We start from the raw sequence: 63,555 nt of genomic DNA on the forward strand, positions 1-63,555 counted from the left end.
TTTTGAAGAAAATAATAGATTTATTAATAATCAATTAGCGAATAAATCTTAGGACAATGTTCTTCCTTTGGGGATTAAGTATGCGGTATATAAAGCGTACAAAGATTCCTTGGTACAAGCCTTTTTTAGCCATTAGGGAGGCTATTGTTATCAAAATTGACGATTGAAATAGGGTAAAATTTGTCAATTTGATAATGATGAGGCAGATAACATGTCCATAAGTTTTGAAAACCACCAAAGGCCAAATAGTCTATATAAAGCAGTGAAAATAAGTTTCCCCTCTTTTATTATTCTCGAGGGATCTACGAATTCATTAATTTTTGTGAATTATATAGAAAAATTCCATAGGAAATACAAATGTTACAATGGTTGAAGAAATGTTTACATTTTTTTTTTTTTTGATAGAAAAAGAAATACATTACTAACCAAAAAGAAGAGAAACATCATTATCCACACAATACTTAATATGATCAGTTTTAGCCTTAACCGGTAATTTATGAGCTATTGAAACCAACCGTCTATTCTACTTAACCAATGATACCAAAACAAACTATATAGAAATTTCACCGATGTTTAGCAAAAAAAAAACAGAAAATGGATCCCACGGCCATTGGTTCTTTCCTCATTGAAGGAGATCGACCAACACTCCATAGTCAGTCCAAATGGTAACAATGATGAGCCCTAATTGCTTGGCTTTTTTGCATCCCTACAAACAATCCACTTTGTTTATGATTCATGTGCGCTCCTTGCATATCCAGAATTTAAAGTTGCCCTAACCAAATCTTTATTAACAATAATAACTGATGCATGTCTGTTTTCACCCGAACTTGAGGAAAAGCTCTCATCACAAAGAATGATACTATATGTAGTAGGTAACAGACTTTAGCATTCGGCCCAAGACATCAAGGTTTCATCATGTGTTCTATGATCCTCTTGTGGATGAAAACAAAGGAGGTTAAGGTCCTTTACCATTAGTTGACGTTAGAGATGATATGAAAAGGATTAGAAAGACTCTTAGAAATAACACATTTAGTTCGAGTAATCTATACAAAATAACATGTAATAGCAAAAACAGATAATAAGAAGTTACTTAAATTATCTTTAGTGTTCAACCCATTCTTAAGAAGTTTCAACAAGAAGAATATAAACTTGGGATGAAGTCTAAGTCTCCCACAAAAAAGACCAAAGGTTGCTCCTAGAATCTTGTGAAATAGAAGAAACCCTAGAAGATAAGAATCATGCATCTATTTTAATTGTAAAAGTTCTCTTTTTTGGAGAAAGGACACATAAATCCTTATGGGCAGTATTGGCCAAGAAAGTTTTCCTTCATTGCATGAGAAGAGTTCAGCACCATCTTAGGATTCCAAGACATACCCTCCTATTGGACAGAGTTGATAATACCCTCCTCTTGTTTAGTTATACCGTCTCCCACTCATCCAAAATTGCAATCAAGGGATTCCCTTCACCGTGAAACTCCTCGGTCCATCATCATACATGAGAGGACCCCAAGTTGCTCGATCTCAACTATAGCATGTGTGGAGCCTTCCATTGGATAGGCTAGAGAGTTGTTGCTGCATGTACAAATGTGTAATTTTGACTTCCGACGGTTCAATATGTTGAAGCAGCTAGCACTGTCTCAATGAAGTTAAACTCTGTAGCAACAAATCTCATAATAATAATAAGAGCATGCAAGAGATCATTATCCGATTGTGTAACACTTGCATCAGGTTTACAACCAATAAGAACAATGCATTTGATCGGATAGAATTTTTTATTTCACTAGGGATGTACTAAGCGGTAATTTCATGAGATCTCTCTATTTCCCTGATTGATGTTTTTATTTGATGTTGTTGGAGCGTTTGATACGAGGATTTGGATTCTTTGCTGCCGCATACCTATGTGGCCAGCATACATCCTCACACAGACGGGTTAAATGACCATCCTATCCACTGTTCGGGCACCCTGCCTTGGGTGGGGTCCATGCCCTGTCTCCGTGAGGCTGAACGCCGGCCGCAAGAGCAGGCGGCGGCAGAAGATCCAAATTGTGATAGGAACAGATATCTGACTAAGACAACAGAGTTAAAATACAATAGTAAGCATTGGAGATGGCCCCACAGAACACCCACCATAGGCCAAGAGGCCATTCGTATCACCCCAACGAGATCTTCATTACTGTGATATTGTCACGACTCACGACGCGATGACTCGGTCAGCCTCAGCACGATAGAAATTTTTTAACATTTCCCCACTGCCTTTGCTTGCCTGTACAGAAGAGTCCATTCGCTCAACACGTGCGACACGGAAAAAATATCTCCAATCCCCAATCCTCGAGAGAGAAAGAAAGAGAGAGGTGGGACACCCCTAGCACCGAGACCTTTATTTCTTTTTCAATTGGGTTTTGAGACCAGAGGAATTCCATACCACGTGCGGCACGTGCCCCATGGTCCCCCACACCCACGTGAACAGTACAGCGGTTGTAGAACGACACGGCCTCGCCTCGTACAAACACATGGTTTTAGGTATTAGATATCTATCGGTATCAGAATTGGTATCGGATTGAATATGGGGATTGGTATCCATCGTATCAGACAATTTTGAACCTATCATTCAACGATTCGGTGTCAGTCAAGTATCAGCATGTGGTATTGACTGATACGGATTGGCTGTATCAGCCATTCGTGAGCCATAGATACTTAAAACTTAGCTCCTCTCAGGTTTCTTGTCCGATTAAGTTCGTAAGTTATTCTCATAGGGGATCGAAAATGATGATCTCACCCCCTGCCCAAATCCACTACCTGAGTGGGATGAGATCATCATTTCCGTCCTCTCTATCAGAGGAACCTACGAACCTAACCGGCCAAAGAATCTGAGAAGAAAAAAATTCACCCAAAACCATGTCGACACTTGTTTCATTGTGCTTTGTGAATGTGGGGAACTGAGAACTCGCATAACGTATAAAGAAGGATTAATATGACTCTTTGACTGTTGACCAATATATCCGCATCATTTTTATCATCTTTTTGGGAACTGTGTGATTCAGCCGGATCAGTAACTAACAAAACCCACGCCATTCGATCAGGAGTTGATGTTGTTACCAAAAAGCTCAAAAGAAAAAATAGAAAAATTACATGATTAGTTATTTTTTGGTTTCCATTTACAAAATTGTCCACGTTATGTTTGAGTTAATAAAAATAGACAAAAATAAGTTAAGGTTTACAAAACTAGATAAAATAGTCTCTCCCTCCCACACTTACTTTTTCAGACATTTTTACCCCTGTCATAGCCTTCTCGCCCAGGCATCTTCCGTTCCCTGCAACCCTACCTTTATCCCAGCCACCGCCATTCCCTACTATCCCAAATAATAGAGGAAAAAAAAGAGATTTTTTCAAAGGGAAACTGCTGAGGAAGGAAAGAGAGTCACTGTTTTGTCTAATTTTGTAAAACTAAACTTGTTTTTGTCTATTTTTGTAAACTCAAACATAGGGTGGACAGTTTTGTACATGAAAACCCAAAAGTAGCTAATCATGTAATTTTCCCCAAAAAAAATCAAGAGTTGATGCATGTAGTACATGACAAGTAAAATTCCCCAATATTCCCTAGATTCTTTTTTGCAAGAAAATACTAATCGGAACCCAAAGGAGCAACACAATTGGCAAGGGACGATGCCTAAGGAAGCTGAAGGTCTTGAGTTTGACTCCGTCTCTTTGCTTGGGACCACCCGTCTCAGAGAAAACTCCCTAGTGAATATGGAAAATACTAATCAATCGTGTAAGCTCTGCGCCAGTGCGATAGCCAATGAAAATGTATACAAATGTGTACTGGTTTGGATGTGATTTTCAATTTCACCTGGGCAAAAAGGTTTTTTCAAACACAAAAGCATTGATTTGTGTCTAAGTGTAAAACCACGCTAATCATATCATTTTATTTCCCATTTTGTTTTTATGGGAGAGGATGGGTATACTAGTGATATACCGTATGCTAGCACCCTATGTGTCTATCTTTTTCCTCCCCCCTTTGAATTTACTCTCTTACTCTCTTGAAGGGAGGAAGAGAGAGATAAACACATAAGGTGTTAACATACGGTATACTACTAGCATACCCAGCCTTTTCCCCTTTTTTTTTATATGCTAAATCTCGATTATTGGTACGAAAGAAACCCATGGAGAAGAGGTGTTAGTGCAGCTGGTTGGAGCATAATGGTCTCCAATTTCCCATCTAGTTCCCCCCTTGAAGGTGTTTGCAGGGCGCGGGAAAGGGGACTCGCATTTTTTTAGGAGAGAGAATGTCATTGTTATCCCTCTTCTTTTAAAAAAGACTATATATCAAGAGTTTGGATCAGGCTCCATGAGGTGTGAGCCCTACACACCAGAGGTGGATCCCACACCCTATGGAGGGTCCAGATTTGCCCCTAAGGTCCCCGACAGGTCCCGGAATCCTATATCTTCTTAGACTTTCAAAACATTTAAGTAACCATGCCTTATTTGTGCAAGTGTGTGAATTATATTTCATAATTAACTATGTAGGTGGCTATGTTTGCTCTTAATCGTGTCTATCTGTACTATGTTTTTAATGATCAAATCAACCCTATATCATCATGGTTCTAAGTATCGGTATCGTATCAGATGATATGTACCAGTTTTGTTAGTCACAGATATCGATACTGTGCCGATACCATATTGGTATCACGGTACGGACAAGGGGTAAAATTGTTAGAAAACTCATTTTTTAAAGAAATTCAAGGGTATTCTTGTCTGATACAGTCGATTCAGACCAATACTGTATCGATATCATATCGATTTTACGTGTTGCCGATATCCGTTCCGATACCGTGCACTAAAACCATGAATATCATCTTCAACCTCCTCGTTGCCCCCATTACCACTTTCAATTTGCACCATCTCACTCATTCTGAAGGAGTACTCCATGGCCTTCAACCTTCAATTCTAGATTGTTTGGACCATCTCAAACTACTTCTTCTCACTTTTTATCAATCAGGTGAACTTGCTTTATTTCAGTGGTCAATTTTATTTTTTGGTAAAACAGTGGTCAACATTTCTTTCAATGTCTCTATCTATGTTCAATAATTGATTCTTATCAACATTTAACACTCCTCAATTTGTCAAATAATTTGTAATCCTTTTTTTATCTCTTTTTTTTGTCCTTTTAGTATGACATACAATACTTTTCAATGAGGGTAATAGTGTCATTTTATATGTATATTTAAAAAATAATCATAATAATGTCATAATGATATGTCACTTTCAAATTATTTTTAAAATTCTTTTATATCTTTTTTGTTTTAGGAGAATGAAGACTTGAAGTGTTGATAAACTTGGCAAGATGACAAAGTAGACTGAGGTGTACCAATGGGCACTCTCCTTAAGACCTTAAACGCCCCCCCTACAGGTGCAACCGGGTGTATGTGAGTAGGCTTCCAAGATATAACAGCCTTGTTGGCTTGCGAGAGTAACAGTGCACTTTGCTACTACAAACCCCTTCAAAAATTTAGAATTGTACTCAAGCTACACTTGTATGCAATGCAAGCGGAAACTCTATAGCGATTGTTCAATAAATGGGCAGCATACCATTATGAGAGAGAGAGAGAGAGAGAGAGAGAGAACAAAAAAGGATTAATACATGTTTAACCTAAAAAACTAGGCCAACTTTGAATAAGAAGAATATATTAAATAAACCACACTGCACTGCCACAACACGGCTCGGCTCGGCGTGCACGTATATGCCTCTATCATTTCTTGTTCCACTTCCAATGCATTGCCCAAAAACTCCTGAAAACAAAATACATGTCTTATGGGAGGAAAACCGAAAGGCAACAAAAATAACCAGAAACATTTAATACAACAATTCCCCACAAGTTTTAAAAAAAAATCGATAAAACACATGATAGCTTGAGTACAGTAAAATAACAGAACAAGTCGTTAAAAATGTCTTCTAGACTTGAATATGTACTAGTAGGGGTGCAAGTTTGGCCCTGTCGGCCCGAACCCGCCCTAAGCCCGAACAGGGTCTGGGCTGAGATAATTGGCCTTGAGGGCGGGTCAGGGTTGGAAATTTCTGGCCCTGAGTTAGGGCCGGGTTGAATTAGGATTGAGGCCTCGAGCTAAGTTGGGCCCGGCCCGACCCGACCCTGATTTAAGTTATACTATAAAATATATATTGATATAATTTATACATTATAAACTTTAAATTTCACCCACATTTTTTTATATAATATATTATATATGAAGACAATAAGTGTTATAATATATTTTATTATATTATTATTTTATATATAATTGATAATGTTTTTCCTGGCCCATTCTAGCCCATGCATTTATTTTCCCCTCCCCATGATCAGGGCCAATTAGGGTCGGCTCGAGGGCGGGTCAGGGTTGGATTTTTCTGGCCCTGAGTCAGGGTCGGGTTGGGCCTGGGCCCAGCTAAGGGGACTTAGGGTTGGGCTAGGGTTCTATAAAGCCCAGCCCAACCTGACCCTGTTGCAGCCCTATGTACTAGGTCTAATAAGTCACACTAAAGAGTACAGGTGAAGTTAGACTCTTGAAACTTTCCTCATTAGTGTAGCCGACTGTATTACTAGCCATATCTTGCCATCTGACCCTTCAGTATACTCTTTAAATAAAATTGGACATTTTTAGCCTTGTCCCCCATCTTGGTGTCATGATCGTTTGAGAATTCACCCATGTAATTCTCATTGAGGGCGGCCTCACCCTCTACGACCACTTAGGTCAGCCCCTAGTATGTACCATGGTTAACATACCCCCAGAATTTCTCAGGCTTTGCTGATTAAGAGTTCTAAACTCATCCTCCGGTCATCGCTGTAAGTACTATCTTCTCATCTAGCTGAAATAAGCAAAATACGATAGTACTAATCAAGTCAACCAATAACTTCATTTTTACCCTTTGAATCTAATTCTAGGGATCTCCTATCACATAGGTTGGATGCCCATCACCTTGCCTCATGAATCACGGGCCTTAAGTTTATTCTTTTAGATGATATCAATTTAGTGATCTGCGACATTATACAAATCCTGATTAGATTAACTAATAATATATCTGCTATTTATATTGTTAACCTTGTGGCTCCCGATCCAATTTTCTTACGAAAGCCATAAGTTAACTAATAATATCATGGTGAAACCTATAATTTAGGTTTATATTACCGATTCCATGAATCACTATACCAACACATGTTTGTACATGACGCATTTGAATCAAATTAATGTATCAAACACCTATATAACCAAATCTATGTATATCTACTAGATTCTATTTCCAAGTGGAGATTGATCATATTACTTGATTTCTCTTTAAGAAGAGACTCAACTTATCATTCTCACAATAACCTTAACATACTTAGGTTCTTCATATCATATGTCAAAATAATAGGTATTCCCTTTGTGGGAAAACTAGAATCCCTACATTTCCATGGCCTCTTGTAGCATAATAATCAAGCAATACCAATTGCATGTGTAACAATATTCACACACTGACACACATATGCAAATACTCATTGCAAGTGAAGTCCAATCAACAAACATTAATTAGTATACATATGCTACTTACAAAAGCAAAGATGTGAATGCACATACCCGGAGTTCAAAATCCTCACAGTTACACTTCTGGATAGAAAGCTACTTCCCATTTTCAATTAACTTACAAACAATTCTACGCAAGTTTACCACACACAAAGTTGAATTTAATTAATGAGTTATTAGGATAAGATTTTGGATTGTTTTATTATTGAGGTTTTTGAGAATCTGAAGAGTGTTGTTAGGTTTAGCCATTGGAGAAATTAAGAACATAATCTACTTATGTAGCCATAATCCAATACAAAATATCAACCGAATTTATATATATAAGATCGAGTTTTCCTTTAGCCATGGTGATGGGGATCCTTGATTTGAAAACGAATTTCAGAGGGATAGACAATATCACACAACATAGTAGAGTATTATTGACTTCTTCCAATAGAAGGTGTTTTAAGACCCTAAGATGATGGTTGAACCCTATACTACGGGTGTAAGAAAACTTTCTCCTACATATGGGGAGAGTTTAATAATGTCTAATCGTATTATCTCTATACCAGCATGGGTGCCAATGAGGGAACGCACAGGGGCATCCAAAAGGAGGAATGCAGCATTTGTTTCACCCTCTTGCATGGTTTGAAGTATCGGTTCAATATAACTTACGATCAATCTCGATACCATATTAGTGAAACGATACGAATCAGGGGCAAACGTCCGATGCAAATCACTCCATGCCAATATGTATCAGTATCGTATTGTTTTAAACGTCCGATATTGAGTGTTTTTTTTATTTTTGGGCGCAGGGAACGGGATCAGACAGCGTTCTATTTCCCAAAATAATAATAGACAGCTGATCACCTTGTCTCCTATATACATCGACCGATGCGAGAATTGTTACACTGCACGTGTGGAGACAGCTATGCTGAGAGGGATAGGTGGCTGAATTCACTGGCAAAGCTTACGAAAGCTGACGTGAGGTTCCCACTACCCACACGCGCGAGCACCACGATGATAGAATTGCTTGAGTGGGCCCCCCTCCTGCCGTTGCCTTTTTTTTTTTTTCTTTTCTCGAAACACGTGAGGATATTCCCTTTCCCAACACCATGTTATTTATTAAACAAACAGAAAAATATTCCAGCAATACGGCCACGGGCTACCGGCTACCCATGTTTTAGGGGTAGACCGGGTAAACCTGGATCCACGTAAGACACCGTAAGTCCGTAACCCACATGGACCAGAAAAAGAGTTGAGGCCCATGAAATTTATAAATCAATATCATCGGTGTTTATGTAATTGCGTTGGGTTCCATTTTAACTGTTCAAATCCTCACCAGGGTTTCTCTGTTTCTCAAATTTTGTGTTCAGATGCCCAGTTTGCTCCGCAAGAACAGAAAAAATAAAACTACGTTAACAAATGTGTTTTTTTTTTTTCTATTATTGTTCTCATAGAACAGTAGAACACCTGAAACACTCCACGAGAATATTACCTAACGCAGCCTAAGTGATTTGTTGTGCCTTTTGAGTTTAAACTTTAGCTGTTTAACTGCTTGGAGAGTTGGGGGTAAGACGAATTTTTATCCTCTCAAATGAGATGTGCTTTCGACAGTGGCCAATGCACTGAGAGGATGAACTTTAAAGGTGCACTGAGTCGCACTTGAGAGGACAGGTAAGACTAGACGAGTTGTTCACTACTTCACCTTTGCTTATCTCTTGGGTTTGAAAGGGGAAGAGGTTAGGTTTGGGTAAAGAGCGAACACCCCTTGTGTTTGCGGTCCAGCCGATATGGGCCTTTTTATAGCCCATATTCTTTTTCTAAGCCTATGTTCATCAATATTTGGCAGTTGATTCGACCTCAAGATTTCACCTACCTTAAATCCTAGCTTACCCTTGTGGTTATTTTCCTTACATCAATTCACTATGTTGAGAATACACATTCTCATTTTTAGAACACATAACGTATTTTTAATTATTTTTATCATTTGAGAATGCAAAAGTGACTTAGAATGCATACCAAACACTGCCTTCATTATGTATTTGGTTAGAATGTGTTCTTGATTTTAGAACGTTTAGACATTTCATCAAACATCTCATGAGCAAAATTTATTTTGATATGTATATATACTTGCATCCTTGTGGATTGTTATGGTCTTCTACATTTGATTCAGAAATTCAAAAGCACCATTACTTCCAAATTTCACCAAAAAATTCGGTGCTTCTCCCACAATTTCTTCTGATTTTGATCTGTTTCTATTGAGGTTGTACATCAGAATTTTGTTTTCCTTAAAAGATATGGCATCATCTGGTAAAGGGATGTGAGTGATTTTGATTTGTGAATTTAAGGTCTTAGATTCTCAAGGATCTCCACGGGAAGCGATGGCTCGAGCAAGAACAAGAACGGGGACGAATGCCTAACAACACTTGTAGCTAAATGTTCATTCCTTAAATGTACACAGACGATAAATATTTGTAGATAGATTTGTAATCTTACATTTTAACCATTCTAATATGGCACTATTTTTTTCAATAAGGTTAAATATGTCATTTCATATGTATCCTCAAAAAATATGCAAGACAATGACATCTTTTGATAATGACATAATGTTAAGTTATTTTCGAATTATTTTTGAAATCCTTCTTATACCCCTGACAATAAGAACTTTTGAGACTAAGATACGGGACAATTAAATGAAGATGCCAAATTCTAAATACACTTATAAAACATTGTTTATAAAAATAAAAAAAGGCAAAAGGTTTTCTGGTCGGCGGTGCAGGTAAGGGAATCTATGGTCAGGAGTAATTTGATCCATAGAATTAGTATCAATAGATCTTGTTCGTTAATTGAATTCCAAAACATTATACGATTTTGAGTGATATACGACACCTATTACCGAAAGAAAAAAAAAGAAATACGATCCCAAATATACTTCCTCTCTCTCCCTCTTTTTCTTGTCGAATGCTTCGTTCTCACTTTGGTTCTGAAGAGTGTATCTCGGACTGAAGGCTAGGGCGTGCTTTTACCCTATTTCTCTCACCCTTAAGAGAGAATTCTCCACAGAGGAAGAAGCGTAAAGCAGGTCACTAAGAAGATTTGGGATTGGAAATCAACAGAGATCTTATTGCTTTAAGACTCAAGAGTTTCAACCTCCCTTGGCAGAGTTCATGCTCGATCCCATCTAATACAAAAAAGGTTTCTAATATCTTGAGGGCACCCCTATCTTGAGATACAAAATCTCGTAACTTCTTGTAATCTATGATATACTTCTCCTATACGGAAGTTTCTACTTTCCTCCCCGATCCCAAATCCGACTTTACCCTGGTAGACCTTGGCAGCCGGCAGGCAGACGTTCATGCTCTGCAACTCTCTCTCTCTCACAGTCGTCTCTGTTTTTTGCAGTTTATTTTTTTAACGTTTTTACACGTCTGTGCTACAATTTCTATTTTGTCTCAAGAATTGGATCACAATCACTATAATTTGAAGAAATCAGCCGACAAAAGGTATGGATTTTAGGGCTTTCTTGAGCAAAATTGATGTTCGAGTTCCTATTGGTTGCTAGGTCGATCTTTAGTTTGGTTTTTGTGGGGATCTAATTATCAGCCGGACATTCACGGGTGGTTTGATTTTTGTGTTTTTTCTTTTTTTCTTTCTATTTTAACATCTTCTCTGTATCTATATACTTTGCAGTGGTATTTGGTTGTTGGATTTGTTTCTCAATACATTGTCTGTGTAACCATTGCTATCTGATGATTTGCCCTTTGTTTTATCTAGTATAGTTGGTGTTTTCTGGTACTGTTATCCTAAAGTTGTGTTAGTTATGGTTGCATCTTATGCATAATGAGTTTGGGCATATTATTGTGCGTTGTATGCATTTGCACTCATGTAGTTTCAGTTAAATTGAAACTGTGCCACATTGTGGAGAATCCATATCATGTTTATTACATCTGGGTTATGTTTATATAGAACAAACATACATCTGAAGAACTTGGTTTTAGCACATATCAAGGCAGACCTCGATTGTGGGAATGACGAGAAGTAGAAGTGAGAAGATTTCTGATAGTTCATGTTAGGCTTTGAAAATTACAGATGTTTTCATACTTGATATAACCAATTAAGTTAGATGTTCTTATCAAAGGGGAGGATGGTTTAATAGATGTAATTCTAAATCCAATTCTTTATATCAAATGTAGTGGTTTTACCATCGTATGACTCTGCATTTGTGAATCAAGTAGCAGCTTGGATAATTGAACAGTTCTAGTGATCAGACTTGTTAAGAAAGTTGATAAAGTAGATTCAAGTAATGTAATTAATTGGCATGTCCTGAGTTTATTGTATGACTCAAGATCCATGAATCACATACCTGCGTGGATTAGAGAATGGTCTTAAGTCTGTATAATCAACTGGTTCAGAGATCCGACATGGTCAACTGCAATTGAGATAATTAGTGTGACATTCCCTGAGCTTCTTCTTAGAGAACTCAGATGCTGATTTACTAGCTGACAATAGCATTTGTTTTGGGTTTGATCTTTCTTCTTCTTCTTCTTCTTCCCATACTGCTGTAACTAAACGGAGTCAAGCTTCTCTCATATTTCAGTAACTGTACCATTAGTCAGGCTAAAGTGTTCATTCCAATTAAATGTGATTTGTAGGTTTTATCTTGATATCATTTTTTAGCCACCCTCCCCCCTGACCTGAAAATAGTCCTTTTTTTAAAAAAAAAAATTCACTCATAGATGTTCCTTTTGAACTATGACCAGTTACCAAAACAGCCAATTTCCATCCCCATCATGTTTCTGAGCAAAAGTTCTTGATAAAGATCCAAGTGAGAAAGCAAACAAGCTTACTAACTATGCTGATGTGGCCAAAATCTATCTATCAGCTTATCAGTCACCCAAACCCATTTCCTAAATGTTCTTTTTCAACAGTGGAGAGGTTACTCCAAAGACAGTTTTCATGTCCATGGACAATTTACACTGGACCGATCTTTTATGGTCTTTGAACAAGAATTTTCCGGACCAAATCAGTGTCTTTGATTTTTGTTGAGTTGTGAATCTTCTCAATTATAATTGCTCTCATTTGCTTTCTTGTATGAGAGTCTTTAGCTCAAACAGGTAGAGCACTTGGGAATTCCCCAAGATATGGTGGTTCAAATCCACCAAGACTCATATATTGTTATTAAGTCTAGGATAAATTACTTGTACACACCCTATACCATGGCCTGATTGATTGACACCCCTAACTTTTGAAACTATTACTTAAACACCCCTTGCATTTTAAGATTTCTTACAAGTAGCCCTTCTCTATTAGTCATTCACCGTTTTAGTAATGACATTATGGGTTAGAAAAATCTTAAAGGCTCAAATTTAAGGGTAGTAAAGTGACCATTTTACCCTTTGGCCGTGGTAAAGGGAACCGTCCCTTTCATCGTTGAACAAGCCCTCTACTCTGCTGTTCCTGCTGTGGCGATTTGCAGATGTCGGAGAAGATGAAGCGATTTCCATACGCTGAAGAAGACGAAGCAAGTACCCATGGTGACCCTACTGCCGGCCATTAAAAACCTCTCTCTTTTATTTGAAACCCTAACCTGGAACCCTTATAAAAATTTCATTTGTGTTCAAAGTGTTTTTTATTTGTTAGGGATAATAGAAGAGCATCATAAGATCCACTTGGATTGGTATTTTGTTCAGTTCCCCTTGTCGACATGTCGACCCATGTGAAATGGAAAGAGAAAAAAAAAAGTCAACAAAATCAGTCAAATTATTTGTACTAAAAAAATCTATCAGTATATAGTTTTTTTTTTTTTTTTTTTTAATAACTAGGATAATAGAGTAAGCATCATATTGATTTTTACAATTTTTTTTTTAAATTAACCAAGATAATAGAGAAGGCAACGTATTGACTCATTTGGATCGGCATTTAGATCAGTTCCCCTTGCTTGACATGTTGGCACTCGGTGATTAGTGGTGGAAAAAATCCAATAAACTATGTCAAATTGTTTGCACACAAAAATCCATTGGTGTTTGATTTAAAAAAAAAGTTCACCACGATAACAGAGGATGCATTGTATGATCCACTCGGGTTAGGTCATTTGGCCAATAAACTTTTTGACATGTCAGCTCATGTGACAAGTGGCAAAGAAAAAAAAAACACTAATGTCACATTGTTTTTCCAAAAAAACTCATCGGTGTTTAGTATTTATATTATTTTAATAAGATCATAGAGGAGGCAAAATAAGATCCATTCGGACATCCAACAGTGTCGAGCTCAAGAAGAAAAAAAAAAAAAAAAAACAAAGTCAATGAGTTCGGACTGTTGGATGTTCAAGCTGCCAAGTGTCAACATCTTCACGCTAAATTGCACAGTTTAGGGAATTGGAGAGGATTAAAATCCATAGGGCAAGTTCAGGGTGTCCTATTGGATTGTTTGGATTACAACATGAACATATCGAATCAAACCTAGCCGAACGCGTTAAGATTGATCAAAAAAGCTGGACCGAACCAATCGATCCTCATTGGATTGTTTGGATTACAACATGAACATATCAAATCAATTTTCTTGTTCTTTGTTGTATATTTGATTTGGGGAAGGTGAATTTAAATATTTTTATCGAATATTTCCTCACTCTAAATTATAAATTTAAGATTTCATTGTGGTTCAAACTCGAAAACAAACTGATCTAAACCGGCATTAACCCAATATTGAAAAATCATAATAAATCGAAACCGCACTAGACTGAAACCGATACGATACCAAAACCAAACAGTTCCTTATTGGATTTGTTTTGGGTCAAGGTATGATGGGACGGTTGAAAAGCTGGACCGAACGGTCATCGATCGACCAAAACCAAAAACCAAAATTTTTAATGCTTTCGGTTTTGGTCTCATCATTCCGAGACCGAAACCAAGCCGAATCGACCGTTTGACACCCCTAGGGCAAGTCTATGTTGTTGTCATGTCTTTGTCAAGAATAGACCTTGCATCCCTGAAATCCCCTTGTTAACCATTTGATTCCTTAAGATTGATAAGGTCAACTATTTGATCCTACAAAAATTCTCATGTTAACCATTTGATTCCTTGCACTGACAAGGGCAGTAAATCATATGGTCCCAAATTAATCCATAGTGCTAGTTTATAGGGTAAATTCATTGGTGTTTAGTTTTGTAAAAATCAGGTCAAACTGTTTGTCCTAAGTAGATTGATTGACAACCCTAATTAAATGGTTCCAAATCAATCTATGGGACTAGTGTACATGCATGGTTTTAAGAGTCAGTTGATTTGAATTGAAACCGGGTGATTCTTATTCATTTTCTTCATTAGCCATCTTGAATCGAACCGATTCATGGGCCGATTCTCGAATCCATCATCAAAAAAACCCAAAATTTAAAGACATTCAAAATCTGAACACAAATTTGATGAAACCATAGAAATCCCGCCAAAAATCCCGCCAAAAGAGTGGAAAAGGAGTAAATGAGGTCGCATACCACATTTCATCACTCTCCACACTCTCTCTCTCTCTGCTTCCGTCTTCATTTTCTCACAAGGGCGTTCTTCGATAGCCTTTGAAAATAATTGTGATTATCTCTGTTATGTGTGATAAAATCCAAACCTATAACAATCAAAACAAGCATTTTGGTTATCGACCTCAGTTCTCATGATTTCAGGTACAGAATCGTCAATTTTCTCCCGTTTGATTTGATTTAAATATACTCACATTCTGTGAGGAGAAAGCTCAGGAGCTCTAATTTATCAAAATTTCAAGGAGTTAGGGCTTCAAAACTTGTCGACATAAAGTGCTCAATATGTTGTTTTGGACGTTGGAGATTTGAGAGGCTCCTTGAAGGTAAATGCTTGTCAGATCTTGTTTTGTTTAAATACTTATGCTGCTTAAAAGTTTGATTTTCGTCTTCTATGGTAATTTTTAGTTTATTTTTTATTTTTTATTTTTTTATTTCGTTTTTCTTTCTCCTTGTCTGCATTGGATGCTTGGAAGCCGTGGATTATAACTGATTTGTGTGAGTTCTGGAGTTAATATGACCTTGAGTTCTCGTGAGGTTGAGTTGGAAAATTAGCATTTTATATTGCTTTATTAATTGACAAGTGATTCTCTGAGAGTGATACTATAGGAGAGTGACCCAATAAAATCTCACAATCAAAGGAAACCCAATCTATCCGGACTCCTAAAAATCAGAAATTAAATTAATCCCATAATCAAAGGAAACTAAAGCTATTAACCAAAATAACAAAATGACAACTCAACTCCAATAGAGCAATGTAACTCAGTGTACGTAACAGATACCATTTCTCCCTAGTATTGTGTATCAAATAATTATGTGTACCTGATGTGCACATCAACACTATGTGCTCCTGATGTGAACGGCAACACAGTGCACCTTGACTGAAGTCATGTCAGGACTCGGGCAAACCAGTTGGTTATAGTGAATGAACCACTTGAATTATCTCTTACAAGTGGCTTTTAATAATTTGATCAGTTCCATAACAGACAGGTGAATTATTTTTGCGGTGGCTTTTAATAATTCAGGAATTCTTACAAGATGAGATCATCCACCACCTTTACATAGCCAAAGAAGAATTTACTAATATTCTGTTGTATCCTGTTGTTCTTTCTAAGACATGTTCACTTTGTTAGCAACTTTTGTTCTCTGTATATAATCAACTCAACTACCCAATATCCTGGCTAAATAAGGTCGGTTATGGATCTTGTTTCACTATCTTTACTTGGGAGGCCTATTGTACTCTGGCCTCTCCATCTTCTTTTGTTTGCACTTTCTTTTAAGAACTATTATGTTGTGAGATGTGGATTAAATAATGACAAATTACTTCATTATGGGATTCATATTGCTGTCTAATGAGAAACAATTCCCCATTATGTTGTGCTATAATTTCCTTGTGCTATGGAGCAACTCAAGATAATGTTGTTGAAACTGTTGGATATTGTTGTTGCAACTCTAGGATAGAATTGTTGCTTGATTAAATGGTTTGTTGGCTAAGTTATTAGTGCTTTTTTTGTTGTTTTATTCTATATATTTTAGATTTAGTTGCAGGGTTGCATGTGGTGAAACTCTAGGATATGGTTTTTCTTCAGTTTCTACTGAGGTGGTAGGTCTTAATGACTCATACTGTGGCAATTTGTAGATGCTGGAGAAGAGGAAGTGATTTCCAGACGCGAAGAAGACAAAGCAAGCATCCATGGTGATCCTACCGCCGTCCATTAAACCCCCCCCCCAATCCTTCCCTGAAACCCCTCTATCTTATCTAAAACCCTAACTTGCAACCCTCCCCTGCATGAGACCAAGTTCAAAGTCATGCTAGCAAAGATCAAGGTTGGTTAATTAACCTTGTATGCTTTTCTTAAATTGTTGTTTCTGATTCTTTTTGTTTGGGAAACTAAGGCTCCAACAATAAGCCCGAGTGTTTCTTCTTCTTTCTCGTGCTTGGACTGCATCGAAATTCAACTAGTTTGAAATCTCTCTAGACTATGGATGACGATAGGAATTCTTGGGAGAGTAGCATTTCATGGCATTTTTAGATCATGATAGTTCCTTTTATTGTGTCAAATTTGGTATTAGAATCCTCTCACCCCCACCTCTAAAAAAATGGTGGGAGTTATCTATATAAATCACTAGAGATTTTGAAGTACTAGAACTGTGTATCGACATGACAATCCGGATCGCTTGTTCTATCATTCTATCAACATTTTCATTCGTAAGTTGGTTATTTGGCTTTTGAAGAGATGCTTAATGTATTTCTTTAGTGCTTGTCATTTCTTGATCAAAATAGGATTAATTTGTTTAAAATTTTTTTGCAGGGCTATGGATTGGTGGTTTCATGATGCAAGAAATGCAGGTTGGGGGCTGGTGAGGGTGTATGTGGGCTGCTCCTCTAATTATTCATGTCATGTTTGAGTCCTGTGGAAAATTCTTTGGGAAGACTATGAAATAAAAGCTTTCATTATGCTTCTTCCCTAAGTGGCTTCAAGATAATGTTGTTGAAACTGTCGGATATTGTTGTTGCAACTCTAGGATATTATTGTTGCTTGATTAAGTGGTTTGTTGACTAAGTTAATGGTGCTTTGTTTGTTGTTTTATTCTACACATTTTAGATTTAGATGTAGGGTTGCATGTGGTGAAACTTTAGGATATGGTTTTTCTTAGTTTCTACTGAGGTGGTAGGTCTTAATGACTCGTTTATTGATGCAAGGATGATCATGTTTTAAGGCAACTAAATTTGAATCCCAACTGATTTGCTTTGGCTATATGAATCTTGTTTTGCATTCCCTTCCATTGAAGCCATAGTATACTCAAGTTATTCTGACTCAAAATCGAGACTATAAGATTTGAACCTAAGAAGTTGAAATGTATGTCCAAGAAGGGTCAGAAACCAACTGTCTCAAACAATATCCCTCTTTCTCTAGTCATGTTCCATTGATGTTTAAAGTTTTTGTTTGTTTCTTATGTTCTCTCTGTAAATATTCCTTTGAGTCTATGGTTTTGTTATTAATGGATTTTTCATTTACGAGAACTTTCCGTGTTGAAATCCCACAAAAAGGAACAAAGGAAACACAAGCATGAAATGCATGAAAACCTCAATGGTCATCCGAAGTCATTGTGGAGCTTCAAGAGCAAGAACTCAGAGAGCGCCCTAAGATATCTCAGTTCATTCCTTGTAGAGGTTTTCTTCTTCAATCTTGCTTTCACATTTATAATGTCAAAGTTTTTGGAAGTCTGTTTTGAGATTTGGGATTTTGAGCCTTTGTATACTCTTCAATCGTATGTGTCCGAAAAAGTAAGAATTTTGCACGTGAGGCTTCTTCATTCGTGTTGTTTTTCTTCTCCTTATGTCAGTTTCAGGGTTTCTTGGCTTGTCTTCTCTGTTGTCGTATTTTAGTTGTACCCTTTTCATTGCAAGGATCAGATGTTGCTATATCAAGATTCAACAAACTCAGTGAGGGGGGGGGGCATTAATCTAATATGATCGATGGATCAGTTAGCGACAAAAGGTCTTTTGGTCCTCAACCCGTCAAAGAGGTCCTTGCTGAACATTTCCTTTGCCTTCCATTGGTGATCTCATGGTGGAGTAGCATATTGACTTAGGACCCTGACCTTGGGTCGGGTGATTTTACATTTTATGGATTCCTTATTTTGAAGTTGTCAGATGGAGAGATAGTCTAGGTGGAATGCAAGACTTGCAATTATATGTAAATGAAAGTTTTGCTCTATCATAATCTTGATAACAGCTTCTTTTAGATGAATCCAGCAGCTTCCAACAGCTGGTTTTGGACCATTGCATCTTCTTTTAACCTTAGATTTGTTGAGCATCATGAGGATTTTTTATTGGGTTTGGATGCCCTTTTGGTTTTGCTTTCTGAATTACTGACTAGAAAGGCTTTTTTATTCCATTTTGCAGTATTTCAGAATGAAATTTAATTTGATTCTCTTACATATGGTTTTGAAATTTGATGTTCTTTACCTTTCTAAATGACTTTGAAGAACCATAACGCCCATTGATCACATAACACCATACAGGGTATATAATTTGCTTAGTTTAAGATCATTATTTTTACTTTACCTGTTAGAGTGTTTTAATTGTTATAAGCTATAATGCTAGAAAAACCTTATATTTGACATTTAAAGATCTTACCCAATGCATTCTAGACAATTCTAGGAAGCTCAGGGCAATGGTTGAGGAGAAGGATACCTCAAGAGGAAAAGTGAAAGGACAGGGGACAGGGACAATGCATTCTAGCCAATGCATTGGCTAGTTCAAGTATAAATGCTGCCATGCTACAGTTTTGAGTGGTGATATTTTTCAATTTTATTTTTGGTTCTATTAAAAGCTTCTGATCTTCAGTTTCTCTTTGTTCCAAGCTTATCGAGCAATCTTTCACATCTATTTGAAACTTGATGTAGGTATTTGCACAACACAATGATTTCATCGATGAAATTACCTTAGCACTTGGTTTCATCAACACAAATCATCATTGGGAGGATTGTTGCTCTCTCATTGTTCTAGCCCTAATATTTAAAAGAAGCAGCTATTTTGGTGGACACTACTAGTCAAGTTCAGGATATCCAAGAAAATAAACAGTTGGAGGCACTTTTTTTTCTGCTTCTTTCAATTCCCATGTATTGGAGATGAATTGAATGGAGAGCTGAAGGATTCCCAACCCTGGATTGGGTGCCATTTTGTGCAGAATGTCTCATTGATTGCTTTTTTTTTTAATTCTCCTCAGCATGTCTCATTGGTTGCTTAGTCCTTTCATTTGAGCATACCTTATTTTGGAGGTAGCAAACAAGATTGAGACTGGCTGTGCATGTTTAGAGGTTGGAAGACCAGAAAAAATTTTCAAATCATGCAAAAGTCGACGGTCATCATGGGCTGGAAAGGTCAAGGGCCTTGTCTGGGACTGTTATCTAAAGGAATAGTTCTACTGCTCGTACTTCATAAACGTTGAAGTATGAATTTGCTCAAATAATCAGATCAAAATGTTGAAAAAGAAAAAAGGATGGTGAGTGGTGCCATGTCTTCATATGTAGTGAGATTTATCAAAAAAAAAATAAATGAAATAATGGTGAGAGAGAGGAAGGTGAACCTACCTTCTAACTAATTCCCATTAGGAAGAAGAGGCCATCTCACTCCAAGGCTGGTGGTAAATCTTGTGAGTGAGAACTAGGAGAACCCACATTTGAAGTATTTCCCAAGAGCAAGAAGAGGTCAGCTCACTAAAGCTGGACAAGGATGGCCAAGTGTCATGTGAAGAGAAGATGGGTTATACCGGTGTTCCATCCTAGTTGTGGTGGAAATGGAGAGGGAAGCGGAGGGAGTAGTGTTAATGAGGAATGAACCCGACTCAACCATGATCTTTTATGGCCTCTAAAGATTTCGGTTTTCCCAAAATCTGTTTAAGCTTGCTTTTTTTAATTTACGTCCTCCACCATGTTTTTCAATGAACTACAATGTGTCATGTATTATGTTGGTAGTTCTAATTTTTGTTATTATGGTTATGATTTTGTAATAAAACATGTATGAAAGATTTGTTATTATTTATGACAATGAGATTATTAATGGGCAATGAATCAAGCTAGTACTATTTCTACCCGCTAACCGTATCTAGTGTTAGAGAGTGATCTTGAATTTAATCATCTAATTGAGAGCAGTCTTGAAATGGGTAGTGGTTTTGATATTGAGCGTTAATTTTGTTGATCTCCTGTTTTGATTTTACATGTATCTTGCAATTCAGCTCCAAGCCTACAACACCGCAATTTTCACTTTTCAGCAACCGTCATTGTCACAAGCTTGGAATCCACTACTCCAGCTCCAACACCCCAATTTACAGACAACTCAAAGTGTTTTCTCTCTGTTCTCCTTTGTAATATTAACCTCCCCCAAACCACACCACCCAAAAAAACAAATGTAATGATGGTTGTTTCAGCTCAAGGAACAAAAACACAAAAAATGGAGGGGATAGAATTTCAACATACATAATATAAACCAAAGTTGGTTTGTGATTTCTTGCAAAATCAGTGGAACACAACTTGCTGGCTTTTAAAATTCAGCTTATCCACAAAAAAGAAAATGGCAGAATCAAATAACAAGATTTCCTCAATATAACAGTTATTTTATGTAGACCATATTTATTCCCTAATTGGCTGAAAAATACTTACATTCCAATACTAGAGAAATTATGGAAGCATCTTGTCAATTACATACGGTTACAACCATGTCTACACCCCCAAACCAACCCAACCCAACCTCCTCCCCCACCACCCACACACAAAAAAAAAAAATCACCGGACAACCATGTCTGATATAGTGATATATATAGAAAACTTCACAGTAGACAGTGTAGCTCATAGGAGCCTTCTAGCAATGGAATGATAGAACATATGAAGCATCATATTGCTTATTGAGTTGGCCTGCTCTTTGGCTGTCTCCATTAAAGAATCCTGCAACCAAAACATTTTTCACCTCAACAAACACACAAATCTTGTAGAAAGAAGACAGTTTCAACTGATCAAAAATACTGTGCAGCTATAGAACATGGATTAGATTATACATAGCCTCAAAATCAAGTATCCGGTATTCTAAGATCCCGCAACCAAAACAAGCCTCGCTCTTTGTTCGGTTTGGTACTTTTTCCGATCACCTTGCTCAAGCTTGAGTGCAACTATTTGCATCTTCACATAAAGGATTGGCTCCTCCATACACAACTCCCTTGTCACACCTTCAAGATAAACTATGACAGCAAAATGTGCAAGCTTGAGCAAATTAATCTGTCTTAAAGTCGGTGGTGAAATTTTGATACAACTGTATTAGAGCATCACCCGCCTGAAAGGAAACTTAAGGAAACAAGTCAAACAACAATATTTTTTAGCATGTCATCCAATTTACGCAGAGAGGCAACTGAGCACATAGAATGTAGAATGCACATCTGTGAAGGAAATAATATACAACAAGATCAAGTCAACAACAAACTTATGCAGAAGAGATGACAAACAGCAGGACATCGTGTTACAATTTACTTCAACTGACACATGAAAACCAAGGTAAATTAGCTGGATCCCATCCACACTTAAAAATAAAAGCTATTACGCTCCAATTTTATCACATTTTCACATGCAGAGGTATGACACCACTTTTCATCAGGCTTATGCCATAGAGAATTCCACAATATATGCAAACTTAAAGGACAAGGCGATAGTCAGCTTGCAAGCTGTACTTGTTCCCAAAATTTTCAAGATGCAAATGGAATAGGAGCGGGATATGACCAATTGTCAACAGTCAAGGCATTAGATGGTATTAAAAGATTAGTACCTGTGCTCGTCATGATTGCTTGAATGTGGAGCACTGCTCCTCACTTTTCTCAGCAAGCAAATTGGAATATGAAAAACCTGTACACAAAAAGAAAGATAGATACTCTGCAGTGATTTTTTGATAAATTACTGGTCAGATTATCTTTATTTAGACTCAACAATTTTTTCTTTTGTATGTGAAATAAGATTGGTGTGGCTTTAATAGGGAAAAAGCATCGTTTAGTTGTTTTTCATTTTTTCCCCTAATATTCAGTGAATTTACAAAGAGTTCTTGGGTTACACCTAGCCTCCTAATTTCCTTCAGCTCTTCCTTTTTCTTTGGTGAGGTAACCTACTTCAGTTTGTCTACAAAACCAATTATGCATAGGGTTATACCAAATGCAACAGTGCTCCTGAGATTCAGGAATAGAGAGAATTTATTCTCTCAAGGAACTATTCCTCCAAATCATATTAGTTGATAGAAGTGGCCAAATAATCAAATCTACGATCCAACCAAGGTGGCCGACTTCTTCGTGGCAGACAACATTATCGCATCTGTTTGGAACAAGAATAGAAAATTTTGTACCTTTGAATGTATCCTCACAACTCGGAAGCCATGGAGTACAATTGACGAGCTCCTTGTGCCCAGGAAGCCTGGTCAAAATCTGGGCAGTATGGAGGCAAAATCAAAGAACTGAATCTATGAAAAATAGAGAAGATTTTAAGTAAATATTCATGGAACTTTAACTTTAAGAATAAAAATACAAAAACAACCACATATGAAGGTCCGACCTTGAGGCAGAAAATAGCAACTGCGTTTTGGGCGCCAAAACAGGGGACCTGCCATGCAAGCAAATCTGGGCTTCCTCAATGCTGCAACTTTGGTCTTGCTCGACATTCTCATCTCTTGCACTTCGGGAACTTCTGCTTCTTGCTCTAGTGCACAATGGATGTATTTTCTACGCCGATTCTCGAGGATAGGATTTTAGAAGCAGATATTGGAACCGTAGTGGTCGATTATACCAACAGTAGCAAAGGAGGGTTTAGAACCTTCAAAGCGTTCATAGGTAACTAAAATTTCACCCACACCTATGCTACAAGGAGCGAACTCAAAACCCTAGCGATTTGCAGTGAATAATATGTGTGTGTGAGAGAGAGCGCGAGAAAAAGCGAGAGAGCGAGAGAGCGAGAAAGAAAGATAGAGACAATGAGAGAGCAAGAGAGCGAGAGAGAGAGAGAGGCGGACGTAGTACTGTTGCTTCTCCTACAGTTGTTGATGACATTCCAAGTGGGAAGCACGAATCATTGAGAACCCTAGGAGGCGAGGCGAGAAGACGAAAGGGTGTTTTACGTTTTTAAGTGTATTAGGTATTTCTTTTTCGATTATAGATAGGTATTTCATTTTTGGTAAGACAATACATATTTCGTATAAAAAAAAATACGTATTTAAGTGTATACCATTGTATACCAAATCAATGCATCATATTTAACTGTTTTAATCTTACGGTTCGAAAATTACCCCTCAAAAGATTCTTAAATGGGCTGGACAGACCAGGAAACCCCGCCCCAAGCAAAAGGTTTTCTGGTCGGCGGTGCAGGTAAGGGAATCTATGGTCAGGAGTAATTTGATCCATAGAATTAGTATCAATAGATCTTGTTCGTTAATTGAATTCCAAAACATTATACGATTTTGAGTGATATACGACACCTATTACCGAAAGAAAAAAAAAGAAATACGATCCCAAATATACTTCCTCTCTCTCCCTCTTTTTCTTGTCGAATGCTTCGTTCTCACTTTGGTTCTGAAGAGTGTATCTCGGACTGAAGGCTAGGGCGTGCTTTTACCCTATTTCTCTCACCCTTAAGAGAGAATTCTCCACAGAGGAAGAAGCGTAAAGCAGGTCACTAAGAAGATTTGGGATTGGAAATCAACAGAGATCTTATTGCTTTAAGACTCAAGAGTTTCAACCTCCCTTGGCAGAGTTCATGCTCGATCCCATCTAATACAAAAAAGGTTTCTAATATCTTGAGGGCACCCCTATCTTGAGATACAAAATCTCGTAACTTCTTGTAATCTATGATATACTTCTCCTATACGGAAGTTTCTACTTTCCTCCCCGATCCCAAATCCGACTTTACCCTGGTAGACCTTGGCAGCCGGCAGGCAGACGTTCATGCTCTGCAACTCTCTCTCTCTCTCACAGTCGTCTCTGTTTTTTGCAGTTTATTTTTTAACGTTTTTACACGTCTGTGCTACAATTTCTATTTTGTCTCAAGAATTGGATCACAATCACTATAATTTGAAGAAATCAGCCGACAAAAGGTATGGATTTTAGGGCTTTCTTGAGCAAAATTGATGTTCGAGTTCCTATTGGTTGCTAGGTCGATCTTTAGTTTGGTTTTTGTGGGGATCTAATTATCAGCCGGACATTCACGGGTGGTTTGATTTTTGTGTTTTTTCTTTTTTTTCTTTCTATTTTAACATCTTCTCTGTATCTATATACTTTGCAGTGGTATTTGGTTGTTGGATTTGTTTCTCAATACATTGTCTGTGTAACCATTGCTATCTGATGATTTGCCCTTTGTTTTATCTAGTATAGTTGGTGTTTTCTGGTACTGTTATCCTAAAGTTGTGTTAGTTATGGTTGCATCTTATGCATAATGAGTTTGGGCATATTATTGTGCGTTGTATGCATTTGCACTCATGTAGTTTCAGTTAAATTGAAACTGTGCCACATTGTGGAGAATCCATATCATGTTTATTACATCTGGGTTATGTTTATATAGAACAAACATACATCTGAAGAACTTGGTTTTAGCACATATCAAGGCAGACCTCGATTGTGGGAATGACGAGAAGTAGAAGTGAGAAGATTTCTGATAGTTCATGTTAGGCTTTGAAAATTACAGATGTTTTCATACTTGATATAACCAATTAAGTTAGATGTTCTTATCAAAGGGGAGGATGGTTTAATAGATGTAATTCTAAATCCAATTCTTTATATCAAATGTAGTGGTTTTACCATCGTATGACTCTGCATTTGTGAATCAAGTAGCAGCTTGGATAATTGAACAGTTCTAGTGATCAGACTTGTTAAGAAAGTTGATAAAGTAGATTCAAGTAATGTAATTAATTGGCATGTCCTGAGTTTATTGTATGACTCAAGATCCATGAATCACATACCTGCGTGGATTAGAGAATGGTCTTAAGTCTGTATAATCAACTGGTTCAGAGATCCGACATGGTCAACTGCAATTGAGATAATTAGTGTGACATTCCCTGAGCTTCTTCTTAGAGAACTCAGATGCTGATTTACTAGCTGACAATAGCATTTGTTTTGGGTTTGATCTTTCTTCTTCTTCTTCTTCTTCCCATACTGCTGTAACTAAACGGAGTCAAGCTTCTCTCATATTTCAGTAACTGTACCATTAGTCAGGCTAAAGTGTTCATTCCAATTAAATGTGATTTGTAGGTTTTATCTTGATATCATTTTTTAGCCACCCTCCCCCCGACCTGAAAATAGTCCTTTTTTTAAAAAAAAAATTCACTCATAGATGTTCCTTTTGAACTATGACCAGTTACCAAAACAGCCAATTTCCATCCCCATCATGTTTCTGAGCAAAAGTTCTTGATAAAGATCCAAGTGAGAAAGCAAACAAGCTTACTAACTATGCTGATGTGGCCAAAATCTATCTATCAGCTTATCAGTCACCCAAACCCATTTCCTAAATGTTCTTTTTCAACAGTGGAGAGGTTACTCCAAAGACAGTTTTCATGTCCATGGACAATTTACACTGGACCGATCTTTTATGGTCTTTGAACAAGAATTTTCCGGACCAAATCAGTGTCTTTGATTTTTGTTGAGTTGTGAATCTTCTCAATTATAATTGCTCTCATTTGCTTTCTTGTATGAGAGTCTTTAGCTCAAACAGGTAGAGCACTTGGGAATTCCCCAAGATATGGTGGTTCAAATCCACCAAGACTCATATATTGTTATTAAGTCTAGGATAAATTACTTGTACACACCCTATACCATGGCCTGATTGATTGACACCCCTAACTTTTGAAACTATTACTTAAACACCCCTTGCATTTTAAGATTTCTTACAAGTAGCCCTTCTCTATTAGTCATTCACCGTTTTAGTAATGACATTATGGGTTAGAAAAATCTTAAAGGCTCAAATTTAAGGGTAGTAAAGTGACCATTTTACCCTTTGGCCGTGGTAAAGGGAACCGTCCCTTTCATCGTTGAACAAGCCCTCTACTCTGCTGTTCTGCTTTGTGGCGATTTGCGGATGTCGGAGAAGATGAAGCGATTTCCATACGCTGAAGAAGGCGAAGCAAGTACCCATGGTGACCCTACTGCCGCCATTAAAAACCTCTCTCTTTTATTTGAAACCTAACCTGGAACCCTTATAAAAATTTCATTTGTGTTCAAAGTGTTTTTTATTTGTTAGGGATAATAGAAGAGCATCATAAGATCCACTTGGATTGGTATTTTGTTCAGTTCCCCTTGTCGACATGTCGACCCATGTGAAATGGAAAGAGAAAAAAAAAAGTCAACAAAATCAGTCAAATTATTTGTACTAAAAAAATCTATCAGTATATAGTTTTTTTTTTTTTTTTTTTTTAATAACTAGGATAATAGAGTAAGCATCATATTGATTTTTACAATTTTTTTTTTAAATTAACCAAGATAATAGAGAAGGCAACGTATTGACTCATTTGGATCGGCATTTAGATCAGTTCCCCTTGCTTGACATGTTGGCACTCGGTGATTAGTGGTGGAAAAAATCCAATAAACTATGTCAAATTGTTTGCACACAAAAATCCATTGGTGTTTGATTTAAAAAAAAGTTCACCACGATAACGAGAGGATGCATTGTATGATCCACTCGGGTTAGGTCATTTGGCCAATAAACTTTTGACATGTCAGCTCATGTGACAAGTGGCAAAGAAAAAAAAAACACTAATGTCACATTGTTTTTCCAAAAAAACTCATCGGTGTTTAGTATTTATATTATTTTAATAAGATCATAGAGGAGGCAAAATAAGATCCATTCGGACATCCAACGATGTCGAGCTCAAGAAGAAAAAAAAAAAAAAACAAAGTCAATGAGTTCGGACTGTTGGATGTTCAAGCTGCCAAGTGTCAACATCTTCACGCTAAATTGCACAGTTTAGGGAATTGGAGAGGATTAAAATCCATAGGGCAAGTTCAGGGTGTCCTATTGGATTGTTTGGATTACAACATGAACATATCGAATCAAACCTAGCCTGAACCGTTAAGATTGATCAAAAAAACTGGACCGAACCGAATCGATCCTCATTGGATTGTTTGGATTACAACATGAACATATCAAATCAATTTTCTTGTTCTTTGTTGTATATTTGATTTGGGGAAGGTGAATTTAAATATTTTTATCGAATATTTCCTCACTCTAAATTATAAATTTAAGATTTCATTGTGGTTCAAACTCGAAAACAAACTGATCTAAACCGGCATTAACCCAATATTGAAAAATCATAATAAATCGAAACCGCACTAGACTGAAACCGATACCGATACCAAAACCAAACAGTTCCTTATTGGATTTGTTTTGGACTGGGGTATGACGGGACCGGTTGAAAACTGGACCGAACCAGATCGATCTGACCAAAACCAAAAACCAAAATTTTTTAATGCTTTCGGTTTTGGTCTCATCATTCCGAGACCGAAACCAAGCCGAACTGACCGTTTGACACCCCTAGGGCAAGTCTATGTTGTTGTCATGTGCTGTCCAAGAATAGACCTTGCATCCCTGAAATCCCCTTGTTAACCATTTGATTCCTTAAGATTGATAAGGTCAACTATTTGATCCTACAAAAATTCTCATGTTAACCATTTGATTCCTTGCACTGACAAGGGTCTGTAAATCATATGGTCCCAAATTAATCCATAGTGCTAGTTTATAGGGTAAATTCATTGGTGTTTAGTTTTGTAAAAATCAGGTCAAACTGTTTGTCCTAAGTAGATTGATTGACAACCCTAATTAAATGGTTCCAAATCAATCTATGGGACTAGTGTACATGCATGGTTTTAAGAGTCAGTTGATTTGAATTGAAACCGGGTGATTCTTATTCATTTTCTTCATTAGCCATCTTGAATCGAACCGATTCATGGGCCGATTCTCGAATCCATCATCAAAAAAACCCAAAATTTAAAGACATTCAAAATCTGAACACAAATTTGATGAAACCATAGAAATCCCGCCAAAAATCCCGCCAAAAGAGTGGAAAAGGAGTAAATGAGGTCGCATACCACATTTCATCACTCTCCACACTCTCTCTCTCTGCTTCCCGTCTTCATTTTCTCACAAGGACGTTGCTGATAGCCTGAAAATAATTGTGATTATGCTACTGTTATGTGTGATAAAATCCAAACCCTATAACAATCAAAACAAGCATTTTGGTTATCGACCTCAGTTCTCATGATTTGGTCTGAGAATCGTCAATTTTCTCCCGTTTGATTTGATTTAAATATACTCACATGCGTGGAGGAGAAAGCTCAGAGCTCTAATTTATCAAAATTTCAAGGAGTTAGGGCTTCAAAACTTGTCGACATAAAGTGCTCAATATGTTGTTTTGGACGTTGGAGATTTGAGAGGCTCCTTGAAGGTAAATGCTTGTCAGATCTTGTTTTGTTTAAATACTTATGCTGCTTAAAAGTTTGATTTTCGTCTTCTATGGTAATTTTTAGTTTATTTTTTATTTTTTATTTTTTTATTTCGTTTTTCTTTCTCCTTGTCTGCATTGGATGCTTGGAAGCCGTGGATTATAACTGATTTGTGTGAGTTCTGGAGTTAATATGACCTTGAGTTCTCGTGAGGTTGAGTTGGAAAATTAGCATTTTATATTGCTTTATTAATTGACAAGTGATTCTCTGAGAGTGATACTATAGGAGAGTGACCCAATAAAATCTCACAATCAAAGGAAACCCAATCTATCCGGACTCCTAAAAATCAGAAATTAAATTAATCCCATAATCAAAGGAAACTAAAGCTATTAACCAAAATAACAAAATGACAACTCAACTCCAATAGAGCAATGTAACTCAGTGTACGTAACAGATACCATTTCTCCCTAGTATTGTGTATCAAATAATTATGTGTACCTGATGTGCACATCAACACTATGTGCTCCTGATGTGAACGGCAACACAGTGCACCTTGACTGAAGTCATGTCAGGACTCGGGCAAACCAGTTGGTTATAGTGAATGAACCACTTGAATTATCTCTTACAAGTGGCTTTTAATAATTTGATCAGTTCCATAACAACGAGACAGGTGAATTATTTTTGCGGTGGCTTTTAATAATTCAGGAATTCTTACAAGATGAGATCATCCACCACCTTTACATAGCCAAAGAAGAATTTACTAATATTACATTTGTATCCTGTTGTTCTTTCTAAGACATGTTCACTTTGTTAGCAACTTTTGTTCTCTGTATATAATCAACTCAACTACCCAATATCCTGGCTAAATAAGGTCGGTTATGGATCTTGTTTCACTATCTTTACTTGGGAGGCCTATTGTACTCGGCCTCTCCATCTTCTTTGTTTGCACTTTCTTTTAAGAACTATTATGTTGTGAGATGTGGATTAAATAATGACAAATTACTTCATTATGGGATTCATATTGCTGTCTAATGAGAAACAATTCCCCATTATGTTGTGCTATAATTTCCTTGTGCTATGGAGCAACTCAAGATAATGTTGTTGAAACTGTTGGATATTGTTGTTGCAACTCTAGGATAGAATTGTTGCTTGATTAAATGGTTTGTTGGCTAAGTTATTAGTGCTTTTTTTGTTGTTTTATTCTATATATTTTAGATTTAGTTGCAGGGTTGCATGTGGTGAAACTCTAGGATATGGTTTTTCTTCAGTTTCTCTGAGGTGGTAGGTCTTAATGACTCATCTTGTGGCAATTTGTAGATCTTTGGAGAAGAGGAAGTGATTTCCAGACGCGAAGAAGACAAAGCAAGCATCCATGGTGATCCTACCGCCGTCCATTAAACCCCCCCCCCAATCCTTCCCTGAAACCCCTCTATCTTATCTAAAACCCTAACTTGCAACCCTCCCCTGCATGAGACCAAGTTCAAAGTCATGCTAGCAAAGATCAAGGTTGGTTAATTAACCTTGTATGCTTTTCTTAAATTGTTGTTTCTGATTCTTTTTGTTTGGGAAACTAAGGCTCCAACAATAAGCCCTGAGGGCTGTTTCTTCTTCTTTCTCGTGCTTGGACCTGCATCAGAAATTCAACTAGTTTGAAATCTCTCTAGACTATGGATGACGATAGGAATTACTGGGAGAGTAGCATTTCATGGCATTTTTAGATCATGATAGTTCCTTTTATTGTGTCAAATTTGGTATTAGAATCCTCTCACCCCCCCCACCTCTAAAAAAAATGGTGGGAGTTATCTATATAAATCACTAGAGATTTTGAAGTACTAGAACCTGTGTATCAGCATGACAATCCAGATCGCTTGTTCTATCATTCTATCAACATTTTCATTCGTAAGTTGGTTATTTGGCTTTTGAAGAGATGCTTAATGTATTTCTTTAGTGCTTGTCAGTTTCTTGATCAAAATAGGATTAATTTGTTTAAAATTTTTTTGCAGGGCTATGGATTGGTGGTTTCATGATGCAAGAAATGCAGGTTGGGGGCTGGTGAGGGTGTATGTGGGCTGCTCCTCTAATTATTCATGTCATGTTTGAGTCCTGTGGAAAATTCTTTGGGAAGATTATGAAATAAAAGCTTTCATTATGCTTCTTCCCTAAGTGGCTTCAAGATAATGTTGTTGAAAGCTGCTTGGATATTGTTGTTGCAACTCTAGGATATTATTGTTGCTTGATTAAGTGGTTTGTTGACTAAGTTAATGGTGCTTTGTTTGTTGTTTTATTCTACACATTTTAGATTTAGATGTAGGGTTGCATGTGGTGAAACTTTAGGATATGGTTTTTCTTAGTTTCTCTCTTGAGGTGGTAGGTCTTAATGACTCGTTTATTGATGCAAGGATGATCATGTTTTAAGGCAACTAAATTTGAATCCCAACTGATTTGCTTTGGCTATATGAATCTTGTTTTGCATTCCCTTCCATTGAAGCCATAGTAGCTGTCAAGTTGTTACAGCTCAAAATCAGACTATAAGATTTGAACCTAAGAAGTTGAAATGTATGTCCAAGAAGGGTCAGAAACCAACTGTCTCAAACAATATCCCTCTTTCTCTAGTCATGTTCCATTGATGTTTAAAGTTTTTGTTTGTTTCTTATGTTCTACTGTAAATATTCCTTTGAGTCTATGGTTTTGTTATTAATGGATTTTTTCATTTTACAGAACTTTCCGTGTTGAAATCCCACAAAAAGGAACAAAGGAAACACAGCATGAAATGCATGAAAACCTCAATGGTCATCCCTGAAGTCATTGTGGAGCTTCAAGAGCAAGAACTCCGAGAGACTGCCCTAAGATATCTCAGTTCATTCCTTGTAGAGGTTTTCTTCTTCAATCTTGCTTTCACATTTATAATGTCAAAGTTTTTGGAAGTCTGTTTTGAGATTTGGGATTTTGAGCACTGTATACTCTTCAATCGTATGTGTCTGAAAAAGTAAGAATTTTGCACGTGAGGCTTCTTCATTCGTGTTGTTTTTCTTCTCCTTATGTCAGTTTCAGGGTTTCTTGGCTTGTCTTCTCTGTTGTCGTATTTTAGTTGTACCCTTTTCATTGCAAGGATCAGATGTTGCTATATCAAGATTCAACAAACTCAGTGAGGGGGGGGGGCATTAATCTAATATGATCTGATGGATCAGTTAGCAGCAAAAGGTCTTTTGGTCCTCAACCCGTCAAAGAGGTCCTTGCTGAACATTTCCTTTGCCTTCCATTGGTGATCTCATGGTGGAGTAGCATATTGACTTCAGGACCCCAGCCTTGGGTCTGGGTGATTTTACATTTTATGGATTCCTTATTTTGAAGTTGTCAGATGGAGAGATAGTCTAGGTGGAATGCAAGACTTGCAATTATATGTAAATGAAAGTTTTGCTCTATCATAATCTTGATAACAGCTTCTTTTAGATGAATCCAGCAGCTTCCAACAGCTGGTTTTGGACCATTGCATCTTCTTTTAACCTTAGATTTGTTGAGCATCATGAGGATTTTTATTGGGTTTGGATGCCCTTTTGGTTTTGCTTTACGAATTCTTGACTAGAAAGGCTTTTTATTCCATTTTGCGTATTTAGAATGAAATTTAATTTGATTCTCTTACATATGGTTTTGAAATTTGATGTTCTTTACCTTTCTAAATGACTTTGAAGAACCATAACGCCCATTGATCACATAACACCATACAGGGTATATAATTTGCTTAGTTTAAGATCATTATTTTTACTTTACCTGTTAGAGTGTTTTAATTGTTATAAGCTATAATGCTAGAAAAACCTTATATTTGACATTTAAAGATCTTACCCAATGCATTCTAGACAATTCTAGGAAGCTCAGGGCAATGGTTGAGGAGAAGGATACCTCAAGAGGAAAAGTGAAAGGACGGGGACAGGGACAATGCATTCTAGCCAATGCATTGGCTAGTTCAAGTATAAATGCTTGCCATGCTACGAGTTTTGAGTGGTGATATTTTTCAATTTTATTTTTGGTTCTATTAAAAGCTTCGATCTTGATTTCTCTTTGTTCCAAGCTTATCGAGCAATCTTTCACATCTATTTGAAACTTGATGTAGGTATTTGCACAACACAATGATTTCATCGATGAAATTACCTTAGCACTTGGTTTCATCAACACAAATCATCATTGGGAGGATTGTTGCTCTCTCATTGTTCTAGCCCTAATATTTAAAAGAAGCACTATTTTGGTGGACACTACTAGTCAAGTTCAGGATATCCAAGAAAATAAACAGTTGGAGGCACTTTTTTCTGCTTCTTTCAATTCCCATGTATTGGAGATGAATTGAATGGAGAGCTGAAGGATTCCCAACCCTGGATTGGGTGCCATTTTGTGCGAGAATGTCTCATTGATTGCTTTTTTTTTAATTCTCCTCAGCATGTCTCATTGGTTGCTTAGTCCTTTCATTTGAGCATACCTTATTTTGGAGGTAGCAAACAAGATTGAGACTGGCTGTGCATGTTTAGAGGTTGGAAGACCAGAAAAATTTTCAAATCATGCAAAAGTCGCGGTCATCATGAATGGAAAGGTCAAGGGCCTTGTGCGGGACTGTTATCTAAAGGAATAGTTCTCTTGCTTCGTACTTCATAAACGTTGAAGTATGAATTTGCTCAAATAATGGATCAAAATGTTGAAAAAGAAAAAGGATGGTGAGTGGTGCCATGTCTTCATATGTAGTGAGATTTATCAAAAAAAAATAAATGAAATAATGGTGAGAGAGAGGAAGGTGAACCTACCTTCTAACTAATTCCCATTAGGAAGAAGAGGCCATCTCACTCCAAGGCTGGTGGTAAATCTTGTGAGTGAGAACTAGGAGAACCCACATTTGAAGTATTTCCCAAGAGCAAGAAGAGGTCAGCTCACTAAAGCTGGACAAGGATGGCCAAGTGTCATGTGAAGAGAAGATGGGTTATACCGGTGTTCCATCCTAGTTGTGGTGGAAATGGAGAGGGAAGCGGAGGGAGTAGTGTTAATGAGGAATGAACCCGACTCAACCATGATCTTTTATGGCCTCTAAAGATTTCGGTTTTCCCAAAATCTGTTTAAGCTTGCTTTTTTAATTTACGTCCTCCACCATGTTTTTCAATGAACTACAATGTGTCATGTATTATGTTGGTAGTTCTAATTTTTGTTATTATGGTTATGATTTTGTAATAAAACATGTATGAAAGATTTGTTATTATTTATGACAATCTGAGATTATTAATGGGCAATGAATCAAGCTAGTACTATTTCTACCCGCTAACCGTATCTAGTGTTAGAGAGTGATCTTGAATTTAATCATCTAATTGAGAGCAGTCTTGAAATGGGTAGTGGTTTTGATATTGAGCGTTAATTTTGTTGATCTCCTGTTTTGATTTTACATGTATCTTGCAATTCAGCTCCAAGCCTACAACACCGCAATTTTCACTTTTCAGCAACCGTCATTGTCACAAGCTTGGAATCCACTACTCCAGCTCCAACACCCCAATTTACTGACAACTCAAAGTGTTTTCTCTCCTGTTCTCACGTAATATTAACCTCCCCCAAACCACACCACCCAAAAAAACAAATGTAATGATGGTTGTTTCAGCTCAAGGAACAAAAACACAAAAAATGGAGGGGATAGAATTTCAACATACATAATATAAACCAAAGTTGGTTTGTGATTTCTTGCAAAATCAGTGGAACACAACTTGCTGGCTTTTAAAATTCAGCTTATCCACAAAAAAGAAAATGGCAGAATCAAATAACAAGATTTCCTCAATATAACAGTTATTTTATGTAGACCATATTTATTCCCTAATTGGCTGAAAAATACTTACATTCCAATACTAGAGAAATTATGGAAGCATCTTGTCAATTACATACGGTTACAACCATGTCTACACCCCCAAACCAACCCAACCCAACCTCCTCCCCCACCACCCACACACAAAAAAAAAAAAACCTGGACAACCATGTCTGATATAGTGATATATATAGAAAACTTCACAGTAGACAGTGTAGCTCATAGGAGCCTTCTAGCAATGGAATGATAGAACATATGAAGCATCATATTGCTTATTGAGTTGGCCTGCTCTTTGGCTGTCTCCATTAAAGAATCCTGCAACCAAAACATTTTTCACCTCAACAAACACACAAATCTTGTAGAAAGAAGACAGTTTCAACTGATCAAAAATACCTGTGCAGCTATAGAACATGGATTAGATTATACATAGCCTCAAAATCAAGTATCTGGTATTCTAAGATCCTGCAACCAAAACAAGCCTGCTCTTTGTTCGGTTTGGTACTTTTTCTGATCACCTTGCTCAAGCTTGAGTGCAACTATTTGCATCTTCACATAAAGGATTGGCTCCTCCATACACAACTCCTTGTCACACCTTCAAGATAAACTATGATGACAAAATGTGCAAGCTTGAGCAAATTAACTGTCTTAAAGTCGGTGGTGAAATTTTGATACAACTGTATTAGAGCATCACCCGCCTGAAAGGAAACTTAAGGAAACAAGTCAAACAACAATATTTTTTAGCATGTCATCCAATTTACGCAGAGAGGCAACTGAGCACATAGAATGTAGAATGCACATCTGTGAAGGAAATAATATACAACAAGATCAAGTCAACAACAAACTTATGCAGAAGAGATGACAAACAGCAGGACATCGTGTTACAATTTACTTCAACTGACACATGAAAACCAAGGTAAATTAGCTGGATCCCATCCACACTTAAAAATAAAAGCTATTACGCTCCAATTTTATCACATTTTCACATGCAGAGGTATGACACCACTTTTCATCAGGCTTATGCCATAGAGAATTCCACAATATATGCAAACTTAAAGGACAAGGCGATAGTCACTTGCAATGCGTACTTGTTCCCAAAATTTTCAAGATGCAAATGGAATAGGAGCGGGATATGACCAATTGTCAACAGTCAAGGCATTAGATGGTATTAAAAGATTAGTACCTGTGCTCGTCATGATTGCTTGAATGTGGAGCACTGCTCCTCACTTTTCTCGGCAAGCAAATTGGAATATGAAAAACCTGTACACAAAAAGAAAGATAGATACTCTGCAGTGATTTTTGATAAATTCTGGTCGATTATCTTTATTTAGACTCAACAATTTTTTCTTTTGTATGTGAAATAAGATTGGTGTGGCTTTAATAGGGAAAAAGCATCGTTTAGTTGTTTTTCATTTTTTCCCCTAATATTCAGTGAATTTACAAAGAGTTCTTGGGTTACACCTAGCCTCCTAATTTCCTTCGCTCTTCCTTTTTCTTTGGTGAGGTAACCTACTTGTTTGTCTACAAAACCAATTATGCATAGGGTTATACCAAATGCAACAGGTGCTCTGAGATTCAGGAATAGAGAGAATTTATTCTCTCAAGGAACTATTCCTCCAAATCATATTAGTTGATAGAAGTGGCCAAATAATCAAATCTACGATCCAACCAAGGTGGCCGACTTCTTCGTGGCAGACAACATTATCGCATCTGTTTGGAACAAGAATAGAAAATTTTGTACCTTTGAATGTATCCTCACAACTCGGAAGCCATGGAGTACAATTGACGAGCTCCTTGTGCCGGAAGCCTGGTCAAAACTACAGGCGAGTATGGAGGCAAAATCAAAGAAGCGAATCTATGAAAAATAGAGAAGATTTTAAGTAAATATTCATGGAACTTTAACTTTAAGAATAAAAATACAAAAACAACCACATATGAAGGTCCGACCTTGAGGCGAGAAAATAGCAAGCTGCGTTTTGGGCGCCAAAACAGGGGACTGCCATGCAAGCAAATCCGGGCTTCCTCAATCCGCAACTTTGGTCTTGCTCGACATTCTCATCTCTTGCACTTCGGGAACTTACGCTTCTTGCTCTAGTGCACAATGGATGTATTTTCTCGCATACGATTCTTGAGGATAGGATTTTAGAAGCGAGATATTGGAACCGTAGTGGTCGATTATACCAACAGTAGCAAAGGAGGGTTTAGAACCTTCAAAGCGTTCATAGGTAACTAAAATTTCACCCACACCTATGCTACAAGGAGCGAACTCAAAACCCTAGCAGTTGCAGTGAATAATATGTGTGTGTGAGAGAGAGCGCCAGAGAAAGAGCGAGAGAGCGAGAGAGCGAGAAAGAAAGATAGAGACAGCGAGAGAGCAAGAGAGCGAGAGAGAGAGAGAGCAGACGTAGTACCTGTTGCTTCTCCTACAGGTTGTTGATGACATTCCAAGTGGGAAGCACGAATCAGCTGAGAACCCTAGGAGACTGAGGCGAGAAGACGAAAGGGTGTTTTACGTTTTTAAGTGTATTAGGTATTTCTTTTTCGATTATAGATAGGTATTTCATTTTTGGTAAGACAATACATATTTCGTATAAAAAAAAATACGTATTTAAGTGTATACCATTGTATACCAAATCAATGCATCATATTTAACTGTTTTAATCTTACGGTTCGAAAATTACCCCTCAAAAGATTCTTAAATGGGCTGGACAGACCAGGAAACCCCGCCCCATAAAAAAAAATCATTTACAAAACATTTTATAGTAAGGCAACAGGTTGGCTGGAGGCATGGGACAAAAAATATCAGAAATTTTAGAGTTGGAATCCTTTTATCTTTCTCTTGGGCTAAAGCATTGGAGGAGTACACAAACCTTATCACGGATCAGTTCGGAAGTGAATTTCAGATTTTAAATCGATCTTCATCCTAAAACTCGTGTATACAGATTTTGTTGTGTCATAAAGTACTCTTCTATATCGGCACATAAAATTTCTTAAAGAAAACCTATTGCTCGCATACTGCAAGTTAATGCCCACACAGTGTCTGTCTCTCACTTTTTCCTTTTGAAATGATCCCCTACACCTCCTCTATGATGTTTCATCCCCTAATTTTTTACTAAAAAACATGGAAAATTATCTGCTCCATTTCTTGCCCAATCTATTTCCCTAAGTCCTTCTAATAGGGGTGCGGGTGGATCCCCATCCGGGCAGTATGTTCGGGCAGGGGGTAGGGTGGTCATTTCTGTCCCCTATTAGAGGAACTTGGGGGAAATGGACCGAACAAAAAAATAAAGCAAATAATGATCCAAGAAACACCAAAGCTCAAATACACAACTTCTAGGGGGGGGGGGGGACAGCCGGACAGCTAAGGAGCCCAAATGAGCATTCCACATTGAAGCCCAAGATCAAACCCAAATGAAATTTGCCGGCCTTTTAAGCCCATCGAGCCTGCACGTTTAGTGTGAGAATGGATCATCCGCATGTACGTCCAGGTGAACATGCATGTGAGAGATAACCACTTGTCCTTTTTGTTTTCATTAATGCCCCTCTTCTCCTTTTAAATTGCAAAAATGGGATATGTATACCTCTGAGACGAACCTGCACGTACGTACAGGGGAATTGGACTCAAAAGTCAAGTTGAAACTCATGCAGAGCTAAGAGAGGTAATTATGGAAGCACCATTGTTATCATCAAGAGCGTTTTTTGACCAGGTTTTCCAAAATTTTGATTCGACTCGAGCGACTCGACCCAATCAAAACCCGATTTTCCAACTATGAGTAGAAGGTTAATATATAAATGTAATATTTCACTTTTATTGCTAAAAAGGTATGAATGAGAGAGAGAGAGAGAGAGAGAGGAAGGCAGGTTCCACGTGGCAGAGGTACTCTCAGTTTGGGCTACAGATGGTAGAGGTATTCTCTGTTTGGTTGTCAAGAAAAGAAAAAGAAATTCAAATACAATTGAATTTGAGGAGAGAGATAAAGACATAAAAGCAATCATTGCATCATAATGATTTTTGTCTCTCTATGTTTTTTCTTTTCTTGATATTCAAACGTAGCTTTATTTCTTCTTGAGGGTGAGGTCTTGGTGTAACGGTAAAGATTGCTTTGTTGTGACCAAATGGTCACAGGTTCGAATATGGAAATAACTTCTTTCTTACATTAAGACCCTCCCTAGACCCATGCACTATTTTCACATTTGAAAATAGTTAGTGTGGGACGTAATTATCAGTGAAGCTTTCCAAGCCAGCAAGAAACACTAACAAAAAGACAAATTACTACTCAAAAGAGACCCAAAGAGGAAAGAAGATAAAAGAAAGAAGATTGAATCATTGAAATTGATGAACACTCTACCTGAGTGGGCTCCACTTCTCCTTATTAGAGGCACTGGAACTGGGCCAGGCAAAGAACTGGAGGAGATAATTTTCCAAAAAAAATTTGATTTTCTCACACATTCAAGGAGATAGGAGAACTCTATGAGAAAAGGGGGACAGCAATTCGGTTATAGCAGAGACAGAGATTTCACGTAGCAGACGTAGGCCCATTCTAGCCTGTAGTTCTCATTTTGGGCAGGTTTCACGTGGAAGAGGTAGGCCCATTCTAGCCTGTAGTTTTCATTTTGGGCATCACGTGACAGAGGTAGGCCCATTCTTGACCTGTAGTTTTCGTTTTGGGCTGGGGATGATGGGCTGGCCTTTAAAATTCGAGCCCGTTACCTTGTCATTACCCTCATAGAGACCCTTATTCCCTCATGTCAAAATCAAACTAAGCAGCCACGTGTGACTCTACGACTGGCCTTATACTATGGTTTGGTAGGTGACCGTTTTGGCTGAATCGTCAGTTTTGAATGCCTATTATATGTCCAACTTTATTCCATACAATTGGAACCAATTAAATCTCAGTAAAAGATCGATGCAGATCTACTCTGTTAGGGACCACATTAAGATGCTGCCACCTGTGAGATTCTGAGCTGGACGAAAACTTTGTTTTCGGCCTCTGTTGGGAATCGAAAATCTGCCACGTCATCCGTCCTGTCGCGGTCAACATTAAAAAACTTAGTAGTGTGGGACCTAATTATCCGATAAAGATCAAGCTTTCCAGCTTTCAAGCCAGCAAGAAATACTGACACTGAGACAAACACTCCTCAGAGAGACCCAAAGAGGTGGGAAGGAAAGATACAAGGGGAAGAAAGAAGATTGAATCATTGAAATTGATTCCTCCTCCCGTGCTTCGTGCTTCGTCTGGTTGTGGTGGTTTTACTGATTTTGTTTCTTATTATGTACATGATCATCTCTGCATCATGTGTCAATCTTTCTATATAATATCCCCTTTCCTCTTCCTGTATTTCCACAAGTGTCCTCGTGACCTCAGATTCTTTTTCGCCTCATATTGGGTGCCCTAGATCCATAAAAAATGCATCTTCAACGTACCTGTTTCGAGTTTCCATATTGACGCATGGCCCTTCGGATCCTTGGATCTCGTCGTCGTCATCATTCTCAAGTTTTGCCTTTGAGACGTACATATCACACGATGATGAAGTAAGCTACTTTTGGTTCGCTAGATTTCTGTACCATTTTTTTTCCTCTTCTGTGTCATTTCTTTTGTTTTATTGTTCTTTCTCGTTCTGTCGATAAATTTGAATTCTGTTTCTTATCATAACTTAGGACATTAGCCTTTGGGGGAGGTTTTTGTTTTTTCCCGCAAAGGTTTGATCGACATTTCTAGTGGCAAAGGATGGATTTTTCAGGATTAATTATGTTGGGGTTAATTGCTGAGAGTGACTCGGCTTCAATCTTTCTCACTTGCTTCATTGTTTAGTCATTGATATTGTCGATTGCCATTTTTGAGGACCCTTTCCGTGGTCATGGGTTGTGGTTCTTGTCCATTACTCACCAGTCGTCAAGAAATAATATCAGCAATTGTTTTGGGTACATAGGTAATGCTCTTCACTTAATTCGAGTGATTATTCGAAACTCCCTCGCGTAGATTGTATTTGGAAACTGTAAAGTGGTATACTGGCCTACTGGGTGAGAATGGACGGGCTTATTTAATAAAATTTTGGGCAAGAGATTATTTTCTGGTCGTGTAGCACCTGCACCTGCACCAGCACCAGCACCAGCACGGGGCCAATGAGAATGCATGCAGGGGCATCAACATAGATGCGATTTTTTATTTCATGGGGGGCAGAGCAGTAGTTTTGCATGCTCCTGTGTCTGGGTGCAAGACCCACGTGACCAGGTAGCATTCTTTTTCCCTAACAATCTACTTGGATCCTACTAGCTAATAGTTGTATTATATCAAGGGAGCTGGTTTTAGGAATGGGCATGTCCATAGGGTTTCTACGGCCAGCCAGCTCACCTTTTTGTATCACATAGCAGGTCTGACTGGGGCTGAAATTTTTTGGAGAGTTCACCTTTTCTGTATCACATAGCAGGTTTAATGGCGGCTGAAATTTTGTAGATAGGTCGACTCAAAGATCCCCTTACTCACATGTCAAGTTTCAGCTCACATGGAGTTGACCAAGCTGCAAAATAGTTCTTTCAAAAATCTAGGACTACCAAGAGGGTACATGGAAATAAATGGGAGGGTACAGGGATTGAATTTAAATATGAAATTTGGCAAGTGGCCAATCCAAACCACTGTCTAGATTTCCAATGGTTCGAATTGCCATATTACCCATCCACATGGGACAACTAGGTGGGTCACCCAAAGAGTCTTTCATAGTTGAAGAAGTTTTTGAACTGTTAATATCAAATATATGGAGAATCCTTATCTAAAAATTCTGTATCTTTCTCAATTATTAGTTAGGAGAGAGTTGAGTGGAAACATCATTCCCGATATTTTAATAATCATAAGCATAGGTTTTGCATCCTGAATATCACTCCCTCGTCACTTTGTCCTTTCTTTTGAACTATTGCATTGCCCTATCTCAGTTATTACTTGTTCCAGTGGGCACTAAACCTACATAGATATAGATCATCAATGTTGGTATGACACCCAACTGATGCTTTTTGTATCATTTGTTTAGTGTGTTGCTCCATCTTTTAAAGGCACAATATACAGAAGAGTTTTATTGTCAAAATAAGAAATCAAGTACATGATAACAAGGGTCATAGAGGACCACTTAACTCAGGGGTTAAGGGTGCCACTTAACTCTGGGGTCACTTGGGGACTCACTCAATCTAAGTGTGGGATTCACTCAAACCACAAGAGGACCTCAAAGTCAAATGGGACTCACTCACCACAAGAGGTTACATTGGTTATTCTCGTCTCTTTTTTCACAGTGCAAATATATATAGGGGAAGGGAGAACTAGCCATTGGAATTTGATGACTAGTGAATTTATGGCTTCATCAATAGACCACTTAAAAATATGTTGGTTTGTTGCAGTATGAGCTTGCTGTGTATCAAATATGCCTGCCTTGCTAATTTTCATGATTTTTTTAGGTAGGCCCTAGAGTTGAACTCATGGCCTCTTAATTGCGTGGTGTTGGTCCTTGCCAACTTAGCTACACCTTGGGGGTTTAATTTTCATGATGTTGAACTAACGAAAATATTTATCAAATGAAGTCATTCATTATTATTCATTCTAGCAATCAATGAAGTCCCCTATTTAACTCTTTCACAGTGTTTTTAGTTTCTCTTGTATAACTTGGTGATGACATGGATAACAAAACACTTCAAGAAGGAGGTTGGCATTCTTAAGGACTAGAAAGAAACAGACCGGATCTTGGCTATGTTGGATATGAATTACAAAGGATTTTGGGCCACTTAGAGAGATTAGAATCTGTTTCCATAAAATGTTGTCCAAAGCAAAGTAATTGATATGGTTGGAAAGGAATTATTCTTTTTTGTTCCCCCCTCATAGATCTTTTCATTATTTGTTCCCTCTTTTGGTAGAAAACTTAAAAATCAGCAAAGTTGTAGGTAGATATTGATTGTTTCACACTTTCATTATTTTAAGACGATCTCTTGCTTGAGTTGGCAAACTTATTCTCATCTCTGGCGCTTGAACAGTATGTTGGTGGGCAAGCTCAAATAGTTCTTAACTGCTGGTTGTACATAGTTTAGTCCATTAAATTGTGCTATAGTTTAAAAGAATTATTCTTTCTCATTTTTAGCTTTTTTTTCTTGGTATATTCTTTTTTAGCTTCTATTATTTTCTTCCCTTTCTTTCTTTCTTTTATTAATGCAACATTGAGAATTCCCTATATCAATTGTGTCAATATTTAAAAACTTGTGTACTGTAGCAAATGATCTAGCAAAGCTTATTATCACCCCTACAGCTTGAATAATAAGCGGGTAGGCCTGCTCAATTTGTTGCTTTCTGTTGGTTGTGCAGAGATAGTTCATTAAGTTGTAATACATGATACAACATACTACCTTACTAGTTACATTTGAAGATATATAGGAGTTATTTCTTGTACGATTTCAAGGTGTATGTTACCCAAAAGAGGGGGGGGGGGGGAGGAGATTATTTGGTGATGATACTCCTTTAAACTTGTGATATCTCAAAATATGCGCTCGGTTAAAGAACACTAGGTGTGGCGAGAAATGGGACTGGGTTGGAGGTCTGGTTCAGATATTGAGGTGGCTTCTGTGGCTCTCTCTCCAACCTGGACCCAGATTCCAGACAGTGACCAAATTTGCTGTCCAATGTGGGTTTTATTTGGATTCTTCTTGTCATCCTGGTTTGTACATGTATTTTATTATATCTATGCAACTGTTATGTATTAAAACTTTGTGTTCATTAACAGAAAATTTATTTAGGTGCCATCATGAAGACTTGGAACACATGACCATTTTAGTAAGCACACACACTTAACAGTAGTTTATATCTGATATTAAAGCTTACAATCTTTATTCATCACATGCTGAGTTCCCAATTCTGACTTGAACACTGTTTACCAAGTTACCAAAAAATGTGTAAAATAAGTCTTATCAGGAACTGGCTGAGACATGATCGGTCAAAATATGTGTTTCCCGTAGGAAGAAACAAATCCAGAATAGAATATTGTATGGTGAGATAAGGGTGGTCACTGCATTTTTAAACTTAAATTCACAACCTTTTTTTTTTTTTGGGGGGGGGGGGGGTAATACTTATGTTCACAATTCGTTAAGCCTTTTTTTTCAGTGTAGTGTGGTTGGCTGTACAAAGTATTTTTCCACCATTTAACTTCCAATGTCGTGGTGATTACTGAGGATCTTCACTCTTTGGGAGACATAGTAAGTCCCCAAGTTGAAGGAATAGGGGACTTGCCCAAGATGAACTGAGTTGACTAAATGATTGTTAAGGTTATTGGCTTGGGTACTATGTATGAGAGATCTATTACCTACATAACTTACTGCAAGGGAAAGCACCATGTCTTAGCTGAGGAACAACTTTATCCAATTTTCATTTGTTGTTGTTGTTTTTTTCTTCACTGATGGGTCTTCTTAAGAATGTAAGCTTAACTAAGTTTTTCCATTCTACAATCATAGGCGTGTTAGGTGAATACCATGCTTATGCCATAAGAAATAAGATGCTAACCTATACTCTCTATCCTTTTTAATTTATTTGGTTGTTTCTTAGGAGACTCTTACTGTGTTTATGGATTGACTTTCTTCAATGCTTCTGTTATATTTCCATTTCCCAGAGCAAGGAAGGTCTTTGGGGTTTCTCTCTCTCTTATTCTCATCAACATGGCCGCTATAATGGAACGTGCTGATGAGAACCTCCTTCCTGCCGTTTACAAAGAAGTCAGTGAAGCTTTCGTTGCTGGGCCTACTGATCTTGGATATCTAACGTTCATACGGAACTTTGTACAGGCAGTGTCATCACCTTTAGCTGGTATATCAGTTCTTCATTATGACCGTCCCACAGTTCTTGCAATGGGTACTGTTTGTTGGGCCTTATCCACTGCTGCAGTAGGTGCCAGCCAACATTTTCTGCAGGTAGCTTTCTGGAGAGCCATAAATGGTATTGGGCTGGCCATTGTTATACCAGCACTGCAGTCCTTCATAGCTGATAGCTATCTGGATGGTGTTCGAGGGAGAGGGTTTGGGTTGCTAAGTCTTGTTGGTTCTGTGGGTGGAGTAGGAGGTGGTGCTGTGGCAACAGTTATGGCCGGTCAGGAATTTTGGGGAATACCTGGATGGCGCTGTGCATTTATTATGATGGCATTATTGAGTTCACTGATTGGATTCCTTGTCTTTCTGTTCGTCATTGACCCAAGGAGAACACTTACCATCACTAATGCGACTGGGACCACTTCTGAGAGGTATCAATTATTTCTTTAAGTTTGTCAGGTCTATCAGTGTTTTGCAATTGGTATATTCATCAATCTTATGGTATTCATGGTGGTTCACCTTTTCTTTTCTTTTTTTCTTTTTTTTTTTTTTACTTTCCAAAATATGTAAAAGTTAAGATATGTGTTAAAGCTTACTCACAATAGGGGGAGTGTTTTTATCGTGTTTTATGTTTAGTTGTAGAGTTGTGTTAATTATTTCCTTAGTCTAGTTATTTACTTTCCACTTGTAATTAGACATATATTCTTAGTAGATTTCCAACTTAGAGTCTATTACCTTCTGTTATATATATATTAGAGATTGACCACAATAGGATGAATCTGGATTCCTATTTTAGTCCGTGCAATGACCAAAATGACCCTAGATTTTAGTGGAAAAAACACTTTCTAATTAATGGTTTGTGCATAAATAAGAATAATTGATTTGTGATTTATTTTAATTTATATTTATATTAAATAAAATAGGTATCATAAATCGTACCAAATACCTGCAAAATAGGAATAACTCAGATGAACGCAAATATAAATCATACCAAAGAGAGCCTTAGTCTAGTTATTTACTTTATGGTCAGTGTTCTCTGTGGGGGAGCGTGGCCCCTGCGCACGTGCGGGGGCCACTGAGAGCGGCAGAGCATGAATGTTGGCATCATAGGGCAGGGCAGTCATTTTGCCCCCCTCTGTGTCTGGGCACGTTTGGTGCACTCCCTCACAGAGAACTTTCTTCCTTTACTTTATTTACTTTCCTCTTGTAATTAGACATATACTCTTTGTAGGTCCTACTAAGACTCTATTACCTTTTGTTATATATATTGGAGGGTGACCATGATAGGATGAATTTGAATTCCTATCTTGTCTAGTTCATCGTTCCTCTCTCTCTCTCTCTCTGGTCTCCTCTTCTCCTTCTTCAGGATCTGGTTGGTAATCTCCAGTGTTGTCATAGTAATTGATTGGGTGTTTATGGAACATGTAACAAGGACACCAACACGGCGAAACATGATAGCATACATGTTTAACACACTTTATTCCACAAATTCAGAGATTATATTTTATAACTGCTCATTTTTATATGCAAATGTAAAATGAATATGGTTCAAATAAGCTAATGTACTTGAAAATTATAATGATGGAATAAAATGGAGTGTTCTGCGTCAGGTGTTTGGACCATAGGCCTGATTTTGGGTCTACAGGAAATCAGGAACCCAAAACTTGTCATGTCTCATGTTCAGATCAGGATCCATCTAGGGGTGTAAATGAATAGCCGAAATCTGTTTCCGTATCCGCGTTCGTATCCGTTTAGCACTATCCGAATCCGTCCGAAAGCTAAACGGATGCGGATACGGATAGGTTATAGCTATCCGAAAAGCTATATTTACATGTAAACGGATAAAATATCCGATCCGTATCCATGTCCGTATCCGTTTTGCACTATCCGAATCCGTCCGATAGCTAATCGGATGCGGATGCGGATATAGCACTATCCGAGCCTAATCCGATCCGTTAACAGCCCTAGATCCATCTCCATGTGGATCATCCAAATCATCTTTATACCAACTCATTTGTTCATTACTTTTTGGGGCTTCAATGGATTCTTTTTCATCCAATTAAATGAATACAGTAGAAAATGCATAATTTTCTTCTTTTCATGTCTTCACACTAATTTTTCTCCTATTTAGTATCTTTATTTGTGATCTATCAACGCTATATCCCTGTCCTCTGAACATGAATATATGGTAACTTGTGGGTGCCCCAGATTTTCCTGCTGGTTTGTAACCCCAGGCCCAAGCTGTACCCTAGAAGTAATAGCTGGCAACAAGGTAAACTTAACAAGTTATGTTGTCATCTGGAATGTGAAAACACCAGGAACAAATTTCTGAAATGTATTCCCTTGGTACATGGTCAAATAAATTATGTCGTCCATATAGGATCATCAATATGCACTGCCATGTGACTACAACTTGGCCGGATTTCTGGAAATGTAGTATTCCATTGTTAATCTCAATCTTGGTTAATTTGTTTTACCTTTTGTGCTGTTGTTACCATTTTTTTCCCTGAAAACTTGATTGCTCTTTTTCACAGGAACAGTTTGATACCAAATCACAGTCCACCATCAGCTTGGATGGAATCCTGGAAAGCTGTGAAATCCGTTATGAAAGTTCAAACATTTCAGATAATTGTCCTGCAGGGGATTGTTGGTTCACTGCCATGGACTGCCATGGTTTTCTTCACAATGTGGTTTGAACTAATTGGTGAGTGAAGATTCTTACTCAAGAAGAAAAAAAACTACTACATTTCTCATCAAGGGTAAAATATATTTAAAATGGGGATGACACTCTTCCACAGGAATCAGTATCAGGTAACACAGTTGGAATAAGATGCCACAATACTATTTGAATCCAATTAACCTAAAAATATAACCCCTCCCCTCCAGCCTCTTTATGTATGTGTTTCCTTAGAACCTCTTCATCTATGTTCAGTCAATATTCAAAAACTGGTTTTGGAAATGACTGTAGTTGAAATGGAAGACATGAATACTTCATGTCTGTTATATGAGAAGATTACCCTAGACCTTTTTGGGAATGTTTCCGTAACTGCTGTCTTCTTACCAATTTATTCTCGTTTGATGGAAAAAAAGAAAAGGGGTAAGTTACACGTGACCCCCTGGTTTTCAAACGAAACTCAAATCACCCCCTGTATTAGACCCCAATATGACAAATTAGTCCCTACTGTTAGTTTTATGCTGTTAAGTGATGATGTCAGCCAGTTAAATAAATTTAAATCCCTAAACTACCCTTGACTGTTGGGTGGAGGGTAGTATTGTAAATTTAATTCTAATGTTTTAGTACAAGGGTAAAATAGTCCTTTCACACCAATAACTAACAGCAGACTAACACCGTTACTGTAGAGGGGGACAGATGAGTATTTTCAAAAACCAGGGGGTGATTTGAGTTTTGTTTGAAAACCAGGGGGTGACGTGTAATTTACCCAAAGAAAAGTTATCTAGGCTCTTAGAATGTAAGGGGCTATGAGATACCCTGGGATCTGATAAAGTGGGTTGGTACTGATCACCCCATCGGTCAATTTTTGTCCAGAGATTGATATTCATTCACCTCTGCATTTGCATTGTTTGTATGCCACAGTAGGTGCTAAATCCATGCCTAGTCTCTGTAGATTTCTCAGATTTGCTGCACCAAGTATTTCTCCTTTTATGATATTCTGTATCTAATCTATTTATATAATAACGTAGAACCTCATTTGACTCTTTTCGCAGGCTTTGATCATAGTTATTCAGCGGCACTCATCAGCCTTTTTGCACTTGGATGTGCTATGGGGAACCTCCTTGGTGGACTAATAGCAGATCATATGTCGCACCTCTATCCAAACTCTGGCCGTATCATGTGTGCCCAGTTCAGTGCTTTCATGGGAATCCCATTCTCATGGTTCCTCCTCACAGTGATCCCACAGTCAGTCAGCCGCTGGTTCACCTTTGCCATCACCCTTTTCCTTATGGGCCTCACCATCAGCTGGTGCGGAAATTGTGCAAATAATCCCATGTTTGCTGAGGTGGTCCCTGCAAAGCACCGGACCATGATATATGCATTTGATCGTGCCTTTGAAGGATCATTCTCTTCATTTGCAGCCCCAATCGTTGGAATGCTTTCAGAGAAGGTTTATGGCTATGACCCAAAATCTGTGAATTTAGTGTCAGGGTCTGTGCAGGAGGCCTTCGCTATCTCAAGGGGGCTGCTCTCAATGATGGCAGTTCCCTTTGGTATATGCTGCTTATTTTGTACCCCGTTGTATTGGAGATTTGGGCGGGATCGTGATGCTGCTCAAACTTTAAATTCAAAAGAGCAAGAGATGATATGAAGTTTCATTTAACTTTCTAACCACTTGACAGTCTAGCCCTCATCAACTGACATGGCAGCATGAGGATGTGATCCAACTCTGAGACTAGGACTTGATCTAAGGAATGGAGATGCAAATCCCTGCACAATGTCAATTTCATCCACAGAAATCTTGCAGTAGATTTTTTTTGGTATTCAGCTGCCAGTTCCTGAGGTGTTTCCTGAAAATATGGTTTTGTCTTTTTCATTACATGGCAAAAGTGAGCGCTGTAAATGAAAAAAAATTAAGATTCACTGCAAATTCAATTTGATAATGTATTCTGATTGTTTGAAAAGTGAATACCTTTGCCATGTTTTTTACAAGTATCTAAGAGATTTAGCTGAAAATTTTGCTTAGTAGGTTTAGTAAAATTTCAAGTTATGTAATTATTGTTGGTATTAGTTAGAAAGTTTCATCATTTTTTGTTCAACTTAAGGAATCGTATCTTTTACATCTAACCAGATGAAGCTGTATATATTCTTGCTTGTTTGCTTAGCACATGAACAGTTCTGATATCTTTATCACTCAACTGCCATTGCAAGAAATTAAACTTCAAACTGCCTCTTCTTTCTCTGCCATTTCTTAGCATTTGTCTCCGGGTTTAGTTTGATTGGATTATTAGAAAAGCCAAATTGGCATCAGTATAGCTTCCCATTTCTGCATGAGTGAAGCATCCCAGGTTTAAAAGTGACAAAGGAATAACTATTTATATTGATAATATGTACTCTTAAGAGCTTTATTCAATCATGAGTTCAACTTAAATTTGCATAGGAAAAATACTAGAAATTATTACAAATGATTCTGTTTAGAACTTAGTTTTTCCCAAGTAAATTTGGGATCAGCTACATGAATCTATTTTCACTGTTTAACCCTTTTTAAAGTTAAATTTTTATTGTTAAACCTAAAGCGTCCGTATGTTTTTTTCATCACTTCTACCTAAGTAATGTTTGGCCTACCCTTTCATCTTGGGTGCTGAAGGTGTAACTTTATTCTGACTGTCGTTGTCTTATTCTCAAAAGTTATGGGAAGCAATTTTTTGTACGGGAGTGTGGCCTACGCCAGCATTCCCATGTGTCTATCTCTCTCCTCCTTAAAACAAGGGGGCAAAGGTGTCTTTTTATGTCAAACGTAAAAATGTATTTTTAAAATAATTTGAAAGTGACTTATTAGTATGTTATTTTCAGTAACTGTCATTGTAATTGTGAAATGACATGATTAATCTTCTTAGAAAAAATATGCGTGCAATATTAGAAGGATAAAAAATTAAAGTTACAATTTTGTTACAATCAACCGTGGTGACAATAAGATTTTCCCATCTTAAGCATTTTGAAGTATCCCCTATCCTCAATTTCAATCACTTTATTTTCACGATTCTTTCTTTGGAATGAAATGCAATCATAACCAACAAATTACAAAAAAAAAAAAAAAAAAGGCATAAAAGATAAAACTTTAATTAGGAAATTTTAGTACCAAATTGTGGTTTTTAGGGGGTAGTTTTGTCTTTTCAAGGAACTCTGTGTTTTAATCTAATTAAGATCGCCTATTTTGTTTCTTTTTGGTTTTTTGGTAAAGGCCTATTTTTTTTCCATGAATGATGTTCTATTGGTCTCTCTCTCTAATTTTGCCGAAATTTCGGAACAATTCCTGTGGGAGACTCCGAAATGTCCGAAATTTCGTTTATTTAATTGTTTCAGTCTATAAACCACGATACAGACATACAGTCACGTCAATTGGGTGAAGAATTCATCTAAAACTAACGTGACCCGTTTCACAGTGCGAAGAAGCTTGTAGCTGAAACTCTGGGAACTCCTAAACCCTGGAAAACAATGGCGAAGCTCTGGATCTTCGTGACATTAGTTTCATTGCTTCCATTTCTTGGCAGCTCTTTCTCTTCTGAAAACCCTACGGATCGTCGTATCCTCGTACTGTTGGATGATTTCGCGATCAAATCCTCTCATTCGATTTTCTTCAAGTCTCTGCAAACTCGAGGATTTGAACTTGATTTCAAGCTAGCAGACGATCCGAAGCTTTCCTTACAGAGATACGGACAGTACCTATATGATGGATTGATTCTCTTTTCTCCGACGATCGAGCGTGAGTTTTACACGTTACTTGGCTTTGTGGAAAATTTTCAGTCTATTCGACGCGGTTAGGAAGTATTTCAATGGGGGCGATACATTAAATTTTCTAATTGTGGGTTTATTTTTTGTTTCTTCACCAAATATCTTCAGGTTTCGGAGGATCCGTGGACTTGGCTGCTGTACTGGATTTCGTAGATTCGGGCCATGACTTGATTGTTGCTGCCGATGCTTCTGCATCTGATTTGATTCGGGACATTGCCACAGAATGTGGAGTTGAGTTTGACGAGGTTAGTGTGGGAAGTGATCCTGTCTCCTAATGTGGAATCTCCATCTACCAGTCACTTCGCTTAGGACCATTTCCATAGTTGTTTTCTTTAATCGTCTGCTCCACCATTATCATCACCAACGTCATCTTATTAATCTATTGGCGCAGGATCCTGCAGCCATGGTTATTGACCACACCAGCTATGCAGTCTCAAAAACTGAAGGAGATCATACTTTGATTGCTAGCGATGGTTTCATTCAATCTGATGTCATTCTGGGAAGCAAAATTATAGAGGCAAGTTAATATTTATTTTTAGACGAAGACATTCAAACTAGCCTTGAAGATTTTTACTAATCTTGAAGGCTTTGTTTTCTGTTTCTAAGTATGTATACTGAAATCTTTTGCATGCATTGCAACACTATTAAGTATATGTTTGTGCAACTTTAGTTCTATTGGAACTTGGAAGTGCCTCTGTGAATGGAAAGTATTAGTGAAGTTTGCACATTATTGTAATTTGGTAACGCATAGATATTAGTATTCACCAAATGCATGTTTTTCTTTCTGCTTTGCAGGAACCTGATCTCAAATCGTTACCAGATTAAATTCATCCATTGTTCTGGCACTTCTGCTTATAAAAAATGCACTTGTGCATTGGCAGAAGCTGCATAAATGAGGCCTAAATTTGTTCGAACTACCAGAAATCAAATACTGTTGTTACCTAGAAAATATTTCCTCATACGAACTTAGGATTATTTCGCTTCTTCTATTTTATATTTATAGCCGTAATAATCAACCATCTAGGTTTGCTTTCCTGATTGATTCTTGAATAACATGTTGCAGGTCCCTGTCCTTTTTCAAGGAGTTGGTCACACATTAAATCCTACCAATAACCTGGTAAATACTATAGTGACTTTTGTGATTCATTTTTTGTTCTTAGTTTATGCATGCAGTGTGAGCCTGGTGTACCTACTAATGATTATGGATTTAATGTCAGTCGGTGGTCATTGCCTGCTTGATATGTGTGTTATGATATTTTTTTCATAATTTGTAGGTATTGAAAGTTCTAGCAGCTTCACCATCAGCATATTCTGTTAATCCAAAGAGCAAGTTGTCAACTCCTCCATCACTCACAGGATCGGCAATCTCTTTAGTTTCAGTTGTGCAGGTACTTTAATTTTTGCTGTGAATCTATATGTATGTACTTGTGCAATTTCAGTATGTATCCCAATAACTAAAATTGAATAATGAAAGATGGCCAAAGTTGAGAAAGAGAACCAAACCCATATTAGTCATTGCATTGCCTATGCCTTCCACTATTAATTAGGGAATCTTCTAATCTTTAGCCAAACTTCACAATTTGAAGAATGTCCATATCTCAAATTTATCCTTATTGTGTGTTGTCTTGAGGCTGCCCAAAAATATCCACAGCCAGCTCATCTTTCCAAGTATTTCCACTTATGCTATTCATATCCTTAGCTTAGCTATGTTCGTGCTGTGGTTTTTTTACTGCTTCAATTTTCTTTGCCCTTAAGTGGTTTGTGTTATACTCATGCATTAAATGTTCTCCCTTCAATTTGATTAACATGCATTGGCCACTCCTTGCTTGAGGGGCACATCTACATTTCATCCATGGTACTTTGATTCCATGGGTTGTATTCTTTATGGCACCCACTCTGTGGGTGATTTATCCGAGAGCCAAAATATCTGTGTTGGGGTATCTCTTGGTGATCATTTTTAATTGTTACTTGTTTTTTCTCCTTTGCTGTTGTTGTTAGGTGTTGATATACATTGTTGTTGCCATTACTTAACAGCTGAAGCTTTAGGATAAGCGTTTGTAACATGGTATCAGAGCCAGGAGGTCGGGTGTTCGATCCCTGGTAAGTGTGAGGGGTTTGTGTTATGTGTTGTTGTGCCCCTTTGTTGCCATGTGATGGTGTCACGTGCAGAGCCATGTGTGGGTCTGCACGTGTGGGGGGTGTTGTTATTTGTTGATAGACATTGTTGTTTCCCTTACTAACAACTCAAGCTTTCGGAATAAGCAGTTGAAACAGCTGTCTTTTCAAAACTATAAACATATTTTGCATTAGTTGCAGTGCAGCTTATTTTTTATGTTTCAAAATAAAAACGTTCCACAGTTAGCTGTTTTTTTTATATTCCCCCCTCCAAAAAAAAAAAAAAAAAAAAAAAAACTGTCTTTAATCATTATTGTATACTCAAGAAACAGTGCCATCTCTCCACCAGTTGTTCTTGACTAGTTACTGTTCCCACAAACATGTCCTTAATCTTGCTGCTGTATTTGCATTTGATTCTTTCTTTCTTAAAGTCCATGGAAGTTTTTCTCGAGAAATCTATCTTAGGTTTTCTGCAAGTCATTGAATAACATGTGAAGATTTTCATTCTTCTCAGAACTCTCCCTCAGTTGGGAAAGTTATAGCCTTCTCCAGTTGTTTCGTATCTTAATCATTTTAAATAGTTCCTTTGCTGAAGTTTTATGGTATGTGTCAAGGATTTGATGGCTTTATTTTGTAAGCTGTTCCCAGTATTGTGTTTTATGTACTCAATGTGTATTTTTTTTTTTAATAGTTGGCCCCAAGGAGAGTTGAACTCATGACCTCTTAACTGTGAGGTGTTGGTTCATGCCAACTGAGCTACCCCCTTGGGGTTATGTACTCAATGTGTTATTTACCAATGTTTTCTTTAGTGCTTATATTTTTTAAATTTCCCCTAATTCTGCACTCCAAAGTTACTGTGATAGTTTTCATGATCATATGGGTTAACTGAGAAAGATGCTAAGAATCCTGGTACTTGGAAAATTTTCCAACAAAGCTTTTGCAGATTTTATTCTCGTGTATTAAGTAGATAAGTTATATAAGTTTCTGCTTGCTGTGTTATATAGACTGTTTTAGGGAGGAGGATTGCCTGTCTGTTCCGATATTGATTTATTCCTATTGGATGTCACTGATAGCTAAACTTTGAAGCATTCAGAAGCTGTCCAAGAGAATCTTATGTAAAAAATAATTAAATCCTTGCCATGGTGGTTAAGTGTGTCTATCTTCTAAAGATAAATTTCAGACCTTGGAACTTACTAAAAATAAGTAACAATTTTGTAAAAATATACATATTATTATTTGTAGATTCTGGTGGTTTGTTCTTCACGGTTCAACCAACTTCTGTCAACAGGTCACCTGACCAGATCGGATGGATCATTGACAAGTCAAAGGGGAAAAAACCAAAAAAATGAAAAAGTAGAAAACCTGATTAGAGGTTGATTCAACCCACTTTAGCTACCAGATGATGGGTCAACTTGTATAACCAGCCAGCCCAGCCCAGCCAGGTCTCTGAACACCATTTATGAGAGATATTCAGAGGACTAACCATGGAGCCCATCATGAGAGGCCCTTTTTAGCTTCGTTTTGAGTCGGTTCATTGTTGTTCCCTTCACCTGGACATCTCCCAGGTGGTGTGCGCTTTTTCAGTTGTGGTTGTCCATGGCTTTTTGGGTCCTGTTGGAGAAGGGGACTTGCCAATGGTTAGTGTTTTAGGGGGATGAGGGGCCTTCTGAGGTTCCTGCATTTGAGTAGAGTGGTTTGTGCTGTTTTCTTTCTTGTGAACATCTTGATCCAATACATAGTGCAACCAGCCTACATTATCCCCGATGGGCTTACCAAATTCAGGATGGTAGACAATTTGTGTGATTGGATCCCTAGTCCCAGTGCAAAATTATCTGGGTGTTTTGGGAGCAGGTCCTTTGTGCAGTTAGTACATGTGCAGATTCTCACATCAACTGTTTCCCCCTCCCAGGGCTTTTTTTTTAACCAAGAAGTAAGTGGATGTAGGGTTTCATGCAAGTTTACTCTCTTATCACTTAGGCTGGCAGGTGCCTTTGTGATTGATTACTCTCTTATAATCAATAAAGCTTCTTATTTGTGAAAAGGAAGTCTTTTGTTCGGGTGTTGTGGTAATGTGATCTTAACATGTACACATGATGAAATTTGTTAAGAGGACCAGATTTAGAACTCGATGCTTGGATGATTAATCCATCCCAAGCACATTCTTATTTATAAGAATAATTGAATAGTAAAATATGTACATGAGCAATGTGGGACTAAACCACATAATACAAAAACTAACAAAATAACAAAGAAAAGGTCCAGAATACCCCCACGGTATTCTGGCCATATATCTAACAAAATTATTGCAAGCTTTCACCTTTATTGTTAATTAATAGAGCTGCCACCCTTGGCCTAGTGGTAAAATCACCAGCTGTTGACAACAGAAACCTGGGACCAAATCCTGCCTCATGTGGAAGTGGGGGGTTTTGGGGGATTTTCCGTGTACCTTTATTGTTTATTATTATTGTTTCTATAATTATTACTTGCCAAGAATTAGTTGATTTGATATCTTTATTTAATTGTAGGCAAGAAATAATGCCCGGATATTGATCTCTGGATCTTTAGCCCTCTTCAGCAATCAGTACGTAATACCTTCTAGTTGTTGCTGGTTTGCTTTTGAAGTATACTAATGTCCTCTGATTGAGCTTACCTCTTTGATTCAGATTGTTTAGATCAGGTGTTGAGAAGGCTGGAAGTTCAACCAAGTGAGTGAGCTTTGATGTTTGATTGTCCTGTTTATATTGGTCCATCAGAGCTTGTTTATGTTACTTCTGGTGTGAATTTTTTTAATCTTTGAAAAATATGAATGTCCAGAGCAATTTATAATTGCAAACTGTGGTGGTCAGTTAAAACAATACTCCAGAATCTCATTCCATTATATTCCGCCATAGTTAGTGACTTATGATTAGACGTGGACAGGTCCTGGTGTTAAATATGATTATTAGATGTTGTAATGCCCTTCTCAACAAAACACATCTCATTATTGTCACTGTAGCATCAGATATTAAGGCCTTAGGATTAAGTTTAGTTTGTAATGTACAAAAGTAAGGAAAGACATACATTAATAAAATATCCAAGTATAACATTCCATTATCCTAGCCTACTAGGCATGTGTGAACGTAGCCATTTATCTTTCGTCTAAACAATGATTGTACTTGTAAGTGGATTGTCCATATGAATTATTTTCTTTTACTATTCAAAATTGTCTCATAATTATTACATGGTGATGTAGGATAGCTGAGAGGTTTAGATTTCTAGAACTGAACTATAAGGAAGAAGTGGGAAGAGTGTTAGGACTGATTAGGCCTTTAAGAAGGAGAAGAAATTGGAAATAAGAAATTAGTTACTATTAAAGGGCTATGAACAGTACCTGTGAATAGAACTGCCCTCGGAGAGTGCTTTGTCGTGCTAGGTCACTGACATCTCCTTTTTTGTCTTTTTCGGGCCCAAGAATGGATTGGATCGAACAACTTGAACCCTTTTGTGTCTATGAATCTCTGACTCTGCGGAATCTCCATAGCCAATTTTCCATTTTTGAAAATTCTGAAATCAGAGGGTGCCTTTGGTACTACTATTATTTCACACGATCCAGGAACTTCCATAACATTGGTGTGATTCGGTTTGAGCAACGGATCCTTACGTGAGACATCTTCGTAATGAAAATGGGAAGAGGTTGAAGAAGAAGAAAGTAGAGAATTAACTTTGAAAGAAGGGAAAGAGATAGGTGCTGTTAAGGTCCTATGAATAGTACCCATGAACAGTAATGGATAGACACAGGTGGGAGAAAGAGGAGAAAGACATGAGAGAAGACCGCAGATGGGGGAGGGGGTTGGATCTGAAGGGGAGTCTATGTTCTCTTGGAGGTTGTCATCTACTAATTCCTTAGAAGATGCGGGGTGGCATGTTAAAGATTTATAGGGGAAAAAATGTTGGAAGGCTATCAATGGACTGCAGATGACACTGTGGAAACGCTTTGCAATTATGTATTACCATTCTTTTTGGAATTTATTCAGAAATTTTTTCCTTGGGATACTTAGGTCATTTGTGATGTTAATCTTAACACTTCTTTACACAGAATCTAGGATATAGTTTGGTTTTCTGGATATTTTAGTTTGTAACTGCCAAACAGTGAGATAAGTTAATGAGTATTGGTCCACAATTTATGCATCACCATCACTTAACCTGTTAATGGCAGGAAACTCATGTAATACCTACTTTGTGATGACAGATTTGAAAAATCTGGTAATGAGCAGTTTGTTACTGAACTCAGCAAATGGGTTTTCCATGAAAGGGGTCATCTCAAGGTGAGTCATATCAATTAGCTCTCTTGTTCTTGCTTTCCAATTTTATCAAACCAATCCATCAAACGCGCTGGATGGTGCAATTATATTGTAGTTGAGAAAGAAAGACCTTCCAGAGTTGTTTGAAATTTCCAACACTTATTTAATCAGTCTCTATGGATAAAATTTTCAATAATTTATTGTCTCATTGTCGTCTTTATTGCCATTATAGTTGTTATTCTTCTTATTATATTGGCTTGCACTGCATCTTTGTAAGTTTTCTTTCTCTTTTGTAGGCAGTGAATGTTAGGCACAACAAAGTTGGAGAAACAGGCGAACCAGCAATATACAGGATCAATGATGACCTAGTAATTTTCTAACACCCTTTTTCCTGCTATGCCAAACACCATCTGTTGAAAATTAATAAACAACACCCCCCTGCACCCTCCCCAAAAAAGCAAAAAACTCTCAGTTGCCTCTTTACCTCTTACTTGCATCTTTATTTCTGGTTGAAGGAATACTCTGTGGAGATCTATGAGTGGTCTGGAACCAGCTGGGTACCATACATTGCTGATGATGTTCAAGTGCAGTTTTACATGATGAGCCCCTATGTGTTGAAAACCTTATCAACTGACCAGAAGGTAATAATTTTGATCTCCAAGTTTGCAGCTACATGTGATCTTGCGCACTGTCAATTAAAATTCTCTCTACATGAGCTCCTGTTTTCTCGCAGGGTCGCTATTTTACTTCATTCAAGGTACCAGATGTTTATGGGGTCTTCCAGTTCAAGGTCGAATACCAGAGGCTTGGATACACAAGCTTGTCTCTTTCAAAGCAGGTGTGGATACAACTTCACTAATATTTGTTTGATTGTTGTTGTCTGAATGTATAATCCCTATGCTGTTTAACCTAGCAACTGGAGCCCTAGATTGCTCCAGTGGTAACTAGGCATGAATTTGCTGCATTTTGATCCAACTTGCATGCATTGTTTTAGTGTTGCACATTACTGAAATAATGTCCACATTAGACCTAAAATGCTGTTAGTCTTTTGAACTATTTTTCTTTTTGACTGCACCTCCGCCGTGGGGGGGGGGGGTTGTTGAGGTAGAATAATTTGAAATGCCAATTATGTTATTTTAATGCCAAACATAGTTGCCACCTGGGCAGTCAAATTTTCTTTTCTTCTGACTAATGTTGCTTCTAACATTTTTATTGGTTTGCATACACGTTTTTGTATAGATGTGAAGCATGGGATCATTAGTACCGAAAAATAACTGAATAAATATATTAAGAAAGAAATCGAATTTCACTAGTTCACTTCTCTGGTTCTCCTTCGCTTGTTTACTTCTTTTTTTTCCTCTAATAATATTGTTTCTTACATAATGTTGTTGCTGTAATGATGTTGCTAGATATAGTGGCAAATTAGTGAATAGATTCAATCTATATCGTTGTTGCTGTAGTGCTGTAAGCCTAATCATATCATTGTTATAATAGATATAGTGGATATATGAAAAAAAATATACAAGGGCGCTTTGTCGCCTCAGCGCTTTGGCAGCCCTCCAATGCCTTGGGTCGCCTATGTGCCTTGACAAGTATGGTACCAAACGAACGTGTGTGTGTGTGTGTGTGATAGATAGATAGATAGATAGATAGATAGCTATATAGCTATATATGTATATATATATCTATAGATAGAGAGAGAGAGAGAGAGAGAGAGAGAGTTGCTTTGGCAATTGAAAATATTGGCAGATCTTGCATGGATAACTTATTCTGTGGGGCCCACAATTCTCTATTGCATAATTCTCTTGTGAAGTGAACACAGTGCATAATGAAAGTTGAAAGTACTCTCCCTCTCTCATGTGCGCACATGGGGGAACCTATCACATCTGCTCCTGCTCTCCTCAGATCTCCCCCGCCCCCCACCACTAGAAAACCAAAACCTGGTCCATCCCCTTCCTGTTGGCTCTAGCCTAGCCAACTGCTTTCTTTCTCTTGTTTTGGTTTTTCCCTTTCCTGAGCCATCTTCTCTCTCTGTGGGAGTGTGGGTGAAAGCAAACCTCCTGCTGACCCTTCTTCAAAGAGAAACCATGGCCAAACCTTTGCATCAGTCCCTCTCTCTGCATCAGTCCCTATATTCTTGATCTGTTTTTTGAACTTTTATTATAGTCCCTTGACAAATGAACACTTGGGGAAAGACTACCAGTTCCTGTTCTTTCTTTTTTTGTTTGTTTGTTTGTTTGTTTTATTTTCTTACTTTTTTTTCCTACTGGATCTGAAAATGGCTGGTCTGTTCTTGGTCACTGTTACAGTGGCTATTATGCACAGAGGATTAGATGGAAAATGCACAAAGAGGAAAAAACTTGCATCGTTTGAGAATGGCTGCTTAAGTGAAACATGGGTGTTTCTTTCTTTACAATTGCATTTCTTGAAAATTGTTTATTACGTGACTTGATACCTAATACAACAGCAAGTACTGTTGTCATCCAGATGTAGATTTTTTTGGGGGGTGGGGGATGGTGGATGGTCCTATTATTTGAGTACATAGTCTTTACTGTGGACTTCCAGGGATTCACTCTGGACTGTGCAGTCCAAGTGAGACTATTGCCTATTTGTCATGTATGATGTGTCCATGCACCTGTATGAGTTGATACTACAAACTGATGTAACATTGGCAAGAATCCTAGTTTGTGTCCATTACAGCATGACATTCTGACTTTCTAATAACTTCTTACCCATTAGTCGTAGTCAGATTTATTTTCTTGCTTGTACTTTTAGAACATTTGGAATTTTTGCATTGCAGATTCCAGTGCGACCATTCAAACATAACGAGTATGAGAGATTTATAACCACAGCTTTTCCATATTATGGATCTTCATTTTCTATGGTGAGATCTCTTTTCATCCTTAATTGAGATCAGTTTTTCAATCATTCTATGAAGCATTTCCTCTGACATTAGTGTGTCTTGGTTGTAGATGGCAGGCTTCTTCATCTTCACCATTACCTACTTGTACAACAAATAGCTCCAAGACCATTTACATTCAAGTGAACCTTCGGTTGAGAATGCAAAAATTCTTATGTTATAAAGAAGTTTTGACCAAGCGGGGTAATCACACATTTGTTTTGCAAATTATATTTACAGAGTTAGTGAGAGTCAAATGCTTTCGACGTCCATTTCACCTCACTGCTCATGTAGTAGTCATCATCCTCATCTTTACTTGCTGACCTTGGACGTCATCTGCCTCGGCATATCGTGCACATTGGTCTGTTATGAGTGGAAAATAGTACCCCATAGCTATCCAAAGTAGAATGTCATGCATTGAAATGGCTTGATTAGGCTTGATCAACTCCCGATATGCCTAGCACGTAGCGGCTGTGCCACCATTCCAAAATGTAGTGGCTGCGAATAGGTTGTGGTTAATGAGACCAAAACATGTTCAATTAGGTGTAGAAGGGTGGATAGTTGTGCGCATGCAGCTCACCTATACTCGATGAATGCCTGGGAAACCTCCGAGAAACTTGGGATACATGCAATTGCTACCCAAGGAGAGCTGAACTCAAGACTTTTGTTGTGAGGTGTGGTCCTTGCCAACTGAGCTACCCTCTTGGTGTACCTAAAGCCGAATCTTTCTTACGAGGGACTCAAGGGGCTTATATAATAGAGAAAGCTTTGAGTGAGACGTTTTATACCTTTTACTGTTTGCTCGTAAGCTTCATGGGGTCCCTCATCATCAGGGATGCAGCTTCACCATTCAAAGGATCAGATGGATTCAGGTAAAGCAAGAGCTGAGGAAGAAATACCTCGAAAATGTTTACAAGATCTGGTAAAAAAGGGAATGGTGGACAGATTTTGTTACTTCATATCATATCCAATCTTGATCTTCAAATTTCTTCTGGAGCCCTAACTACTAAGAGCCATCAGCCATTGGGGGTGCGGATTAGGAACTGAGTTGACTTATTATGAAGGACATATTCTGGAGTGGAAGATTATGGATTTTTGAGAACTTGGAGCCACAAGATATAAGACTTGAGAGTGGGTTTGTGCCCTTGTTGGACTGAGAGTCTAGTGTTTGGACCACTTTGACTTCATGATAGGAACTTAGTCGCTTCTCATCAACATTATATGGAGGCTCTAAGCTCCATCTCATGGGACCATTGCCCAACTTCCATCCAGGTTTCGTGTTTCATGAGTGGATTACAGTTACACCTTAGTGAAAGATTAAAAATGGTCCAGTGATAACTTTAACTAATTCAGTATGGATTGAAATAACTTTCTTGTTCATGGAAGGGGAAGATAATATTTAAGAAGGAAACATACCTCCTAAGCTTCTCATTTGATGGGAATCATTTTTAAGCATGCGGGAGGATGGGAAAACAAATTCTTTGGAGATACCTTTGTCATTTATGTGATGTGATGATTAAGACTTAAGAGTTGGTAAAGAAGGATGGGAAAACAAAATAGTCTATTTCAATCTGTTTATAATAACTATTAACAATTACTATTGGCCACAAAAATTGGGTCCCCGCTCTTTTTTTCTTTGGGTTAAATTAATCATTATTTGGTGCCATTATTTGAGGTGCAGAAACGAAAACCTATACATGATTCGAGAATACAACAAAATGGAAAGAAAAAACAATTATACAGCCACGATCCGATCGCTACCAATTCATAGGAAAATCAAAAGTTATAATTTTCGGAATTACCTCATATAAATCCTTAAAATTTACACATGGGTTTTTAAAGCACTCTTCACTCTTTCCACACATCCATCGCAACATTTTCATCTCTATTATACAAAGCTTATCAATATGACATTTTTTGACTGCCCAACATTCAAGAAGCCCATATGAATGGTGAGGAAGGACATGCATAGACTAGGTTTGGTCCCAAGTATGATCTCGAATAGAACCTATTGGAGGGCAAGGATCCATGTCGCAGACACCATTTAGCTGAGATTATCCTGCGTGTTGGGCTGTGCCTTTTTCCTCTTACTACCTTTCTTCTTTATTTTATGGGCTCATGTTCTCTGTGCCGCAGCGCAGGCTGCGCCCAGACACATGGGCCTGCCACTCAGGGGGGTAGGGTGGTCATTGTGCCCACCCCCATGTGTCTGGGTGCAGCTTGCGCCCCCGGCACAGAGAACATTCTCCCTTATTTTATTTACATCTTCCATTTGTCCTTTTCCTTTGTCATTTCTCATCTCTTTTCCCATCCTTATTGTCCTATCTTTCCTTCACCTTTTGTTTTTTAATATAACTATGGTTTTCTCTATTTTGTTTTGTTTGGATCCATGTAACCGATCCCATTAAGTTGGGATAAGGCTGAGTTTATTGTTGTTGGCACTCCACAACCTAAACTATAGAATACATCAACCCTCAACATGAAAGAAAACAGTCTTTTTTGTGGTGAGGGGAGGGTGTAGGGGTTGTGTTAATCGAATTTGAGGGTTTTGGTTACTTAGGTCTTAAAAATCAAAATTAGAACCGCCGAATCTGAATCCACCCAGCTCTAACCGATTCGTATCAATCCGAATCAGCTGATTCATACTGAATTTCTAGGGATCAGATCGATCTGACTAAATTGAAATCAGAATCAATGGAGACCGATCCCATGATCCCATCACCTATTCCGCTTACTTGACCTTGTACCTTGTAGTCTTGTAGTTGGTTACATCATTTGGGGTTGAAACTTCTGATATTGGAATTAAATTAAAAAATTAAAAAAGGGCAGAAGGTTCCAATAAAAGTTTTGGCAATAGTTTTCATGCACGGCTGTAAACATGCACAACCTTCATTGACGTTTGAATGGGTATAGAAGCCCGGACCCTGATCCTGTACTGCAGAGCTGCCCGGTAGGACCCTACTGTTAGGACACAACAAGATAGTAAATTACCGCCTTGCCAGAGTGAGGGTAAGGCGATCATTTACCGTCTTGCTGTGTCTTGACAGTAGGGTCCTGCCGGGCAACTCGACAGTAGAGGATCCAAATTGATAGAAGCCCATCCGAAATGACCAAAGACCACCCCGCCTCCTATAAGATTGGCTTGATGGTG

At 37.8% G+C, this 63,555-nt stretch overlaps 2 protein-coding genes across 2 annotated transcripts; both read left to right on the forward strand.

Annotated features, from left to right (window-relative positions):
* The first annotated feature begins 40,062 nt into the window (after positions 1–40,062).
* Positions 40,063–49,334, forward strand: LOC122661687 (multidrug resistance protein 2-like). The gene is made up of 4 exons (XM_043857167.1): positions 40,063–40,354; positions 44,452–45,075; positions 47,179–47,348; positions 48,371–49,334. Exons 1-4 carry the CDS (start codon positions 40,272–40,274, stop codon positions 48,967–48,969), a joined length of 1,476 nt encoding a protein of 491 aa, XP_043713102.1. The 5' UTR covers positions 40,063–40,271; the 3' UTR covers positions 48,970–49,334.
* Positions 49,335–50,729: 1,395 nt separating this feature from the next.
* Positions 50,730–60,686, forward strand: LOC122661688 (dolichyl-diphosphooligosaccharide--protein glycosyltransferase 48 kDa subunit-like). The gene is made up of 13 exons (XM_043857168.1): positions 50,730–51,081; positions 51,219–51,355; positions 51,502–51,627; positions 52,174–52,227; positions 52,385–52,498; positions 55,751–55,806; positions 55,889–55,930; positions 57,454–57,529; positions 57,802–57,873; positions 58,021–58,146; positions 58,239–58,343; positions 60,306–60,389; positions 60,478–60,686. The coding sequence occupies exons 1-13, from the start codon at positions 50,814–50,816 to the stop codon at positions 60,523–60,525; spliced, it is 1,308 nt and encodes a 435-aa protein (XP_043713103.1). The 5' UTR covers positions 50,730–50,813; the 3' UTR covers positions 60,526–60,686.
* The last annotated feature ends 2,869 nt before the right edge of the window (positions 60,687–63,555 follow it).

This window comes from Telopea speciosissima, chromosome 5, assembly GCF_018873765.1.
Source record: "Telopea speciosissima isolate NSW1024214 ecotype Mountain lineage chromosome 5, Tspe_v1, whole genome shotgun sequence".
Taxonomy (NCBI): domain Eukaryota; kingdom Viridiplantae; phylum Streptophyta; class Magnoliopsida; order Proteales; family Proteaceae; genus Telopea; species Telopea speciosissima.

What these genes read in the sequence shown, in the direction of transcription:
- LOC122661688 (XM_043857168.1), top strand. Translation starts at nt 50,814, where the DNA reads ATGGCGAAGCTCTGGATCTTCGTGACATTAGTTTCATTGCTTCCATTT. An exon ending in TTAGCCCTCTTCAGCAATCA is followed by an intron (nt 55,807 to 55,888) that starts GTACGTAATACC and finishes TCTTTGATTCAG; the next exon opens with ATTGTTTAGATCAGGTGTTG. An exon ending in AAGGCTGGAAGTTCAACCAA is followed by an intron (nt 55,931 to 57,453) that starts GTGAGTGAGCTT and finishes TTGTGATGACAG; the next exon opens with ATTTGAAAAATCTGGTAATG.
- LOC122661687 (XM_043857167.1), top strand. Translation starts at nt 40,272, where the DNA reads ATGGCCCTTCGGATCCTTGGATCTCGTCGTCGTCATCATTCTCAAGTT. An exon ending in ACATATCACACGATGATGAA is followed by an intron (nt 40,355 to 44,451) that starts GTAAGCTACTTT and finishes TCCATTTCCCAG; the next exon opens with AGCAAGGAAGGTCTTTGGGG. An exon ending in ACTGGGACCACTTCTGAGAG is followed by an intron (nt 45,076 to 47,178) that starts GTATCAATTATT and finishes TCTTTTTCACAG; the next exon opens with GAACAGTTTGATACCAAATC.